Below are 55,948 nucleotides of genomic sequence, written 5' to 3'. Positions count from 1 at the left end.
TCCTGCTAAGTGCTATCTCACATGCAAAATACGAGATAATCACAATATATTTGAGTCACTCAAAATGACTCATGAAGGCAATGCTCAAGTCAAAGAGACAAAAACTCTGGTCTTAATCCAGAAGTATGAAGCTTTCAAGATGGAAGATGACGAGACAATTGAAGCCATGTTCTCGAGGTTTCAAACTCTGACTGCTGGCTTAAGAGTTCCAAACAAAGGATATACTAAAGGTGATCATGTCAAGAAAATAATCAGAAGTCTACCAAGAAGATGGGGGCCAATGGTTACAGCGTTCAAAGTCGCAAAAAATCTAGATGAAGTATCCCTTGAAGAACTCATCATTGCTCTAAGAAGTCATGAGATTGAGCTCGACGGAAATGAGCCTCAAAATAAAGGTAGGACTATAGCTCTTAAATCTGTTAAAAAATTTGAAACTAACGTTTTGCAGGCTAAGGAAGAATGCTTAAACGAATCCAGATCAGAGGAGGAAGATGAGGTGTCTCTTCTTTCTAGAAGAGTGAATCAACTTTGGAAGAAAAAGCAAAGAAGGTTCAGAAACTTCAGAAGACCAGAATATAAAGGAGAATCCTCTGAATACAAAAGAGTTTAGAAGAGGTAATGTATGCTATGAATGTAATGAGCCAGGACATTTCAAGAGTGAATGTCCCGGACTGCAAAGAGAAAGGCCTAAGAGGTTCGAAAAGAAGAAAAGTCTAATGGCTACATAGGATGATTGTGAATCATCTGAAGACGAATACAACTCAGAAGATGAACACGCCAACATAGCATTCATGGCCACCATCGAAAATAGTTCAGATTCAGAAGCAGAGACCAATGAGGTATTTTCTGAACTTACTAGAGAAGAGCTAGAAGAAAGTCTATCAGAACTTCTAGAGAACCACAATAAATTAAAATTCAAATATAAGAAGCTAAAGAACAGCTTAGTAGCTGAAACAGAAAAACTTAAAATTGAGAATGCTGAGCTTAAAGATAATAATTTGAAACTTATAGAAGATCTGAAAAATCAAAAAATCCGGTTGATGAAATGACAATCTTCAAGTACTAAAGATATTTTGAAAGAATATGACGATGGTTTTCAAAAGTTTCTTGCTAAAAGTATAAACAAAAGCAAAATAGCTTCTATGATTTATGGTGTAAGTAAAAACAATAGAGCTGGTATTGACTATAATACACCCAAAGGAAAGGAACCATATCAACCTAAACCGGTTGATGAAATGACAATCACATATAAACCATTGCATACACAATTTAATTTTGGACACACTCATGATATCAAATATACATCCTATTCTGATAGTTATCATGCCAGACCTAAAGTCAAACAGAACTTTAGGCACACTAACAAAAAAGGACCCTAAAAGATATGGGTACCTAAGAAGAAAATGATCTATGTTGCAGATGTCCTTAGCAGTGAAGTCAAGACACCAATCATGGTACCTGGACTTTGGATGCTCGCGGCACATGACGGGAAGAAAGTCTATGTTCCAATGCTTGGAAGTTAAATTTGGCAGGGACGTTAGATTTGGAGGGAACCAAAAAGAAAAGATTATTGGTTCAAGAACTATCGGTAACGATAACTCTCCCTCTATAACTAATGTTTTACTAGTAGACGGTTTAGCCCATAACTTATTGTCTATAAGTCAATTAAGTGACAACGACTATGACATAATCTTTAATCAAGAGTCTTGTAAAGCTGTTAGTCAAAAAGACAAATCAATCTTGTTTACTGGTAAAAGAAGGAACAACATTTATAAAATCGATCTCTCTGAACTTAAAACTTAGAAAGTAACTTGTCTTCTGTCTGTTAATGATGAGCAATGGGTTTGACATAGAATATTGAGACATGTTAGCTTGAGAAGATTATCTCAGCTCAACAAACTCAATTTGGTAAGAGGTCTCCCAATTCTGAAGTTCAACTCAGATGCTCTTTGTGAAGCATGCCAGAAGGGAAAGTTTTCAAAAACCTCTTTTAAATCTAAAAATGTTGTTTCCTCCTCTAGACCATTAGAACTTCTGCATATTAATTTATTTGGTCCAGTTAAAACTTCATCAATCAGAGGCAAGAAGTACGGATTGGTCATTGTTGATGACTACATCAGAAGGACATGGGTAAAATTCTTAAAATACAAAGATGAATCACATACTCTGTTCTTTGACTTCTATAACTAAGTTCAAAGTGAAAAAGAACTTAAAATCATAAAGGTTAGAAGTGATCATGGAGGAGAATTTGAGAACCATTTCTTCGAAAAGTTCTTTAAAGATAATGGAATCTCTCATAATTTCTCCTGTCCTAGGACTCCTCAGCAGAATGGGGTGGTAGAATGTAAGAACAAAACATTACAAGAAATGGCTAGAACTATGATTAATGAAGCCAATATGACTAAGCATTTCTGGGCAGAAGTTGTTAACACAGTATGTTATATTCAAAATAGAGTCTCCATAAGACCTCCCTTGCCGGAGTCCTCTATGTACTTTAAATTCATCAGTGGGACTTCCATTCACAGAATCGACAAGATACTTAAAACCACGTATTTTCTGTGATGCACATATAAACTTTTTAATATTAGTCACATGGTCGCACCTCTTTCTATTCAAAGTTATGAGAATGATTTTCTTAAATATTCAAACAATCAACAATCGACAACAAGATGACTTTCTATAGCTTTCAATTCAACTCATATTTGTGTACTCCATACAAGTGAAAGCGTCTAAAAAAATTGAAGACATATACATCACATTTTCTCATTCTAATTCTAGTGTCATCATTTGTCAAATTTTAGTTTATTTTCGTATAATCACCACTTCTTTCATGTCCCAACGCATATTTTTTCTACTATAACCTAAATCAATCTTTTTCACAAGTATGATAATACCTAAGCTAACTGAAATCACCATATCATCTACTAAGGTGAATTTATGTTTAGTCAAATCAATATCTTATTCTATTTTCATCATCAAATCAAAAGATATAAATAGAAACCAATAACTAACTAATAAGAACATAAACAACAAGCTTTTCACTATATAGTTAATTACAGAACTTTACATGTCTTCATACTATTACAGAATGTGTATTTTCGTTACAAACCTAAAATAAAATAATTAAATAAAAAAAGAATAAACAATTGACAAAATACATTTAACAATTACAAATAAATCAACAAATAAATCAATAAATGGGAGTAAGTAGTTCTACTCAATTAAAGAGTAGATGTAAAAGGCACTTTGGTTGCAGGTAACCATGAGTTTCCAGCAATGAAATTCGAAACAGTGAATTTCGATGCTTCAGAAGCACTAGTCATCACATGATAACCTTGCCATTTCACTCGGTTTCTTGTAGAAGAACCAAGACCAGTGTTCATGTACTCACCATAGTATAAACTCCTTAATGCAAAATCACCACTCCATTCCAACCAACCAGCTGGATGAATCAAACTATCAAGAGAACTCTTCATAAAAACTGTCCTAGAATATTGCTTCCATGGTCTTCCAAGATAAGTCTTAACAGAACCTTGAACAGGTTTCAAATCCGAAGCAGCGGTAACCCTAGAATTGTGAATAGAAATACCAGTGTTTTGATTTGGATCCATTCTACCTTGTGCTGTAATTGTGTTCACTTTGTTTGGAGGGTTTCTTGCAAATATGTTACTCCCTCTGTCCCAAAATAAGTGTCTTTTTAGCCCTAAAAAGTTGTCCCAAAATAATAGTCTCTTTACTTTCCCAATGTAATATTAACTAACTTTTATCAACTTTACCCCTTATCTACACTCTTTTCAAGACATGATAATATATAACACCCAATAGTAATTAAGGGTAATTTTGTAAAAATGTTATCTTTATTGACTCAATCATTACTTTTCTAAACGACATTTATTTTGGGACGGAGGGAGTACAGTTTTGGAACACTGCAGCAGCATTACCGAATATGAAGTCGACTGTACCGTAAATGTTACATTCTTTGTAGAATTGTCTATCTGAATGTACATATAGTGTGTCTTGATAACCTTCAAAACTACATCTATAAAATACAGACAAGTCTGATCCAGATCGAAGTGCAACAGCTTGATGGTTGCTTGCACCAGCAGTGTTCCTGAATGTTATATCTTGACCAATAAATCCATCCCCAACAACAGCTGCAAAAATATGTAATATTAGTTAGGTTTCTAAAGTTTAACAATAAGTTGGTGATGAGATAAGGAGCACATACACATACACAGATATCAAACACTGAAATGTTGAACCAGTAATCACATGTGTTGGTGTCGGACAATGACACACGTTGGACACCAGACACCAGACTATGTACTAAATGTGGTTATAAGTTATAAGTACTTACCAACTGTGGCTGAACGAAAAGTCGTGGTTCCTCCTCCAACACTTTTGCTTCCGGTGATTATAGTCTTTCCAATACCATCTCCTACCAACATGATATTCTTTGCTTTGATCTCAACTTGTTCATTGTAAACACCAGCCTTGACATGTATAACATACCTTCCTTTGTTATTTTTTGGTGCAGCGTTTACTGCTGCACTAACTGTTGTATACTTTCCTGATCCATCTTTAGCCACTACTGCATTAGGTTGAGAAGATGAAGATGATTGTAACAACTTTCTATCACCAGGCCTAACCCATGTTGGGAAGCCATTTTTGTAGCTAGGTTCTTGATATTGAACTTTGTTAAGAGCTAAAGTATTGCTTAGCAACTTAGTAACATTATTGGACATGAGAGGAAGTACATAGTCTTGAACACCAAGCTCATAGAATCCGGATTTACATGTGTCAAGGTTTGTGAGAGCAGTGCTTAGCCATGTTTGAGCATCAACTTGAGAACAGTTTGTTTTAGTGTCTAGGGTTTTGTTGAGCTTAAGGATGGTTTGTTGATATAGGTCAACACAATCAGCCCATGCAGATATTTCACGTGGGTTGGTGCATTTGGAGCGTAATGAAAGAGTGTTTGCATGGGCTTTGAGTGCTCTTTGTTGAACAAGTTGTAATGAAAGTTTGAAGAAATCAGATTTTTGTTTGATGAGTTTGTGTTGGTAAGAAGGGTTACTGTTCAAGAAATACTCACAAGGTTGAGGGTTAGGGGTTTGGTTACACCATAGTTTAACCTCACTTGTGGAATATGAGGAAACAAAAGAAGCAAGTAGAAATGGAACCAAAAGTGTTACAAGCAAACGAATAGCTATCATGGTTAATTTGTATTGAATTGTTTTGATATTATTCTTGGATAATGAAAAGTGAAAGATGAAGATGGTGTATAAGAGAGAAGAGTATTATTGATATATTGAAATGGAATTGGAATGTGTTTCATGGGCTAATGTATTGTCTTTATATATAGAGCAAAAGAAGAGAAAATAGAGGGATGAATATTTCTGTAATTAACAACAATGTAGCCGTCAACCACTACTATTCACATTGTCTAAAAAAAACCATCAATTTTATGAAAGAAAAAGGTATCAACATGACAACATCTAAAACTTTATTATAAAACATATAGATAGATAGGTTGGTAGCAATATTATTTGAGTTTGAAATCTACGAATGTATATTATTTGACTTTACAAGTAGTAGCAATGCAAATGAAACGCGTTAAATATAACTAGCCGTCTACCCGTGCGATGCACGGTAAATCTTATTAAATTTGTATATAGAAATATATATTTAAAAAAAATAATTAAGTATTTCTTAATGAGTATATATTTTTTTAAAAAATATCGATGTAATAGTTTGAATTAAATGAAAAAATAAAATATATATTTATAAGATAATTGAAAAATACAAATTGTATATAAACCGAAATTCATATACAAATCAATTTTTAGAAATTAACTAATTATCTTACATATGTAAATAATAAAATTTAAAATTAAGCTACAATAATTAGAAAAACCATGATAAGCAAAATAAGAAAAGAATAGTAAAATATGAAAATAAAACATAAGTAATAGCCAAAAATTAAAAACAAAATGAAGGATAGAATAAATTAAAATTAATAAACATCAATAAAATTAAAAGAACTTAAAAATTAATACCTACCAAAAAATCAAAAATTAAAAAATAAGTCAATAAAATTAGAATAACATAATATAGTATTGACTTATAAAAAATTAAAAAATAATTTGCTAACATTCATCTTCTAATTCTCAATCTTCCATAATTCAACATATTCAACAAAATGTTTACAAAAAGAACATATTTTCTAATACTTCAAAGATATATGTACCTACAAATAAAATAAAAAATTAGAAATAACATCCATACAAATAAAAGAGGGAAGTAAACATTTTTAAACAACTTGAGAATATAGGGAAGATTAGCGGTATAGCAAAATGTGCATCAATATAAAAACATTGTATGAATATTTGTGAGTGGTTTTGTGAAATGTAGTGGGATGACTAAAGACATTATCCAAAACTTGAAATCATCATTGAACTCCAAAGTGAAAAAAAAAAGTATTGAATTATAAACCTGAAATCATTGACAATTAAAATGAAAGAAGAAAGTATGCAATAAATTAGATTGTTATGTTTCCTCTAATGATCCAAATAATAAATTACATTGTTATGTTTCCTCTAATGATCCAAATAACATAAAAGAAAAAAAAACTCATTCAATGAGAAAGAAAAAGAATAGAAAGATGCAATGAAATCACTAAATATAATAATAAACACAACGCAAAATTAAAAATGGTTTATATCAATAACATGTATTCTAAAAATGTGAACAATTGCGATCCTTCTATATCTTGATCCAATGAAGCTATGAAAACAAATTTATTGTCATTACTAAAATGTAGGTGATGTGAATTTTGAGTAATAAAGATATATATAGTTGCTAAATATTGTGGGTTAATGGAATGAAGAAAAACGTGAGATAATGGTGTAATTACACTATTCACATCAACTAAGTAATATTATAACTTCCCACAACTCCCACTAAGTATTATGTGTTACTCATAGAAACGTTTTTGATTATTTTATTTTAATTAATTAATTAAATTGATTAAATGAAATCAAATATTATCATATTAATCATGTATGATGAAATATTGTTTTTATTTAAACAAATATTAGTTAATATGTTGAATAAAATAGCATTTGGTGAAAAAGATTATGGGAGAGGTGGGTGGATCATGACAAACTACGTGGGGAAAATTAATTGTATTGTGGAAAGAACAAATTAATTATATTATTATTATTTATTTAGATATTTTTTATTTATTATTAATTGATAAAATGAAGAGAAACGTGAGATAATGGTGTTAGTTACACTACCAAATAGTATTATAACTTCCCACAATTTCCACAATAATGGTATTATTTTAATTAATTAATTAAATTGAATTAATTATATTATTATCATTTAGATATTATTAATTTTTTAATTTATTAATTGATAAAAAAATTAATGAAAAGTTTTGGCGGGAAATTTTATTGGAAGAAGTTGTAGGATTATAATTTAGTATGATATTCTTATTCTGCAGACGACGTGTCTATTTTGGAGGCTGTGGCTAATTGTATTGGATTTGATTGTCAACAACGAAAAGGATAAAGCACATAGCTTCAACTTTTTCAATTGACCACTCCAAAATTTAGGAAAGGTTTTCTAAAGCTCAATGAGAATAACTAGATTATTTGTTGAGTTTTTTTTATAAATTGATTATGTCACAAATAGAAATGGAATATATCCACCACTAATTTTATTATTTTGTATTTCTTATAAAATATTTTAGACATTTTACACGAATTAAAAATATAATTTATTTTATATGAAAAAGAAAAATTAGGGATAATTTTATGATATTATTATTTATTTATTATAAATAAAAAATTAAAAAATAAAATTAAAAATAATAAAAGATATATTAGAAAAAATATTATTGAAATTGTAAGATGATTTATGATTTAAAATAATTTTTTTATAAAATAGTTTTTAATTTAAGACGAAAGGACTATTAATAGGTTAGATAGATAAGCTCAAAACTTTCATTTTAATATTATAATATCAATAATAATAATAATAATAATAATAATAATAATAATAATAATAATAATAATCTAATAATTTTATCAATTATTTGTTCATGGTATTGCCTGGTCATTTTCTATGTGTTGAACTGTATTTTATCATATTTATCTATTATATATTATTATACAAAATCTATTTTCACTCATCAATGAATAGAGGATAACAAAAGAATTTAAAATAGTTTTACTTTGATTCTCTACGATAATGTGTACTAGAGTGATTGGAGAAGGAAAAAGAAAATTAAATCATGCATTATTTTGATTTAAAATAATTAATTTTAGAATATTTTTATAAATCAAAAGCAAAATTCGTCTAACCCTAAAAAAGTTAGAGAATAGACAAGGGAACTTAATCTTTAAGGGAATGGAACCTAACCAAGGATCCTTTCAAAAGGAAGTTTGGATGCTCGACCCAACTTTCCGAAGGATACCATAAACAAACCAATATGAGAAATCATCCTCCTAAGACACAATGGGAGACATACCTTTCCACCAAGTAGAAGTATAAAGAAAACTCACTTTCCTCCCCCACGAAGAAAGGAAACAACTGAAGCATGATACATAGCTAGAAGAATATTTCTCTAAAGACCTGATGCATTTGTAAGCAACCTTCGGTCTAGGTTAACCAACTAGAGGCCCCTAACTTCTAACCCCCTATACTCTTAGAGACACAAACATCATCCTACTTTATCCTGGATATTATATAAGCTTCTTTCATCCCTCCCCAAAGAAATTTTCTTTGTAACCTAACAAAATTCTTCCAAACCGTTACAAGAATCTTCCAAAATTAAAGACAAGAATAAGACGAGAATATCATTAACCACATAAAAAGTAGATTCAAGCCTAGGAGTTGCCCCCAATAAAAATCCAAGATACTTAAAAGGGAAGGTTTCGTTTTCACATTGAAGGATTTCAGTTGTAGATGATATAAATATTGGTTATGTATTAACCCCATATAAGACTACTTTTAAAGAAATTTACTCGAAGCTCCGAAGTCAGCTCAAAGCCTCTAAGGGTCATCTTAAAACTCGATAAGTTCTCAAGTGTAGGAAATTCCACAAGGAGGGTATTATGACACCATAAACCCTGAAACATATATAAATTATTACTCGAAAAACTTTAGGTGTCACTAACGACAACCATTCAAACATAATATAAGCTTTTAAAAAACATGCAGCATAATCAAAAATCACACAATACCTGTCATCGCATGCTCACCTTCACTTAGGGTATCATCGCAACGGGATCACATTAATCACAGAAATAAAACATAGTAACTTTGATTTTGGTCTTATAAAGAATTAGCTTTCATAAATGATTCAAAAGGAGTGGTAATTTCCAACTCTCACAACTTCAAGGCAACTCAACATAATATTTATTAAACTCCAACAAAACACAATAATCAATTTCGCGCAAATCAAAAGAAAATATCATTTGCCCCTAGTGTTACTGAATTAGAGCATTACAACTAAAAAATGATAAACTAATGAAAATAGCTTCAAGAGTTATTTCTCACTCACAACAGCAACTCTACTCCTAAGTGTTACACCCCAATTTTTGACCACTGAGATCCTGTTAGCTGAAGATTTTGTTTTGCAAATATGATCCTTCGAAGGATGATGATTCTAAGGAGGATGGTTTTTGATGACCATCTTTGAAGATGAAATGGCTCCTGATGGCCATGTTTCGAGGATGAAGAATTTTTAAGTCATAACGGAGATAGTGAATGTTGAAGCTAGTAGGAGTGTATATCTTCGAGACTTAGACAAATTTTACGAAATATGTTAAGTACTGATGCTTAGTGTATTTCCGTGGTATTTTAATGTTAAGTTATATTGCCACGCGTCGAAGGAGGATTCAGGCGGGAGGATTTGAAATTCGAAGAAGTTTTCATAACTGTCCAGAGACAGATGGCTTTCCGAGGATTCTCATGAGAAACGTGGCGTTAGATTAGCGTAGGACCGTTAAGGTCGAAACTAGTATAAATAAAGGTTCTAATGTTAGGATTCAGTGTGTTCATTTTGTACAAATTACTCACATATTACTCAAGTATCAAGTGTTAAGAGAAAGAGTTCGCTGAGAAATGTACGTATGACACCACCATCATTTTAATACATGTGTATTTTCCTTTACTTTCAAGTATCTTTCGATATTATTGCATTTCGTTTACTTCTTGCCATTTACATTCCTGCATTCTTTATTTTCACGTTATTTATCTTTGAAGTATTTAACATTTCTGCACTTAAAGATTCTTGCACTTTTACAGTTTTTGTCTTATGTTTTATTTTGACTTACCTTTCGCTGGAGTTATATTTACGCGTATAACTAAGTGATTGTTAACCTTTATTATTTCGATTGAGTAATTCTTATTTTCAAGACAAATCATAAACATGGATCGAATAACAATCTTTTTGACTATGTCCTAGGATCAATCTAGTCGATCCTGCGAGTAACCAAATCATATTCATTATAGTTTGGAAGACTAGCGGTTGTTTACCGAAAATCACCGTAAACAAATTGGCACGCCCAGTGGGACGGTGTCAAGCAGATTGTTTTTAATCAATTGTTTTATTTTGTCTAGACAATATCAAGACCTTGTATGAACCTTAGGAACGGTAAATTAACAAACAGTGCACAACCGATTCCCAAACGAAGGTACAACAGGAAAATGGTCGTCACGACCAATGCAGGGGGAAATCAAGATCCCCCACAAGGCTCAGGATCAGGAGCGGCAAATTCTGCGCACGTTTCGACTTCAACTCAAGGAGCGCGGGATACACCGGGTCCAAATGGATCGAGACCCACGGATAGTTCCCAGGCTATACCTGAGAATAATACAGAACCATAGGGACTATTCCAGTTTCAGTGTCGACTACCGCACCTGCATCTACAAGCGCAAACGAGATACCACTTTTTTCGACAAATGCTGCAAATAACTTATTCAACCTAGGGTCGAACTCCGCGTTCGAATGGAGGCCAAACTACCCATACGGAATGCCATATCCATATGGAACAGGCGTACGAGGGGCAGGACCTACATATACTACAACAAACAATGCGACGTTTTCGCCAAATGTTGGTTCAGTAGGTCGAAGTGCACAAAATACTGGCTTCTCTGCCCAAATACCCAATTTCACCACAAGTAATCAAGCAGCATTCCGACAAGAAATGGATGCAAGCAACCATGATATGTTAGGGGTCCTGGCCAAGGAACTGGCTTCAATTTTGAATCCACTAGCAACAAATATCACTAGTACGAATCGAGAGAATGTGGAGATTTTCCAAAAGATATCATCTCAAATGAATCGAATGGCAGATTTCATGGGAGTTCCATACCCTAAACGAAAGGACAAGCAGCCCTTGTATCGAGAAGAAGGACCCATTATGGAACGTATTCAAGATGTGGTCCCTCCGTCTAGAACAACCACTAATAATGTAGTTGCCCCTCAAAGAACAGCGACAATCGAAGGGAACCAAGTAATAGATTTGGAGGCTTCGAATCAAAGAGCTGTTCCTGTTCAACAGGAGACGGAGGAAGTAAGACTCAGATTAAGGATAGTGGGTAGGAACGAACACCCAGACGAAATCGTTCAGAGAGTCAGAAGAGAAAATCTGGCTACGGAAAATAACTTAACTGCCATGATAGAAAGGGTTATGGCCAATAATGGCCTTAGTACTGGACTTCGACGTCCAAATTATACATCCCCTATATCAGATTATGTCATGCAGACAGAGTTGCCTAGAGGCACTAAAGTACCCAAGTTCACAAAGTTTTCTGGCGAAACTAGCAAGTCAACTGTGGAACATATTGCCAGATACCTGACAGAAGCAAGAGACTTAGTAGGGAACGAAGATTTAAGGATCAAATATTTCCCTAGTTCACTAACAAAGAATGCTTTTATTTGGTTCACTACTTTACCACCAAATTCGATAGATGCTTGGGCACACTTAGAAAGGTTGTTCCACGAACAGTTCTACATGGGCCAAACCAAGATAAGTCTGAAAGAATTGGTCAGCATTAAGAGGAAGTTTACAGAACCAATTGATGATTACCTGAATAGGTTCCGACTATTGAAATCAAGGTGTTTCACGATAGTCCCAGAACATGAATTGGTCAAAATGGCTGCCGGTGGTCTAGATTATTCAATAAGAAAGAAACTAGATACTCAGTACCTTAGGGATATGGCCCAGTTGGCAGATAGGGTTCGACAAGTCGAACGCCTGAAAGCAGAAAAGGCTAGAGCAAACAAGGGATATAAAAAGGAAAGGGTAGCATACGTCGAGGCGGAAGACGCCGATGACGAGTCTTTCAGCGACTCATATGGCATAGAAGAGGTCGAAATAGATTTAGCCGAACTGAAAGAAGCGCCACCTTATGCTTGTAAATTACTCAATCCTGCAAATGGAAAAAACCCAGTAGAAAACGATAAGAACGATAGGTTCCCTAAGAAAACTTACACATTCGACGTCACTAAGTGTGATGAGATATTTGATTTACTAGTAAAAGATGGCCAAATGATACTGCCTCCAAATTCCAAAATTCCTCCGTTAGAACAACGGAAGAAGAGAGGATTTTGTAAATACCATGGTTTTTTGGGCCATAAAACCTCACAATGTTTTCTTTTCAGGGATCTAATTCAAAACGCTATCAAGGATGGACGTTTGAAGTTTGCTGACAAATCTAGGAGTCACATGAAGGTCGATACAAATCCTTTGAATATTGCTGACGCTAGCCTGTGTGAACCACTGGATGTCAACATGATAGAGGTATCTGAGGTGAACATTGCGAAAGCTGAGACAATGTTAACTGGAAAGCAGGCTACTGAAAGCTTAAATGACGATCGGTCTTCAATACTGATGTTGAAGAATCCCCAAAGACAGAGGGAACTGAAGTTTCGAGAGGGAAAACCAGTGAGGCCAATGAAGACCTCAGGGTAAAACTTCAGCAAATCCAGATTTCTGAAGCCCCTCCAGCAGTTGTTAACATGGTCAGTGCCAGACGACCAGTGTCTGAATTTGGCGAATTGGAAACATGGTTGACAAGACAAAAGGGAAACATCGAAATTCCTCCAAGAGGGGAAAGTCTCAAAGATTACCTCTGGAATTGCCATGAAAGGAATGGCGAAAAACAATGGATGTGTCCAAGATGTTCGATCATGCTGAATCGAAGGGTCGAAGCCAACTTCGAAAGAGCTCGACGCGAGAGATGGGAACACCCCGGGAGAGAACCAAACCCGTTGCTACAAGTGTACCCAAGGATGGAAGAAAGTTTAGTGGGATTTTTGGTCAGATGTCACAAGCAAAACACTGAAGTTGCACTGTGCCCCAGATGTGGGGCAGTGTATGATGAAATGCTGGCACAATCATTCGAGAGGGTGTACTGCTACATGGGTCGAGAAACTCAGGGATTACGTCCTAACCTGTATGGTTTCGATATATGGACCCCAACAAAGAGACCTGACAGCCCACATCCTAGGGCTCGAAGGGTAACACTCAGAGTTCCTGCAGATGTACCTAGGGATAAATGGGTGCAAGCTGGTGCAAAAACCAACAAATGGCGAAGTTGGGACCAAGGAGGAAGGACTGCAATGGCATATAGGAAGCAATTTCAAAATTCAAATCGAGAGACGTATCGGTTGGAGAATTACAAAGGAAACAATCCTATGTCCAGATCCCAGTGGAGAAGGCACCAGAGAATGAAAAAGGCTCAAAGAGAATACAGACCAAGAGAAGCTGGAGAGTCTAGTAGCAACCAAGTCCCACACCAGGGGGCGAAGGCAAGCAAATCTTCGGTGGAACGCAGACTATTCGAAGCTGAAAATATTTTAGAAGAAGAAGAAAAGATGCATTCCAGTCCTTGGAAGGAAGAGGATAGAATGACAAATGATTTCGATTCTGATGGGGTGTCATCTATAAATCTTAATTGCAACGTTGTGTCTGTACTCCCTCATGAGTTTAATCAGGAAACTGAAGTTGAAGACTGCGAAGAAGCGGATATCAAAGAAATGGCAAAACACAGACCTGTGTGTTATTATGTTCTAAACAACGGTGCAGTTGAAGAGCAGAACGCTTTCTTCGAGAGGCCCGATGAAGGTATGCGAAACCATTTGAAACCACTCTACATAAGGGCTAAAATTGAAGATGTTGGCATTAATAAAGTCCTAGTAGATGGGGGGGCAGCAGTGAACCTAATGCCCCAATACATGCTGAAAAGAATTGGTATGTTCAATACCGATATAAGGCCACACAACATGGTTTTGTCTAACTATGAAGGTAAAATAGGGCAAACCTTGGGAGTTGTCCAAGTGAATCTCACGGTGGGATCAGTCACAAGGCCAACTATGTTTATGGTCATACCTGCGAAAGCAAATTACAATCTCTTGCTCGGAAGGGAATGGATCCACGGAGTTGCAGCTGTGCCATCGACAATGCATCAAAGGGTAACCATTTGGAGGGAAGATGGTATAGTAGAGAATATTGAAGGGGATCAGAGTTATTATATGGCTGAAGTTAATCAAGTTAATAAAACTAACTTCGATAGGAACTTGGCAAACATAGGAACTTGTCATACTGCAGAAGAGATGTATACCCCGAATAAAAATGCATTGTACTACTTAACTTTACACCCAAATGGTTTCCAATGGAATAGGGAAATAATGGATGGCCCAGAAGATACCCCACCAACGGAGCATCATCCAACAGTACGGCCAACAGGCTGGGATGACGAAGTTGATGATGTCTGAGTCATCATTTTTCGAAAGGATTTCGGCTTATGTAGCCGAGAATAAAAGAAGGGCGGCTCTCGAAGCCGAATTGTCAAACATGTTATTTAATAAAGGTCTGAAAAAAGAAGAAGCTCCAGAAATGGGGATAGATACGATTCCTCACTTGCCTGAAGATTCAGTCCAGGTCAAAGAGACTTCAGGAGAAGAGATAGGTCAAAGATTGGATGCAATCTATGACGAAGAGCCTTTGGGTTTCGAGAAGGACCCAATGGGATCAAATATCAAGATGTTAGCCCAATATCCACTGGAAGAAGTAGATCTCGGAGATGGAGATCAAAGGAGGGTAACATATGTCAGTGCGAAACTAGGTCCAACGCTGAAGTCAAAAGTGGTCGCGTTGCTGAAGGAGAACAAGGATTGCTTCGCATGGGATTACGATGAGATGCCTGGTTTAGGGCGCGATTTGGTCGAATTGAAGTTACCTATAAAGGAAGGGAAAAAGCCCATCAAGCAAACTCCTAGAAGGTTCGCACCAGAAATTCATTCGAAGATCAAAGCAGAAGTCGAAAGGCTCCTACGGTGTAAGTTTATCAGAACCACAAGGTATGTCGAATGGATTGCTAATATTGTACCAGTTATTAAAAAGAATGACTCATTAAGAGTATGCATAGATTTTTGTGATCTAAATGCAGCAACTCCTAAGGATGAATATCCCATGCCTGTGGCAGAAATGTTAGTGGATTCGGCCGCAGGATTCGAGTATCTAAGTATGTTGGATGGATATTCTAGATATAATCAGATTTTCATTGCAGAAGAAGATGTGTCTAAAACAGCTTTTTGTTTCCCAGGGGCAATAGGCACTTATGAGTGGGTTGTGATGCCATTCGGTTTAAAGAATGCTGGGGCAACCTACCAGAGAGCAATGAATTCTATATTTCACGATTTTATAGAAACATTCATGCAAGTATACATAGATGACATCGTTGTTAAATCTGTCTCAGATTGCGATCATCTAGATCATCTAAGCCAATCATTCGAAAGAATGAGAAAACATGGCTTAAAGATGAATCCCCTCAAATGTGCTTTCTTTGTGCAGGCTGGAGATTTCCTGGGCTTCGTGGTTCATAAAAAGGGGATAGAAATTAATCAGAATAAAACGAAGGCTATTATGGAAACCAAGCCTCCATCCATGAAGAAAGAATTACAGTCTTTACTGGGGAAGATAAACTTCTTAAGAAGGTTCATTTCTAATTTGAGTGGACGCACACAAGCTTTCTCCCCTCTACTTCGTCTAAGGGAAGGAAAGTTCGAATGGCGTGCCGAACATCAAGAAGATTTTGATAAAATCAAGCAATACTTGGTCCATCCACCAATCTTATCTCCACCAAATGGGAAGAAACACATGCATCTGTATGTTTCATCTTCAGATAAAACAATCGGCAGCATGTTAGCACAAGAGGATGAAAATGGCATCGAAAGAGCCATTTATTACTTAAGTAGAGTACTCAATGATGCAGAGACTAGATACACTGCGATAGAAAAACTCTGCCTTTGTTTGTATTTCTCTTGTATCAAAATTAAGTATTATATAAAGCCAGCTGATGTTTATGTTTCGTCTCATTGTGATGTTATTAAACATATGTTATCAAAGCCAATATTACATAGTCGAATTGGCAGATGGGCTTTAGCCCTCACTGAATATTCACTAATATTTCAGCCTCTTAAGGCAATGAAAGGACAAATTGTGTCAGATTTCATTGTTGACCATGCAGTAGTTGAGAGTCATCAACAGTATGTGGATTTGAAACCTTGGAAGCTGTACTTCGATGGTTCGACTCATAGAGAGGGAACTGGAGTTAGAATATTGATAATTTCTCCTGATGGAATTCCAACAAAGCTCAAGTATAAAATTGAAGGTCCTGTATGCTCCAACAACGAAGCTGAATATGAGGCACTAATTGCTGGACTTGAAGCTTTGTTAGAATTGGGGGCAACTAGAGTCGAAATTAAAGGAGACTCCGAACTGGTGATCAAGCAACTGACGAAGGAATACAAATGTATCAAAGAAAATTTGATCATGTACTTTGTCATAGCAAATAGGTTGCTCAAGAAATTCGAGTATGTGGAATTAAAACACGTTTCAAGGACCAACAATCAAGAAGCAAATGATTTGGCACAGTTAGCCTCAGGATATAGGGTATCAAAAGAGAAGTTAGAAGAACTGATCGAAGTAAGAGGGAGAGCAATGTCTACTAAACTTTCCCCAAGTGATCTGGAGGATTCACAATTAGGTTACACTAACAAAGAAGAGTTCGAAGTATTAAACATAGACTCATTGACAGATGCAGATTGGAGAAGTCCAATAGTAAACTATCTAAAAAATCCTTCGACAGATACAGACAGAAAGGTGAAGTATAGAGCCCTGTCATATTTCCTGATGGGAAATGAATTGTTCAAGAAAACTCCTGAAGGGGTCTTGTTAAAATGCTTAGGTGAAGCAGAAGCATATTTGGCTCTTTCAAATGTGCACAGTGGAGCATGTGGTGCACATCAAGTAGGACACAAAATGAAATGGCTTCTGTTTCGTTATGGAATGTATTGGCCTTCCATGTTAAAAGACTGCATAGAGTTTGCGAAAGGATGTCAAGAATGTCAAGAACATGCAGGTATCCAACACGCCCCAGCAAACGAATTAAGTTCAATAGTAAAACCATGGCCTTTTAGGGGATGGGCACTAGATTTGATTGGAGAAATTCATCCCAAATCATCTAAAGGTCAAAGATACATATTGGTAGGAATAGACTACTTCACCAAATCGGTCGAAGCAATACCACTTGCGAATGTGGACCAAGAGGCTTTGATTGAGTTTATTCAAAAACATATTATATACAGATTTGGAATCCCAGAAAGTATAACTACTGATCAAGGATCAGTGTTCACTGGGTGAAAGATGCAGGACTTCGCCAAAGAAATAGGGTTCAAATTGTTTACGTCTACACCTTACTATGCTCAGGCAAATGGACAAGTTGAAGCAGCAAACAAGATAATAATTGGTCTTATCAAGAAACATGTGGGGAGAAAACCCAAGAATTGGCATAAAACTTTGGACCAAGCACTCTGGGCTTGTCGAACATCTCCAAAAGAAGCTACAAATACAACGCCTTTCCAACTGACGTTTGGTCACGACGCAGTACTCCCAATCGAGATACATCTGCAGTTAGTAAGGATACAAAGATAGGCAGAAATCCCTCCCAACATATACTGGGAGTTAATGATGAATGAATTAGTAGACCTGGACGAAGATAGGATTCGAGCATTGGAGATGATAAAAAGGCAAAAGGAAAGAGTATCCAGAGCATACAACAAAAAGGTGAAAGGTAAAACGTTTATCAATAATGACTTAGTTTGGAAGGTTATTTTTTCTATAGATCGAAAGAATCAGGCACTTGGTAAATGGTCCCCACACTGGGAAGGACCCTTTCGAATCTTAAAGGTATTTTCGAATAATGCTTACGAAATCGAATAATTAGCAGAAGATCGCAGGATCTTAAGAGTAAATGGGAAGTATCTGAAGAGATACAAACCAAGCATGCATGAAGTAAAGATTGCAAAAACGTAGATATTTAAGTTACTACGTAAGCCAAAATGGTTGAACTAATGCCAAAATGGCTTTGTGATCAAAATATACGGTAAATAAAGTAAAGAGGCAAAGAAACAGCAAAATATTTGTCATTAGAAAGTAAAAGATTACAGGCATTACAAAATGAAGCCTAGCATGACCCAAAGTTTTGAAGATTACAAAAGAGAAAATATAAAAACCTAAACCAAAACACCCCCTAGTTGATCCTCTGGTCTAAACCTTCCAAAGCCAGCATGGGCAAGCTCTCCGCTTCGAACATATCCATGGACCCAGAGCTGCGCATCCTTCTCACTATACCCTTTTTGAGGAATATGTAAGATAGGAGTCTCCCATATGGAAGACACGTCACAACTCCTTGACGAGCAGCAGCCATAGAGACTGCCTCAACAAGTCCTTTGAAGATCATCAAAGGAAAGTTTATTTTCTTCCCACGAAAGCCACAGAGTATAAACTCTAAATCTTCCACCATGATGCTATTTTGATCATGGTTTCGTGGACGAAAATTACCCAGAAGGAGTTGGTGCCAAATCCTGATGACCTTGGCGCTGAAAGGGTCGTTGTCCATGAGAGTCCTCAACAGAAGATGAGTGGTCATGTTGAAGCTGTTATCATCAAAGGTTTCCCCAGAGTTATTGCACCTCATACGGTTAGAGATAGTGGTGGGAGTGATCCTAATGTGGGCACCTCGAACCTCAGAGATTATGGTGGTTCTACCTTCTGGATCTATGCGTAGGGACGCAAACATCCAGAAATCAGCCAGCATGTTGGGATAAACTGGTCCCTCCAAGATTTCATAATAGAAATCAAGCTCTTGGTTGACAAAGAAAGCGCTAATATTGTTATAAGTGAGGGGTACTGCCATTTTGTAGAAAAAAGTGGGAAGTGTTTTTCTGGTTTTTTGTTGAAGAAAATGCAAAAGGATGCAACGAAGGTTCAAGATAAGGTTCTGTGGAATAAAGGCGAAGAAAAGAAGTGTGATGTTAACCACTTATATAGACTTGGGGGCAGGAGTGGAACGGTTTAATTTTTAATATGTGATTAGACTGCGTTTGGTATTCCAAAGAGGAGTTATGGCTTCCGCCGTTTCCCGCCCTTGGAAGTTGAGATGCAATCATGAAAAACTGATGCACGCACGTCTTAAAGAGACGTTTTGGAGAAAGTGATGTCATCACTTAATAATGATTACGGCTAAGGGAGTGGAAACGTCAAGTCTAAGTTGAAAGGTGCGAAGGATGGTCAGATCACGTGTTTTACATTAATTAAAATTACTGTGGCAAATCAAGAAAGAGATTTTGGCGAAATCTGGGAGATTTGCTAAGATTACTGCTTACGAAGATTGCACAAATATGAGCAAAGTGGAAGATAAAAGCTAAGCAGATAAAAGTTGAGCATACATATATATATTCTACGAAAAGTTTGATTACAAGGCAAAAGTACAGCATGATGATGAAGTACAAGGTTTGAGATAACTAATTAAAATCTTTAGGGAGACTGTCTTTTATCTTCGAATATTGAATCTCCCAGGAAGACATGCGAAGTTCAATCAGGGCTCTTTGTTTCTTCAGTTCGTCAATTTCAGGAACCATTTTTTGTGCAGCCTCGAAATGTTGGATTCCTAAGCGTGCAACTTCAGTCAACTCCTGTTCACTGGATTGTTGAAGAGTTGCCTTACGAGATTCAGCCTCCTTGATCTTCTCTTCGAGCAGTTTTATCTCTTGCTTCCAGGAGTTGATGCTCTTCTCACATTCGTCATATGCTTTCTGGTTCTTCGAATATTTAAGTTTAAGGGCTTCACCCTGTTTGGTTGCATCAATAGCAGATTTCCATGAAGAATTATGAGAGGCCATTTTCGCAGTTAGCTGTTCGTCGACATTGTGTTTTCGAAGAATATTGGCCTGGAGTTGTTCGATCAGGGAACCCAGCAAAATAATCACCTCTGAGACTTCTTTCGAGACTAGGAGTAGATCCACCTTTTTCAGAAGTTGATTCAAGCTGTGACTTTTGATAGGATCCTTGCTAAGAGTTTCAACGAGGTTGGTTTCGAAGAACTTTTCTTTTATCTGACGAAGAAGGACAAAAGTGTCCTCTTTATGACCAGATTCTGGTTGTACAACTGGGGAAGTTTTGAACTCAGAGGGTGAAGTATTATCAATGTCCATCATAGCCTTGAGGAAGCAGAGAGGATCGGTTTGTTTAAGCCGTTCCAATTCTGAAGGGGTAGGTTTTGTCGGGGCAGGAGTCGAAGTAGTTTCAGGGGAAACTATTGTCCCAAAAGTTGTAGTTTCGCGAGGAACTTCTGTGGTTAATTTGGAGGTTTCTTCCATGACGTCTTGGTCAGATAAAGTGTCCTCACTACCAGTTGGATGACCAGCTGCATTGTTGCTACTGGAACATTGTTGGTCTGCTTTTTCGCTCTTGTGGGTAGGTGGAGAATCATCAGTTGATTGGCTCCCTTCGACTGCTGTACTAGGAATGATAGTCGCAAGAGGTTGAGCGTCTTCGATCACTGGTGAAAGCACATGAGATTTACCTGCATGGAATAATTAGAACATGTCATGGATCAATATTAAGAGTGAAGGATTTGAGGTCGGAAGTGGCTGTGCCAACATCATCCTACAATCATAAGGTAAAACGTTAACTTAATTATTTTAAGTTAAAAATTTATAAAGATGAGCAGGTTGGGAAATCCAAATACCTTAGTTAGGATGTTATCTGGGCTCGAATTGTGGCTCTCAACAACAAAAGCGTTACTACCACCTTTCAAAGGTGATTCTTCAGAAGATACCTTGTCACCCGGTGAAGTAAGTTTCGAAGACCCAGAGCCCTTTTCTTTTCTTGAAGGAGTAGCGGCCTTCTGCTTTTTCTTTTGGGCTTGTCTGGTTCGAGGTGGAGATTTGTCATCCTCATCTGAGACAACTACTGGAGAGGTTTTTCGCTTCGAATGTGGTGGAGGTTTCGAACTCTAAGATTATAGATTGGGTAAGGTAAGGATGATTCATATAACATACAAATGAAAGATAAAGTATGTGTATACCGTGGTTTTCTTGTCAGCAGTGAAAGAATCACTCTCACTGGGCTTGTTGCTCTGCGAAACTTCAGAAGCTTTCTGCGCAGGGAGTTGTTTAATCTTTCTCCTTCGAGCGACAACTGTAGTTGGAACTGGAATTAGTATTTCAGTAGAAAAGGAACGTTAGTTAAAGAATTTTGTCTGAATCCAAACCTTCAGGTATTGGAGTCAAGACACGAACATGTTCAAGATCTATATGGAGATGTCCTTTGAAAGTATCCAGGGTATGCTTAGTCGGGACCACTCGTTCAGCGCGTTTTTTAGTACTTTCTTGAAGAATTTTAAAAGCATTCCCACACACGAACCAGTCTGGGAAAGGAGGGCTTAAAGCCACACCAAAATCAGCGCTTGGCAGTGGAGGGAATTTCGGAGGATTAAGTTTGAAAGCCACTTCATAACGTAGTTCTGGTCGAACAGACGAGGGCAGTTTCAACTTATCCAGTTTAGCAGAAAACTTTTCGCGCAAAGTGACTGCAGCTTCACGAACGGTCCGACTAAGATCATCAGGCCTGTAAATAGTTTCAAAGAACTTTTGAAAGGCTTGTATTTCTTTAATATGAGTCGAAGTACCTTTATGAAATTTTTCCTGCACATCAGCAAAAGCTTCAGTTAGTTCGCGAGTAAGGCTCTCGGCGTCAAAAATTTGCGTGGTGTAATAGTCCGTCCACCATTGTTGAAAATATGGAGTAGAGTAAAATACGGGATTGAAAGGGATAGGCGAAAGATTGGTCACATCAGCATATCTAGCAATTTTTGACTCACATTCTTCTTCAGTCAGATACAAAGTGTGCAAGCACATGTGGTTCCTTTTCTCGTATAGACACTTGGGTTTTATTTGAACCAGCCCAAATTGTCTCGAAACCAGATTTGGTTGGTAGCAGAGGAGAACGTATTGGCTTTTGGAGGGGCGAAGACGATGATAGAATAATCTTGGGGTAAGGAAAGCTCCCCAAATAGTCATGGATTCAGTCTCTTGATCTTGAGATGTTGGTGGAAATTTTCGAGTGAACCATTCGGGACCCACTATCCTGTTTACGAACGGAGCCATCGAAGAGCTAAATTGATGGCACCGAGCAAACATCATGATATATGATAGAAAATGCTCGCGAAGTTTACCAGTATCTTCTTTTGAAGTTAGCGAAGCCAACCTGGTTCCTTCTACAGTTCGATTTTTAATATCTGGATTTTCTTCGTTCACAACACCTCGAAATGGGAGCTGAGTCTCGAAAGTAGCATTGAGCCATAGTTGTAGCAGCCAGAAGGGGCCAGCGAAAAGCAAAGAACCTGTTTTATAATTCTTTACAAGGTCTGTTGCTTCACCCAGGTTCTCGTAGAGAAACCCTAGAATTAACTGGCTCAGGTTTAGTTTGGTTCCGGCATGAAGTTGATTAGCCATACAAAGATATCTTTTTGCTACTTGTATGGACCTAGAACAGAAGACGCACCTCGAAAGCCATAAGGCTAAGAAAGCAATGTGCTATTCGTCTGAGACTACCTCATTATATTCGTCATGATATTGTTGGATGAATGCAGTATAAGTAACAGTTGCTTCATTGAAGTTAATAGTATCAGTGTCCATGACGTTGGGGTCGAAGGGTTCTCTAGTTGGTCGAAGCCCCGTAATGGCAGCTATGTCGAAAAGCGTGGGGGTGACCATTCCACATGGAAGATGGAAAGTGTTGTGGGAAGCATCCCAAAAATAAACTGAAGCAACTAGCATGGTTTGATTGTATTCTAAACCAGTCTTGGACAGTTGGATTAAATCATAAATGCCCAGTTCTTTCCAGAAAGCAGCCTTGTGTTTCTCTACTCTTGCCAACCAGGCATAGTATAGTTCAGGGTCTTTTGCTAAAGGAATTGACCTAAAAACTTTCACAAAATTGGTTACATAATCTAACCTAATTTTTTCTAGGGCTGAAGGGTTTTCGGTCGAAGTTTTTTTCGTATCATCAGGCTTTGCTGAAATAAGACGGCCATCTTCATCTATTTTGTTCTTACTAACTAACGGCCTAGTTTTATAATAAGCAGGGAAAAATTTATTCAGAGAAGGGTTAGTTTCTCCTGGTAACGGACCCATGAAAGCATGAGTTTTCCCAGAAAGTTCAAAAGGAATGATTACCTGAGAAGCGTAAATGGCGCGCATTTCCGCAGAATTTGGGTTTTGTACGCACTCTTGATCCCCCATCTGTATAGATTGTTGAAGTTTCAGAGCTGGTTGAAGAACATTTGAGGAAGACGCCATGAGTAAGTTTGATTTTTTGGAATGGGTTTTGAATATAATCAGGAGTATTCTTTTTGTGGAAGAAATAAGGAAATAAGAGGTGAAAGTTATGTGAAGGTTAAAGTTTCGGTATTTAAAGGTCTAACGGAAACCCTTTCAAATCTTTTGGGTAAAAGCCAAGAGACACGCGGCAGGCATTGATTTCATCCAACGGCGGTCGAATAGTTATTAGCTTTACTCCTAGTATATAGGAGTAATGATCAGAAAGTAAGACCAGAATGTGGGAATGTAAGTTATGAGTAGACATCTTTGAAAATGACAAGACGTTTTAGAAATAGGGTCATAAATGATTATGACGTCAGTCAATGATCTTGGAATTCTAAAAACGAAATCTTATTACAACAAGAAACGCCTATTTTTCTTGTTTTTCGAAACAGGCATTTATTGGGGGCAATTTGTTAGCTGAAGATTTCGTTTTGCAAATATGATCCTTCGAAGGATGAAGATTCGAAAGAGGATGGTTTTTGATACCATCTTTGAAGATGAAATGGCTCCTGATGGCCATGTTTCGAAGATGAAGAATTTTTAAGTCATAACGGAGATAGTGAATGTTGAAGCTAGTAGGAGTGTATATCTTCGAGACTTAGACAAATTTTACGAAATATGTTAAGTACTGATGCTTAGTGTATTTCCGTGGTATTTTAATGTTAAGTTATATTGCCACGCGTCGAAGGAGGATTCAGGCGGGAGGATTTGAAATTCGAAGAAGTTTTCATAACTGTCTAGAGACAGATGGCTTTCCGAGGATTCTCATGAGAAACGTGGCGTTAGATTAGCGTAGGACCGTTAAGGTCGAAACTAGTATAAATAAAGGTTCTAATGTTAGGATTCAGTGTGTTCATTTTGTACAAATTACTCACATATTACTCAAGTATCAAGTGTTAAGAGAAAGAGTTCGCTGAGAAATGTACGTATGACACCACCATCATTTTAATACATGTGTATTTTCCTTTACTTTCAAGTATCTTTCGATATTATTGCATTTCGTTTACTTCTTGCCATTTACATTCCTGCATTCTTTATTTTCACGTTATTTATCTTTGAAGTATTTAACATTTCTGCACTTAAAGATTCTTGCACTTTTACAGTTTTTGTCTTATGTTTTATTTTGACTTACCTTTCGCTGGAGTTATATTTATGCGTATAACTAAGTGATTGTTAACCTTTATTATTTCGATTGAGTAATTCTTATTTTCAAGACAAATCATAAACATGGATCGAATAACAATCTTTTTGACTATGTCCTAGGATCAATCTAGTCGATCCTGCGAGTAACCATATCATATTCATTATAGTTTGGAAGACTAGCGGTTGTTTACCGAAAATCACCGTAAACAGATCCCACCATATCTTAAACATTAGGATCATCATTGTCATTATAATCATCATGCATTTATCATTTGCTAACCAAAAAATACAAAAATTGTGTTTGTTGCTAATGTCCCCAAGACAGGAGACTGATCAAGAGAAGACTGAACAAATTAGGGTTTTAAGGCCCACACAGGAGTTCAACATTATTCTATGATTCAAAGGAGTTCTCCAATCAAAATCAAAGCCCAAAGATGGTTCAATACAAGATCAATCACCTTCAAGTTCATCAGAAGCTCTAATTAGGGTTTTTGACCTAATTTCTATGGAGGGTTGACTTTTAATCATGAGATGGTTCAAAGACTCAAAATATGATTCAAAGGCATCCAAATTAACATTATAGTCCATTCACATCATTCATTTGAAGAGGAGAGCTTGATTCATTTGGAAATCACAAGACATCCATTCATTTGGGAAAAGTCAACTATACGAATCAACCTTTGACTTTTGAGGGAAATAGTCAACTATGGACTAAGAATTCATTATATGGATATTGAAGACATTTGATCAAAGAAAATTCAAAGAATTAATCAAGAATCATAAAGTCAACAAAAGTCAAACTAGGGTTTTTTAAGTGCATTTTGACCTAGTTCATGGATCTCAAAATTTCACCTACACAACTCAAAAAACTTCCAACATGAAAGTTGTAGATCTCTTCAAATAAAAATCATTTTGTCAGCATCACATTTTGGCAAAAAGTGATTATTTATAAGTGATTTTGAGCAAACAAGGTTTATGTTCAAAAAACTTAGAAAATTTTCTAAGTGTTTTACCTAGTTTTTCCTCCACTTTAAGTCCATTTTTCTCCAAGATCCAAAAGGAGTTTGAGGAAACTTTTAACTACTCATTTGAAGTATGTAACAAGGGCTTTCCAAAGAGCTAAGTCGCATGAAAATCCATGGCTCCATCCATGAGATATGATTTTGTCAATATACCACCATGAACACTTGAAGAATGATGAAGAACAAGTTTGAATTTGTTCAAAATCTACAAGAATCTTCAAAGTACAGCCCCTCTAACTTGTTTAAGAGGCTATAATCAGAAGATTACACACTCTTTAGGGCTATGATCCAAGTGCTTAAGCCATTAACCATTGAATCATTCCATTTCAAGCATAAAGGTTACACTTCCATTCTAGTAAAGTGACTTTAATCACCAACAACTCTTGCATTGAGCTCCCAACTTGTTTCTTCTGTCCCAAAAGCAATTTGAATTCAGCAAGCAAGCCTCTAAGATCAAATCAAAACTTTGCAAGCATGCTTAAAGCTTTGTACCTCACCATTGAAACCATATTTTTCACATAAATTCACAAATAAGCAACATGGTACAAGATCACATGGGAGCTTCAAATCTCTGAGATTTTTCCCTCCACAAACCCTAAATCTTGCCTATAAATAAAGGGCATTTCTCATTGCATCCCTTACACCAAAATTCTCCAAGTCCATAGTCACTTGAAATTCTCCATTTTCTCATCTTCTCACTTTTATAGTGAAATCTTGTTCTATGAGTTCTGGGTGTCAAACAAGAGTTTGAACAACTTCTAAACATCAATCAGAAGCTGTCCATACCTCTCTTAGCCTCTCAAATATTTCCAAACCAAAAATCTCATTTTCACTCCATTAAAGCTTTCTTTAAGCTCATAACATGCCATAATCCAAACCAAACACTTTCAAACCAAACCAATTGTTCTAATAGCTTCTACTTACCATATTGAAGCTATTCAGAACCCCTAAACACTTGCAAAACACTTACAATCCAAAACCACCCTTCAAATTTTCACTTTAAAGAACCTTTGAACCAAACTTGCCAAAACAAAATCCACTCGTGCGTTTTGAGGCCTTTTGTGTTTGTTAGCTTCTAAACATCATATAGAAGCTAACCAAACTTCTGTTTTGGATCTGGAACATCATCTCCATAGCTAACTCACCATAACTTTTTTCAGTTTTAAGTGGGATTCGAGTTTGTAGTTGCAGGTGCAATCAAGGAGTTTTAAGCATCCTAAAAGCTTCCCTGAGGTTCATAGAAGCTTTCTGAACACTTGAGGCATTCCCAGGTCCATTGAATTGCTCCCCTCGAGCTCACTTTCTGAGGTACCTTTCTTAAATTCGTGCATATTGATTTGAGCATTTTTTTGATTGAAACTTGTTGCCATCCTGCTTAGAATCATGTAGGGATTGATAGCCTTAAGGTTTTAGGGCTTAATTATGTGTTTACAACATTTAATTTAAAATTTGAATTTTAGGGTTCTTGCTTTATTTCCAGAAATTCGTAAGTTTGAATGAGTGTTAATATATGTTAGGCACATGGTTGAAATCGTGGTTCATTTCTGAGCATTTTAGCATTTTACTTTTTTGAATTTGATGAGGATTTGAGAAAGTTACATTATCACCATTGTTGTTTTGGTTTCTTCACGAGGAAGAAGATGAAGTTTGTGTTGAGTTTGAATTTCATTTAGCGTGCTTTTTGAAAATATAATCAAATGGAAGTGATAGCTTAACGACTTCATCGTAATAGCACACTTGGTTAAAAGCGCACACTTAGTCCTCTTGCCCACAAGGTCTGGGGTTTGAATCCCCCTCGCCCCAGACTTTTGTATTATTTTTGTGATTTTTCCAAACTTAACATATTTTGAACTGAGTGTATCCTATTGTCACCATGCACGTGTGGTTGAGTTGGCTGAGGTTTTGTGTGTTAGAACAAGATTTGTTCTGATCAATATTCTTATTTTTGAAGATAACAATGTATATGAATTTTGTATGAGATGATGTGGTACTCTAATACTATGCAATTTCCATTTCAGGAATTATATAAAGAGTATGCACAAAATCAGCGCAAGAAGCACTGACTCAGAAGGTTCAGCATGCAACATCAGAACATGGTCTGGCAATACATCAGAAGATGGTCAAGCAGAATCAGAACATGGTCTTTGGAAGCATCAGAAGGACTTGAGATCAGAAGCAGAAGCACTGAAGTTCTCATGGTATCACGCTCAGAAGCACTTCAAGGTCAGAAGACAAGAAGATGCTCTGCACCAAGCTGTTTGACTCAGATGATATTCAAACGTTGTTTACACAAACATCAGATCAGAAGCAAGTACTAGATGGCAGGCTATGCTGACTGACAAAAGGAACGTTGAAAGCTATTAAAGGCAACGTCAGTAGAAACAGCGAAAGCAAGGCTCGAGGAAGTTGACAAAAGAGTGAAACATTAAATGCAATGCTGTACGGAATACGCAAAGCATTAAATGCTCCCAACGGTCATCTTCTCAAACGCCTATATATATGAAGTTCTGATGAGAAGCAAGGTTACGATTTACGAACTCTGAACCAACTTGCACAAACGCTGTTCAAATCAAAAGCTTTCAAACTTCATCAAACTCACTACATTGCTGTTGTAATACTTTAGTGAGATTAAGCTTAAACTTAAGAGAAAATCACAGTTGTGATAATAGCTTTATAAGAAGCATTGTAACTCTTAGAATTTGTTTACATTAAGTTGTAAGAACTAGAGTGATCAGGTTGTTGATCAGAATACTCTAGAAAGTTTTAGAGGGTATCTAAGCAGATGGTTCCTAGAGTGATCAGGTTGTGATCAGTATACTCTAGAAGACTTAGAAGTTGTCTAAGTGGAAAACCATTGTAATCTTGTGTGATTAGTGGATTAAATCCTCAGGTGAGGTAAATCACTCCAAGGGGGTGGACTGGAGTAGTTTAGTTAACAACGAACCATGATAAAAATCATTGTGCAAATTGTTTTTATCTTACAAGTTTTAAAGCTACACTTATTCAAACCCCCCTTTCTAAGTGTTTTTCTATCCTTCAATTGACATCAGAGCTCCGGTTCTAAGGTGCAAGCACTTAATCGTGTTTAGAAAAGATTCAGGAAGAGAAAAACGCTTAAGTCAAGATGGCTGGTGAAGATCCATCACATACATCTACATCTGGCTCTGCTGAGCAATACAATGGAAATGGTAACAATAGTTATACTAGACCACCAGTATTTGATGGTGAAAACTTTGAATACTGGAAAGATAAACTTGAAAGGTACTTCCTTGGTCTAGACGGTGACTTAAAGGATCTGCTGATGGATGGTTACAAACATCCAGTGAAAGCTATTGGCGTAAGGCTTTCAAGACAAGAAATGAATGATGATCAAAAGAAGCTATTCAAAAATCATCATAAATGTAGGACTATTTTGCTGAATGCTATCTCTCATGCTGAGTATGGGAAGATATCTAATAGGGAAACTGCCTATGATATATATGAGTCATTGAAAATGACCCATGAAGGAAATGCTCAAGTCAAGGAGACCAAAGCTCTTGCTGTAATCCAAAAATATGAAGCCTTCAAGATGGAGGACGATGAAAATATTGATAAGATATTTTCAAGATTTCAAACGCTAACTGCTGGATTAAGAGTTCTGGACAAAGGCTACACCAAGGCTGATCATGTAAAGAAGATCATCAGAAGCTTTCCCAGAAGATGGGGTCCAATGGTGACTGCATTCAAGATAGCAAAGAATCTGAATGAAGTCTCTTTGGAAGAGCTAATCAGTGCCTTGAGAAGCCATGAGATAGAGCTGGATGCAAATGAGCCTCAGAAGAAAGGTAAGTCTATTGCATTAAAATCTAATTATAAAAAATGCACTAACGCCTTTCAGGCTGAAGAAGTAGATTCTGAAGAATCAGAATCAGAAGAAGAAGATAAACTGTCCATGATCTACAGAAGGGTAAACCATCTCTGGAAGAGCAAGCAAAGGAAGTTCAAGAGCTTTAGAAGTTCAAAGAAGCCTGAAAGAGGAGAATCTTCTGGAGGCAGAAGATCTGACAAAAAGAAGGTCATCTGCTATGAGTGCAATGAGCCTGGACACTTCAAGAATGAATGTCCAAAACTTCAGAAGGAGAATCCCAAGAAGAAGTTTCATAAGAAGAAAGGTCTTATGGCAACATGGGATGATTCAGAATCAGAATCAGACTTTGAAGGCGAGCAGGCAAACCTTGCACTGATGGCCATAGTGGATGATGGATCAGAATCTACATCAGAATCAGATTCTGAAGAGGTATTTTCTGAACTATATAGAGAAGAGTTAGTTTCCAATTTAACTGAACTTCTGGAACTCAAGGCTCATCTTAGTATCAAACACAAAAAGCTGAAAAAGCAATTTGAATTTGAAACTAAGAAGCTGGAAGTGGAAAACTCTGAACTGAAGGAAAAAGTTTTAAAATTATCCAAAGATATTGGATCTCCTTCTGAATCAGAAAAATCCATTCCTAGTCTCAATCATATTCTGAAAGAATATGAGTCGAGCTTCAGAAAGTTCCTATCTAGAAGTATTGGCAGAAGTCATCTTGCTTCTATGATATATGGTGTTTCTGGAAACAAAAGGTTTGGTTTTGGCTATGAGGGTGATACCTCACAAAAATTTGAACCTGTTGATGATTTGAAAATCACATACAAGCCATTGTATGATCAGTTCAAATATGGCCACTCACATGATATTAGGCTCACTTCACATGCCAAAAGTTTTAACACTTCACACACCAAGAAGCATGTGACACAACCAAAAAAATATCATGCTGACAAACCTAAAGAATATCATGCTGTTCCTCCTGTTACTTATCATGCTAAACCCAAGTTCAATTAGAACTTGAGGAAAACTAACAATAAAGGACCCAAGAAACTGTGGGTACCTAAGGAGAAGATAATTTCTGTTGCAGATATCCTTAGCAGCAAAGAAGACAAAGCACAAAATGTCATGGTACCTGGAATCTGGGTGCTCGCGACACATGACGGGAATAAGGTCTATGTTCCAAGACCTGGTGCTTAAATCTGGTGGAGAAGTCAAGTTTGGAGGAGATCAGAAGGGCAAAATTATTGGCTCTGGAACCATAAGTATTGGTAACTCTCCTTCCATAACTAATGTACTTCTTGTAGAAGGATTAGCGCATAAATTATTGTCCATAAGTCAATTAAGTGACAATGGTTATGACATAATCTTCAATCAAAAGTCTTGCAAGGCTGTAAGTCAGAAGGATGGCTCAATCCTATTTACAGGCAAGAGAAAGAACAACATTTATAAGATTGATCTTTCAGATCTTGAGAAGCAGAAGGTGACTTGCCTTATGTCTGTTTCTGAAGAGCAATGAGTCTGGCACAGAAGATTAGGACATGCTAGTTTGAGAAAGATTTCTCAGATTAACAAACTAAATCTGGTCAGAGGACTCCCAAATCTGAAATACAAATCAGATGCTCTTTGTGAAGCATGTCAGAAGGACAAGTTCTCCAAACCTGCATTCAAATCTAAGAATGTTGTCTCTTCCTCAAGGCCATTAGAACTTCTGCACATTGATCTATTTGGACCAGTCAAAACAGCATCTGTCAGAGGGAAGAAATATGGATTAGTCATCGTAGATGATTATAGCCGCTGGACATGGGTAAAGTTCTTAAAACACAAGGATGAGTCTCATTCAGTGTTCTTTGAATTCTGCACTCAGATTCAATTTGAAAAGGAGTGCAAAATCATAAAGGTCAGAAGTGATCATGGTGGTGAATTTGAGAACAGATTCTTTGAGGAGTTCTTCAAAGAAAATGGTATTGCCCATGATTTCTCTTGCCCTAGAACTCCACAGCAAAATGGAGTTGTAGAGCGAAAGAATAGGACTCTACAAGAAATGGGCAGAACCATGATCAATGAGACCAATATGGCTAAGCACTTCTGGGCAGAAGCAATAAACACTGCATGTTATATTCAGAATAGAATCTCTATAAGACCTATTCTAAATAAGACTAATTGTAGAAGAACAGAAAGCCCAACATTTCATATTTTCATCCTTTTGGACGTGTCTGTTTTATTCTGAATACTAAAGATCATCTTGGTAAGTTTGATTCTAAAGGCTACAGAGTATACAATACTGAAACATTGGTTGTAGAAGAATCAATCAATATCAGATTTGATGATAAGCTTGGTCTTGAAAAGCCAAATCAGTTTGAGAATTTTGTAGATGTAGATATTGATATATCAGAAGATGTAGAACCAAGAAGCAAAATTTCAGAAGCTGAAAGTCTTAAAAGCAAAGAATCAGAAGATCAAGTTGCTGCATCTTTAGAGAATCTCAGAATTTCTGAAGAGCCAACAGTCAGAAGATCTTCTAGACTCACCTCAGCTCACTCAGAAGATGTGATCCTTGGAAAGAAAGATGATCCTATCAGAACCAGAGCATTCCTTAAGAACAATGCAGAATGTCAATTAGGTCTTGTTTCTTTGATCGAGCCAACTTCGGTTGATCAAGCTCTAGAAGATCCAGACTGGATAATTGCCATGCAAGAAGAACTAAATCAGTTTACAAGGAATGATGTATGAGATTTGGTTCCTAGACCAAAAGGATTCAACATCATTGGTACAAAGTGGGTGTTCAGAAACAAGATTAGTGAGAAGGGAGAAATGGTAAGAAAAAAAGCCAGACTGGTGGCTCAGGGATATAGTCAGCAAGAAGGAATTGACTACACAAAAACCTTTGCACCAGTGGCCAGGTTAGAATCTATTCGCTTATTAATTTCCTTTGCCACTCAGCATAATATCACTCTGTATCAGATGGATGTTAAGAGTGCCTTCTTAAATGGTTATATAGATGAGGAAGTCTATGTCCACCAACCTCCTGGTTTTGAAGATTCTATGTCTCCAGAACATGTTTTCAAGCTTAAGAAATCATTGTATGGATTGAAGCAAGCTCCTAGAGCTTGGTACGAAAGATTAAGTTCTTTCCTTCTGGACAATGGTTTCACTAGAGGACAAGTGGATACGACTCTCTTCTGTAAAACATCTAAGAAGGACATTTTAATTTGTCAAATTTATGTTGATGATATTATTTTTGGAACATCTAATGCTTCACTTGGAAAGGAGTTTGCTAAGTCTATGCAGGCTGAATTTGAAATGAGTATGATGGGTGAACTCAAGTATTTTCTTGGGATTCAAATCAATCAAAATTCTGATGGAACTTATGTTCATCAAACGAAGTATGTGAAAGAACTTCTGAAGAAGTTTAATCTTTCTGAAAGCAAAGAAGCCAAAACTCCTATGCATCCAACGTGTGTTCTAGGTAAGGATGAGGTAAGTAAGAAGGTAGATCAGAAGTTGTACAGAGGTATGATTGGATCTCTTCTATATTTAACTGCTTCTAGACCTGACATTCTATTCAGTGTTTGTTTGTGCGCGAGATTCCAATCAGATCCTAGAGAATCTCACTTAACTGCTGTTAAGAGAATTCTGAGGTATCTGAAAGGTACTACTAATGTTGGTTTAGTCTACAGAAAATCTAAAGAATACAACTTAGTAGGATTTTGTGATGCTGACTATGCTGGAGATAGAATTGAAAGGAAAAGTACTTCTGAAAGTTGCCAATTTCTAGGAAGTCATCTGATCTCCTGGTACAGTAAGAAGCAAGCTACCATTGCCCTCTCAACAACAGAAGCAGAATATGTTGCTGTTGCTGGTTGTAGCACACAAATGCTCTGCATGAAGAGTCAGCTAGAAGATTATCAAATATATGAGAGTAACATTCCTATCTTCTGTGATAATACTTCTGCCATATGTTTATCTAAGAATCCTATCTTACATTCCAAAGCTAAACATATTGAGATTAAACATCATTTCATTAGGGACTATGTTCAGAAGGGTGTTCTCTCTTTAAACTTTGTAGATACAGACCATCAATGGGCTGATATCTTTACAAAACCCCTTGCTGAAGATAGGTTTAAGTTCATTCTGAAGAATATCAGTATGGATTTATGCCCAGAATGAGAAGATGAGAAGATCTTATGTATGGTTAAATTCTGAAATGTGTTGAGATTATGTGTATATAAGAAGTTCTGATAATGATCAATTAGAAGTTCTGATTCTGTTATTACTAACATTTCATTATCTAAGTTGATTCAGAATCTCTTTTAAAGTAAAACAGCTGTTACCAGTTTTCCAGAAAACGAACATGTGTTTACTATTTCTGGACAAGCATGCGTGCAGCAGAGGAGACGCCGCCCTAGGTAACTGTGCAAATCATTTCATTTTGTCACTTTATCTCTCCTAACGTCATTTCTCATTAAATGCAAATTGATGTCATGTTTTTCTGTAATCATTTCACTTAAACCATATTGCATTCATTATTTTCTTTTATTCAATCTTTTAAATACCCCGCTTCATCTTCATTTCATCTTTTTTCGCTCTCTTTCTGCATTCATCGCATAAACCCTAGCTTGTGTCTGTAACTAAGCATTTCACCATGAATCCTACATCAAGTTATTCAAGCCCAACAGAAGTTTCTTCCACTCATCTGGTTTTTAGCAAGCATAGGTATGCTCCATTGAAGACCTGCTCCATTCCTCCATCAGAAATGGAAGTTCTTTGTGAGTCCTCGGTGGATTTTGAGAATCTGAAAGCATATGGTTTCAAACCTGATGCAAAGATTATGGCACAAGGATGGTCAAACTATCTTGATAGATTGGTTGGACCAATTTATCCGGCTCTTGTGAAAGATTTCTGGGCTCATGCAACCGTTACTCCAACTGCTATCATCTCCTTCGTGTTAGGGCAAGAAGTTCTGATAACTGAGAAACTGATCAGGAAACTGTACAACTTGGATGATGAAGAAGGATGCACTGGTCCTCTTCATGGTAGAGTTAGTTGGCTACAGGTTGAAAAACAAATATCGTTTGCTACCGGTATTGAATCTCATAAAACTGGTACATTGAGGGCGTTCTACCAAGTCTGGGCTGAGATTATTCTGGGTTCTCTCCATCATAGAAGAAGATCGTTCTCCTCCTCTTACATCAGTCCTGATCACAAATATACTCTCTTCTGCATTGGAAGAAGAATTGAACTGAATATCTCCAACATTCTGTCTCAGAATCTGAAGTTGGCTATTGAAGAGTCAAGAGATGAAGAACGTGAGAAGTACCCTCACCTTCCCAGATATACTATTCCTTTCGCCAGAATGATCTCAGATATTCAGATAGAAAGTGATTTGATGGACTCTCTAAGGACTATTGGAACATCCAGGTTCTTTGGAATGATTCATGGCCCTGTCATCAATGGTGTTGATTTGTTAAGATTGCAACTTATCAGGGAGATAACTTCTGCTCCTGTGATCCCCACAGATATTCTGTCTAGAAGAACTCCTGTGGAAGGCTTTGCTACACTGTTTCAAGCAGAACTTCATAAGGCCGTTAAGAATTACTTGGAAGCTTCTGTTAGAACTCAATCTTCTATTGATCCTGCATGGATTCGTGGAAGAGTGCTTCCTTCACAAGCTGATCTTCAGAAGAAGGCTCAAAAGAAGCAAGAAGCAAGGCTGAAGAGAAAGGCTGCAGAAGAAGCTGCTAAGGAAGCTAAGAAGCAGAAGGTTACTTATGACCCTCTTAAAGTAGATTCTTTTCAAGCAATAAGAACGGGTAATTTCTCCAGGAAAGTATATCAACCACCTCCTTCTGAATCTCAATCTTCTATCCAACCTCCTCCATCTGAACCTCAAAACACCTTCACCATTCCAAATCCTCCTCCACCATCTCTTTCTACACCTGTTTTGAACCCCACTCCACTAAATGTCTGTCCTCCCACACCTTCTGATATCCCATCATCATCAACCCTCCCCACTGATATACCATCCTCATCAACCATCTCCACAGATATTCCATCTTCTTCAACCACAGCACCTCCACCTTCTATATCCCATCCCTTTCCTACCAGAAAATCCAACCCATACTGCCTTCTCTACCCTGACTACAAATTCACCTTCAATCCTCCTGAACCTGAACCTCATATTTACTTGGAGCTGTTCAGAAATGAAGTTATCAGTAGGCTGGATCTCTTGAAGGATGCCTTATTCAATGATCTTGATGATGTTTCTACTAGAAACCTCTGGAGAAGCTTTCGCCAAGATTTTCAAGTTGGAGCCATGGCTGTTCAGAAGAGACTTGTGGCTGCTGCTCCTGGTTATGCTAGTTATCTTCTTAAAGTTGATAATGGTGTCTATTATCATCCCATCAGAAACAGGAGAGTTCTTGAGGAGAAGATGTTTGTTGATGAGCTGCTGGACAATCCTTGCAGGGAGATTGTGGTCTGGAGACCTAAGTATCCAGTTCTGACTGGAGACTTCAAGTCCTTGTTTGACTTTCTGAGGGAAAATCCTTCTGAGAAAGACCCCAACTTGGTCATTCCAGAAGTTGTTGACCCACCAGAAGTTGAAGGTCCTTCTGCACCAAGGAATCTTGCTGCCATTCTTCAAGCTCTTGAGGATGGAGATTCTGATCTTCCTACTGCAGAATATGAAGGAGATGCTTCTATGGAAGAAGCAGATGCTGAAGATCATCCTGCTGGAACTATTCCTGTTGAGGAAAATCAAGGTGATGATCTAACAATGGAAGCTGCAGTTCAGAATGCTGTCCCTCTGGACAGAAGTTGTGAAGCTTCTTCTGGTGAAACCTCTCTTCTGGTGAAGACTCTAGAGGTTATTCAGAAGAACCAAGCTGAGCTAGCTTCTCGCATGGACGCGCAAGATACTACAAATGCTGAGTTCCGCACTTTCATGGAGAGGCAGACTGAGAGCAATGTTGGGATTCATGACATGCTGGCCAAGATTATGTCTAAGCTAGGGTCGTCTTAGTCCTTTTGTGTCTTAGTTGTTTTTCTTTGTTTCATGCATCTGACTTCTATGCATCTTCCTTGTATCTTCTGATAATTTTTTGTGCTATCAATGAAAATTATCCTTTCTTTTCTCTCATTTTGTTTTGTTTTTCATCTGAATCTTTTGTGTTTTTGATGTTATGACAAAAAGGGGGAGAAAATGTGATAAATGATCTGATTTATTTTATCAGTTGCTGGGAGAAAGTCTCCACATTTCTAACAAGAAATTGCAAGTTCTGTGTCTTTGAGTGTTTTGCAGGAAGTGAAGATCTTCTTAAAAGCTCAACATGAGAAGCAAAGACATGAGGAAAAGCAATTCTGTATGGATTCAAGCTCATGTGTAGCAACCTGCCCTAAAAATTAAAGATTAAAGAGTCGCCACCTATTCTGAAGGGCGAATAGGAAACCCTACGCAGTATAGAGATCAGGGTAAGATACTATATTCAGGTCGAGGGAAGGTGTTAGGCACCCTCAACCCTTTCCTAAAGGCTAACATTCAAAGATAAAGGTTTATGGCTAAACATAAAGAAAAGTGACAGACAGTTAATAGGGTTAAAAGGCTAATTATATTGAACATGATTAGAGTTTGGAAGAGGGGGACTCGCCTTGTTGCCAAGTGCCTACGTATCTCCTTAGGGAGAATCAGAGTCAACGTAGTTCGGGCACAAGGCTGTACGCCTTAGAATTTGATATGGAGATGTTTGAAGGCTTTTTGAATGGCCTATCGTAGTTTTGAATTTGTGGTTTAAAAGGCATTTTGAATTGCCTGATTGAAGAAGGATGAAAATCCGTAGTGTCGTGGTTTAGGGTGTTTTAGATTTGGGTGTACAACCCTGATTTGATATGACACCGTTAGATGCGGTGACCAATAGATTTGGTCAGTATAGCTAACGGATTAAGGGGCATTGTTGGTTACTCAGATCGATAGATTGATCGTCGCGGGCAGCAAATTAATTGTGTTTTAATTTTGTATATTTTATCTCTCGTCTAATGAGACTAATAGATTTAGTCGGGTCGAGGAGAGAATTGATTAAGAATTAATTAAATTGTTTTATCTCTCGTCTAATGCGACTAATAGATTTAATCGGGTCGAGGAGAGAATTAATCGAAGGTTAATGTTCTGCCAAATGGGCAATGGGATTAGGCAAACCCTAACACATAACTTCTAGGGTTCTTTATGATTTTTTTAACAATTAAGATTAAATCAATTAACTCGAATAATCGAGATAAAATAATCGGGGAAAATTATAATCCTAAATCCTAATCCTAATTTGATATTCTAATCCTAATTAATTAAATTAAATACAAATAAATAACTACTAACTAATCTAAATATTTAATTAATACAATAAATAAATAACTATATAAAAAACCTGGTTTTTATTGTGTGTGGCGCTCCTTTAAGTGAGCATGGTGAGGCTGCATCCTCCTGGCCGTTAGATTTGGACGATAGGAGATCATGTGGTGGTAATTGAGGACGTATGGTGGACATGTGGGCATGAGGCGCATGGGATCCTAGGCAAGTTCCTCATAAAAATGATATGGCCCTGGGGAGGTTCGAACCCCCTCCCTCTAGGTGATGCGCGCAGCCTTTTGACCAGCAGGCCAATTACCATTTGGTGTTATTGGTATCTGCAACCACTAACAAATAACGTGCCTGCATTAATTTATTAGCTTAACAAAAATGTCAACGCGGGACCCACTTACCTCCTAACCAACCAATCCCGCGCCGTCTTCTTCATTACAACACACAGTGGATGCATGGATCAATACTACAAAACCGTGAATCCATCCCCGTTCTCCTATCTTCACACATCCATAACTTCATCAATTCTCCACGAAATCAAATGAAATTTGAACCAAAATTGTAGATCTAAATGCCATGAACACAACCATCATTAATTTGAAGCATATAAAAGGCTATATCAAGTGCGAAATCATCCTCAAAGTCACGATTGCAATATGCTTCAACAATAATAACATATAACGAAACTCAAATAAAACAATGTTACCTTAACACAGTGACCACCCAGATCTCATAATTCGCACATGGTGAATCTAATGGTGTAATTTGTTTGGCTCAAAACCGGCTACAACCATGAAAACGAAAGAAAGACCTCTATGCCCTAACAATGGCAAATAATGATTTCGGTCCGGAAACTTACATGTAACACGTCAAGCTGCTCTCAAATATGTCCCTGAACATCACTGTATGCAATAAACAAGTTAATAATGCCTGGTTTAAGGAACTTAAAGTTTTGTACCTATACACCTTTGTGAGGACGAGGGAGGATCTTCTGGGTAGTGATGAATGCGTACGACGATTGGAACGATCTCGTGAACTACTCAGGAAAGTGATCAAATACCTGGAATCACCTCAGACTGGCTGCAAACTCGTTTTCTCCATTGCCCTAATTTCTTGATCTTTTTTTTTATGGCTTGCAAACCCTATTTTTCCTCCCCCACGTTCTGGATTCCTCTTCCCATATATATGAGTCTCTTTAGGGTTACTAATGGGCTTGGACTATTGAATTTTCCCTTGGAACTTTTTGTTTTTTTGTTTTTTTTTTTGTTTTTGCATGAATATGCATGAGTTTTTTTTTCTCTTTTAATTTGGCTATAATTATATTACAATAATATATTCCTAATAATTGATAAAAGCTAAAAATAAAATGCTAATAAAATTAGGTTCTAATACGACATTGATAAAAACTAGAATTAATTTAAAAGAACCAAAAATAACAACTATTAATAATAATTTTTTTTGATTTTTGTATTTAATAGTAATAATAAAAATCTACCTATTATAAAGCATTAATAAGACTTTTTTTTTTTAACTAGAATTGAAAAATTAATTTTACCTAAATAATATTAGTAGACTAATAATTACTATTTTTTCAATTCTAAAAAAATCTAGAATCCTTATCACTATATCAAATTCTTACACTAAATAATAATGAAAAGAAGTGAGAACATAAAATAGAAGAAAAAATACAAGAGAGAAGAATGATAGGATTTGAACTCAAGCTCTCCACTACTTGCATTCCTTACTTTCTTTTACCTTATTGCCCACTAGACCAATGTACTCATTTGGAATAAGCGCCACTTGAAAATGAACAGCGGGGCAAATTTGGGGTATGACAGCTGCCCCTGTTCAATCTTCTAAAACCTGAAGAGTCAGATAGGCACGTCTGCCTATCGTGATCTAAAGGTAGAAGATGATTGGACACTGAAATGCCCTGAAATTTGCCTTTGTTGGGAAAGAATTCCGTGGGAGATGGGCTTAAAGATGCCACCCAAAGTGAATGCCATTTTTCAGAGTGTGAAGCAGCCTTTTGGAGGGTCCCAGGTGATTTTGATTGTAGCACAGCCTAAAAAAAGCAACCTGAGTTTTATGCAATGTTATGATGCATGCGATGCCTGACACAGTGAGCTTCTCAAAATAAATGAGAGCCATGTATGTATATGAGGTATGTTAGTTGAAATGATGCATGATTGTTAGTTGTGTTAATCGAAGTATGTTAGTAATTCTGAAAAGAAAGATAAAACCTTTGTTTGTTGTTGAAGTTTTGGAGAATATCACTGCCGAGGGACTCACGTGATAAACCCAATTGGAGTATTGTTTGAAAAAACCTTGTGCTCGAGTGTGAGAGAAAAGAACCGTCCTGCTAAAGCCTGAGTCTTACATAGCGAGGACTTGTAAGAGGGATCACTTGTTATGATTCTAACAAGCTCACCTGCACCAATAGGGTCATTTACGAGGGTTATCGCAAACTCACCTGCACCATTAGGATCATTTGCGAGGGTTATCGCAAACTCACCTGCACCAATAGGGTCATTTGCGAGGGTTATCGCAAACTTACCTGCACCATTAAGATTATTTGCTAGGGTTATAGCAAACTCACCTGCACCAATAGGGTCATTTGCGAGGGTTATCGCAAACTCACCTGCACCATTAGGATCATTTGCGAGGGTTATCACAAACTCACCTGCACCAATAGGATCATTTGCGAGGGTTATCGCAAACTCACCTGCACCATTAGGATCATTTGCGAGGGTTATCGCAAACTCACCTGCACCAATAGGATCATTTGCGAGGGTTATCGCAAACTCACCTGCTCCATTAGGATTATTTGCGAGGGTTGTCGCAAACTCACATGCACCAATAGGATCATTTGCGAGAGTTATCGCAAACTCACCTGCACCATTAGGATTATTTGCGAGGGTTATCGCAAAGTCACCTGCACCATTAGGATCATTTGCGAGGGTTATCGCAAACTCACCTGCACCATTAGGATCATTTGCGAGGGTTATCGCAAACTTACCTGCACCATTAAGATTATTTGCTAGGGTTATAGCAAACTCACTTGCACCATTAGGATCATTTGCGAGGGTTATCGCAAACTCACCTGCACCATTAGGATCATTTACGAGGGTTATCGCAAACTCACCTACACCATTTAGATCACTTGCCCTAGTTCGGACAAGCTCACCTGCACCAAAGGAATTGCCTGCCATGATTCTGACAAGCGTACTTGCATGAAAGAGATTCACCTGTTTTTAGACTCACGACTCGAGGGTCGGAGACTGGGCTGTTGTCACAGTCAGACGGGAACTGACTACCAGACGGGAACTGGATTTTGATGTAACAGTCATACGGGAACTGACTTTGAAAATGATTTGGATGGCCAATAAAAATTGGGTTTTTTGTGATATGTGAATGCATTAGATGATATGCATATGCTAGTGCGTATGTATGTATGCTGATGCGTGAAATGAACAACAAGGTTGCTATCATCGGTGAGGTTACCGGAAAACATCAATCAGGTGATTGGAAAATAAATCTCAGTAAGGTTACTGGCATCGGTAAGGTTACCGGGAAGCAGGTGGACAATGTAGCTTAGTACCAGAGTTTTGAATTGGATGTTTGGATGTATGGGATAATGCTTATGCTTATGCATATGTTGATTGATGTAATGTGTGGAATGAAGCAATGTCTTCTATAAGACTACCTGAAAAGATTTTCGGAATGGATATGAATATTTGTCTTAAAGAAGACTACCTGAAAAGGTTCTTAGCAACGAATGAGGAATGTCTTTAAAGACGACTACCTGAAAAGGCTGAAAGATATCTTAGAAGGACTACCTAAAAAGGTTCTTGGAGAGGACAGCGAATGTCTTAGAAAAGACCACCCAGAAAGGTTCGTAGAATGTCTTAAAGAAGACCACCTGAAGAGGCTCCTGAAAAGGATGACAAATTGTTTTAAAGAAGGCTACCTAAAAAGGTACTTAAAAAAGAATGTCCTGAAGAGGACTACCTAAAAAGGTTTTTGGAAATGACGATGATTGTCTTAGAGAAGACTACCTAGAAAGGTTTTTAGAAAAGAAATGTCTTGAAAAAGATTACCTAAAGAGGTTCTTGGAAATGGCGATGAACGTCTTAAAGAAGACTACCTAAAAAGGTTCTTAGAATGTCTTAAAGAAGACTACCTGAAGAGGTTCCTGAAGAGGATGACAATTTGTCTTAAAGAAGATTACCTAAAAAGATTCCTAGAAAGGATCGTAAGATTTGTCTTTAAAGAAGACTGCCTAAAAAGGTGCTTAGCAGAAGATTGGCTTAAAGAAGACTACCTCAAAAGGTACTTAGAAAAGGAATGTCTTGAAGAAGACTACCTAAAAAGGTACTTATAAAAAGAATGTCTTGGAAAAGACTACCCTAAAAAAGGTTCTTGGAAGTGATGATGATTGTCTTAAAGAAGACTACCTAAAAAGGTTTCTAGAAAGAGTGATGAACGCCTTAGAAAAGACTACTTGAAAAGGTTCCTAGAAAGGATCGTAGGATTTGTCTTAAAGAAGACTGCCTAGAAAGGTGTGGTGTAATGTATCAGCCAATGTATGTAATGCATGATTTAGATGTGTTTGCATGATGCCCCAATGATAGGTTGTTTGATAACCAAGAGCGTATATAGCTCGTCACAGTTGTAAGGTTGTTGGATGCTAGCGCGATTTCCCACTACCTGCTTTTGAACTTTGAAGATCGTAGTTAGGAGAAAGATTGATTCGAAGTTGTAAAGTGTGAAGACGCCTTTTCCTTTTATTGTGCGTCTTATGGATTTGATATCCATTGCCCCAGTATTTTTGTGGAAAAAGATGCTTATGAGGGAAGTGCCCCAGGAAATAGCCTTGTCATATGCTTCGACGTTTAGATTGAAGGGTGTGCCCCTGACTTGCCAGATATGGAGGGTTATCCATGGTTTTCTATCCATTTTGAACTTATCCCATGCTTGACATGCCCCTGTTTGTTATTGCTTCGAGATGTGTCCCCAAGTCGATTGAACCTTAGGATGAATGCCCCTAGTGAATAGGATGTTCGATTGCATGCCCCTGCAAAGCTTGAAATTTTGCCCCTATTAAGGGGAACCCCCTAGATGTGATTCCCCCCATTCCAGAGTCTTTATTCGAAATGGTCCCCTTTGATTAAACCAGTTTCAAGATTTCCTCGATGCTAAGTGTATATTTGTAGATGCCGTTGTACTCTTCGGGAAGTAACTCCAATGCGATGTGTATGCAAGTTCGAAATCAAAGTCCGTTATGAATTATGACTGGATGATTAGAAATGAATGCTTGAAGAAGCGCAATGGTTAGAAATAGTTTTAACAAACCTAGGAGTCAGTATAACAGAATCCTGCTTAATATGCTTTCATGGTTATCCTTGCCTCAATTAGGACTTTTGAATGTTGTAATTTGACCTGGTTCACGGTTTTAAGAAACAACGGATACAAGGCTCAAAATTTATTTAACCCCCCCTTTCTCCTTGATGTTCTCCAAATCCTAGAAATTCGCCTAATCCAATGGATGTGATTCGTTTGCAAGAGAATCGCTTCAGTTTTGATGTTGAGCAGAAGCCTTAGTAGAGATCCAGGCACTGAAAAATGTTGTAAAGATGCAAGCATTGAAGTGAAGCTTTGAGGATTTTAGCAGTCACAAGTTTATCTTTTGTTTTTTTTCTCCTTTGTTTTTATCCCTTATTTTTGCATGAACCAATCCCTTAGAATTTGGTCCATAGGGATGCCCTAAATTTTGCCTAAGTGATTTTTGCTTTCTTTTATGAAATTTTCTGTTTTGACTTAGCGGGCGTTTTTTCTCCTTTTTTCTTTTGAATACTCCTTTTGATCTTTGGATCTTGAATATTGTGTCTGCCATGTTGACTTTGATTTGTAAGCTTCGATTTTGATACTTCCTCGATCTTGAATGATGTATTGAGGAAGAAGATTATTGTGAATGTTATCTCCATTACTCCCTCATTCTTGGATGAATGCGAGGACGAAGATGTGCTTGAACCTTTGCTTTGCTTGATCCTTTGTTTGACCCTTGTGCTTGAATCCTTGCTTGGATTGATTGATTCTCTTGACAACCAAAGTACACCATTGAATTAATTGAAATCTACCCATGCCCCTGGTTAAAATCAAGGTTTTTTAAAAATTAGAAACAAACTCCAACTCCTGGCTCGAGGGGGTAACGAGGGATTAACATCCTTATGTCTCCACTGTTTAGGAATTGAAGCAATGCCTGTACATCCTTGGCTCGGTCTTACCTTGAAAGCATATGTTTAGCTGGACTTAGTTATTTGTATTCGTCATTCTCCCTCAAGTTTGTTAATACTCTTAGATTTGAAATTGAAAATAGAAGCGTGCGAGTGAAAAGTCATAGTGGTGAGCGAATGAAGCGAATGAATAGATTCCAAAACCTGCATGGTCGTCCCATTAGAATTGCTAAATCCGAAGGTACAACTTCTATCCTGAGTAACACTTAGCGGTCGTAAGGGTTGAAATTGTGAGCATGGTAAACACCTATTGATCCTAGGGATAATCTCCTTTGTAGATCCATTGACCTTGTTTCACTCCTTAGTTATTTAGACTTGTAGAAGTGAGGGCAATCTCGAATTCTCCTTGGACATGTCAAACCTGTTGGGAATAAATCGTTAGCGGTGGGTTTTCGTTGTATCGGAACTTCATGAGTTTCCTTAGACTGAACCTCTTTTGCTTTTCCTAAGGACAGTATCACCTATGACCATTTTTCCCCTTGGTGTGGGGTTGACATATGTCGCATTCCCTCCATCGTAGTCATGCATCTTTGTTTAGGATTTTTCCCCAGTTGGACTAATCCTTGCCCCCAGGTTATCGTAGAGCATCCTTGTAAGTTTGATATGTTCTAAGATGAACCCCTTTTTGACTAGATACATCTTGAGTGTATCTATGAGGGAACTCTTTGTTGAACTAATCCTTGCTCGATGACAACCTTTATTGTATTTATAATCCTGTTATGACAAGGCATGGACATGCGGCATGACGAAAGGCATCCTTTTTCCTCCTTGTGAGACCAAGTTCATTCTCGATAATTTATCCCCCTTTCTCCATAGTCTACGATCCTTTGGTTGTCTTCTTTGTGGGTCTCGGGAAATCGGCTAGCACTGTAAGTGTGGATGTGGGCGAAGATGCGAATGTAGATGTATGAATGCATGAAAATGCAAATGCATGCGTATGCGAGAGACTCCCTTTTTTTTATAACTCCGTATATGCAATGCAGACGTGTGACGTGTAATCCTAGGGATAACCTTAGGGGCGAAATTAAACCCTCGTGGAATCTTTGCAGGATAAATGTTATGACACGCTAAGGGAAATCCCTTAGATTAGGGAATATGCAGAAGGTAGCGGCTGGTGACCATTCAAGACAGTCTCCAAATCTCATGGCCATCGAGAGGCCAATCAACATGTACCCATGAAGTTATCCTTAGTGGGGAGGTTCTCTATGCGGAACACAACCTATATAAGGACGATATTGGATGAAGTGAAATCCCTACGGGCTAGGGATGAAAGACGTATAGATGGGAATCCAAACCCTACACGTTAGAGGGTGCGCGGAAACAAACATGGAGTGACCGTTCAGGGCAGTCACTAGATCTCATAGCCATCGAGAGGCCAATCAAACGTATGCTAATGAAGTTGTCCTCCGTATGAGGGATGTGATTTTAGAAATATAATCCCTACAGGCTAGGGAATACGTAGTTGTAAGCACTGGGTGACCGTTCAAGATAGTCACCGAATCGTATGGCCATCGAGAGGCCAATTGACGTATGCTAACAAAGATGTCCTTCGTATGAAGGATGCGTTTTTAAAAATACGATCCCTACAGGCTAGGGAACGCGTAGATGTAAGCACATGGTGACTGTTCAAAGTAGTCACTGGATCGCATGGCCATCGAGAGGCCAATCGACGTGCGTAAACGAAGATGTCCTTCGCTGGAAGGACACGTAGTTGTAAGAATACAAATATTTAAGAAGGAACTCTCCACAGGTTAGGGATGCGTAGACGTAGGCACGGAGTGACAGTTCGAGACAGTCACCGAATCGCATGGCCATCGAGAGGCCAATCGACATGCATAAACAAAGATGTCCTTCGTGGGAAGGACACGTAGTTGTAGAAATACAAAGATATGAAAGGAAAATCCCTACAGACTAGGGAGTGCGTAGATACAGGTGCAAAGTGACCGTTCATGACAGTCACTAGGTCTCATGGCCATCGGGAGGCCAATCAACGTGCATAAATGTAGATGCCCTTCGTGGGAAGGACATGGTCTTGGAATTAAAGTCCCTGCGGGTCAGGGAACGCGTAGGAATACCTGCAAAGATAAGAAATGCCATACATTCGCAGTATATAAATTGCATATATAATAAGCACGTAAGCACATAAGCCCTAGGTTCATAGGTTCGACGTAACGGCTTAGGGTGCCTACCCTTCCCATTGGTATGTTCTAGAAGGTCTCATGGGGTCGTTCGTAGCCGCCGAGACTTTTTGTCTCTTTGGATTTTAGAACAACTCATTTATCCATGAGGTTCGAGTTTTAGGGGTAGGTTCCCAGAGAGATCAGCCAAATACCAAGTCCAGCCCTCAACAAGGTCGAGCCTCGTATCAGCCCTTTCCGGATATTCAACCCACTCTGAGTGGAATTATAATAAGACTCGTAGGCGATGTAATTCCCCTCTGGTCATTATTATAATTCCCACGCTTAGGTTTGACAGCAATTTATATATCCCAAAAATGAGATAAAATAACACATATTCAAATAAATAAACATTTAATTGAATTGCAGTAAAAAAAATGAGTTGCAGAGAATAAATAAGATTGCAAATAAATAAATAAATTAAATTTAAATATTTAAAAGAACCTGATCTCCAAATCTGCCATTTGTAGCTCCAAAAACGCAGTACAACAATAAATATTAACGTAGACAAATATTCATTTAAATTGTTGTAAATAAATGAAATTGCGAATAAATAAATAAATATAAAATACAAATTTAAATATTTACAAAAAAACCATAAACCCTAAAATGGCGAATAAGCCAAACCCTAAAAATTTCGCCAAAACCTAAACCATTAACCACAAACCTAAATCCTCTCAAGCCTTAGGAGCATAATAATTCACCATATGTGTTTCCCCAGCAGAGTCGCCAGTTGTAGCAACCTGCCCTAAAAATTAAAGATTAAAGAGTCGCCACCTATTCTGAAGGGCGAATAGGAAACCCTACGCAGTATAGAGATCAGGGTAAGATACTATATTCAGGTCGAGGGAAGGTGTTAGGCACCCTCAACCCTTTCCTAAAGGCTAACATTCAAAGATAAAGGTTTATGGCTAAACATAAAGAAAAGTGACAGACAGTTAATAGGGTTAAAAGGCTAATTATATTGAACATGATTAGAGTTTGGAAGAGGGGGACTCGCCTTGTTGCCAAGTGCCTACGTATCTCCTTAGGGAGAATCAGAGTCAACGTAGTTCGGGCACAAGGCTGTACGCCTTAGAATTTGATATGGAGATGTTTGAAGGCTTTTTGAATGGCCTATCGTAGTTTTGAATTTGTGGTTTGAAAGGCATTTTGAATTGCCTGATTGAAGAAGGATGAAAATCCGTAGTGTCGTGGTTTAGGGTGTTTTAGATTTGGGCGTACAACCCTGATTTGATATGACACCGTTAGATGCGGTGACCAATAGATTTGGTCAGTATAGCTAACGGATTAAGGGGCATTGTTGGTTACTCAGATCGATAGATTGATCGTCGCGGGCAGCAAATTAATTGTGTTTTAATTTTGTATATTTTATCTCTCGTCTAATGAGACTAATAGATTTAGTCGGGTCGAGGAGAGAATTGATTAAGAATTAATTAAATTGTTTTATCTCTCGTCTAATGCGACTAATAGATTTAATCGGGTCGAGGAGAGAATTAATCGAAGGTTAATGTTCTGCCAAATGGGCAATGGGATTAGGCAAACCCTAACACATAACTTCTAGGGTTCTTTATGATTTTTTTAACAATTAAGATTAAATCAATTAACTCGAATAATCGAGATAAAATAATCGGGGAAAATTATAATCCTAAATCCTAATCCTAATTTGATATTCTAATCCTAATTAATTAAATTAAATACAAATAAATAACTACTAACTAATCTAAATATTTAATTAATACAATAAATAAATAACTATATAAAAAACCTGGTTTTTATTGTGTGTGGCGCTCCTTTAAGTGAGCATGGTGAGGCTGCATCCTCCTAGCCGTTAGATTTGGACGATAGGAGATCATGTGGTGGTAATTGAGGACGTATGGTGGACATGTGGGCATGAGGCGCATGGGATCCTAGGCAAGTTCCTCATAAAAATGATATGGCCCTGGGGAGGTTCGAACCCCCTCCCTCTAGGTGATGCGCGCAGCCTTTTGACCAGCAGGCCAATTACCATTTGGTGTTATTGGTATCTGCAACCACTAACAAATAACGTGCCTGCATTAATTTATTAGCTTAACAAAAATGTCAACGCGGGACCCACTTACCTCCTAACCAACCAATCCCGCGCCGTCTTCTTCATTACAACACACAGTGGATGCATGGATCAATACTACAAAACCGTGAATCCATCCCCGTTCTCCTATCTTCACACATCCATAACTTCATCAATTCTCCACGAAATCAAATGAAATTTGAACCAAAATTGTAGATCTAAATGCCATGAACACAACCATCATTAATTTGAAGCATATAAAAGGCTATATCAAGTGCGAAATCATCCTCAAAGTCACGGTTACAATATGCTTCAACAATAATAACATATAACGAAACTCAAATAAAACAATGTTACCTTAACACAGTGACCACCCAGATCTCATAATTCGCACATGGTGAATCTAATGGTGTAATTTGTTTGGCTCAAAACCGGCTACAACCATGAAAACGAAAGAAAGACCTCTATGCCCTAACAATGGCAAATAATGATTTCGGTCCGGAAACTTACATGTAACACGTCAAGCTGCTCTCAAATATGTCCCTGAACATCACTGTATGCAATAAACAAGTTAATAATGCCTGGTTTAAGGAGCTTAAAGTTTTGTACCTATACACCTTTGTGAGGACGAGGGAGGATCTTCTGGGTAGTGATGAATGCGTACGACGATTGGAACGATCTCGTGAACTACTCAGGAAAGTGATCAAATACCTGGAATCACCTCAGACTGGCTGCAAACTCGTTTTCTCCATTGCCCTAATTTGTTGATCTTTTTTTTTTATGGCTTGCAAACCCTATTTTTCCTCCCCCCACGTTCTGGATTCCTCTTCCCATATATATGAGTCTCTTTAGGGTTACTAATGGGCTTGGACTATTGAATTTTCCCTTGGAACTTTTTGTTTTTTTGTTTTTTTTTTTTGTTTTTGCATGAATATGCATGAGTTTTTTTTCTCTTTTAATTTGGCTATAATTATATTACAATAATATATTCCTAATAATTGATAAAAGCTAAAAATAAAATGCTAATAAAATTAGGTTCTAATACGACATTGATAAAAACTAGAATTAATTTAAAAGATCCAAAAATAACAACTATTAATAATAATTTTTTTTTTGATTTTTGTATTTAATAGTAATAATAAAAATCTACCTATTATAAAGCATTAATAAGACTTTTTTTTTTAACTAGAATTGAAAAATTAATTTTACCTAAATAATATTAGTAGACTAATAATTACTATTTTTTCAATTCTAAAAAAATCTAGAATCCTTATCACTATATCAAATTCTTACACTAAATAATAATGAAAAGAAGTGAGAACATAAAATAGAAGAAAAAATACAAGAGAGAAGAATGATAGGATTTGAACTCAAGCTCTCCACTACTTGCATTCCTTACTTTCTTTTACCTTATTGCCCACTAGACCAATGTACTCATTTGGAATAAGCGCCACTTGAAAATGAACAGCGGGGCAAATTTGGGGTATGACAGCTGCCCCTGTTCAATCTTCTAAAACCTGAAGAGTCAGATAGGCACGTCTGCCTATCGTGATCTAAAGGTAGAAGATGATTGGACACTGAAATGCCCTGAAATTTGCCTTTGTTGGGAAAGAATTCCGTGGGAGATGGGCTTAAAGATGCCACCCAAAGTGAATGCCATTTTTCAGAGTGTGAAGCAAACGCCTTTTGGAGGGTCCCAGGTGATTTTGATTGTAGCACAGCCTAAAAAAAGCAACCTGAGTTTTATGCAATGTTATGATGCATGCGATGCCTGACACAGTGAGCTTCTCAAAATAAATGAGAGCCATGTATGTATATGAGGTATGTTAGTTGAAATGATGCATGATTGTTAGTTGTGTTAATCGAAGTATGTTAGTAATTCTGAAAAGAAAGATAAAACCTTTGTTTGTTGTTGAAGTTTTGGAGAATATCACTGCCGAGGGACTCACGTGATAAACCCAATTGGAGTATTGTTTGAAAAAACCTTGTGCTCGAGTGTGAGAGAAAAGAACCGTCCTGCTAAAGCCTGAGTCTTACATAGCGAGGACTTGTAAGAGGGATCACTTGTTATGATTCTAACAAGCTCACCTGCACCAATAGGGTCATTTGCGAGGGTTATCGCAAACTCACCTGCACCATTAGGATCATTTGCGAGGGTTATCGCAAACTCACCTGCACCAATAGGGTCATTTGTGAGGGTTATCGCAAACTTACCTGCACCATTAAGATTATTTGCTAGGGTTATAGCAAACTCACCTGCACCAATAGGGTCATTTGCGAGGGTTATCGCAAACTCACCTGCACCATTAGGATCATTTGCGAGGGTTATCACAAACTCACCTGCACCAATAGGATCATTTGCGAGGGTTATCGCAAACTCACCTGCACCATTAGGATCATTTGCGAGGGTTATCGCAAACTCACCTGCACCAATAGGATCATTTGCGAGGGTTATCGCAAACTCACCTGCTCCATTAGGATTATTTGCGAGGGTTGTCGCAAACTCACATGCACCAATAGGATCATTTGCGAGAGTTATCGCAAACTCACCTGCACCATTAGGATTATTTGCGAGGGTTATCGCAAAGTCACCTGCACCATTAGGATCATTTGCGAGGGTTATCGCAAACTCACCTGCACCATTAGGATCATTTGCGAGGGTTATCGCAAACTTACCTGCACCATTAAGATTATTTGCTAGGGTTATAGCAAACTCACTTGCACCATTAGGATCATTTGCGAGGGTTATCGCAAACTCACCTGCACCATTAGGATCATTTACGAGGGTTATCGCAAACTCACCTACACCATTAGATCACTTGCCCTAGTTCGGACAAGCTCACCTGCACCAAAGGAATTGCCTGCCATGATTCTGACAAGCGTACCTGCATGAAAGAGATTCACCTATTTTTAGACTCACGACTCGAGGGTCGGAGACTGGGCTGTTGTCACAGTCAGACGGGAACTGACTACCAGACGGGAACTGGATTTTGATGTAACAGTCATACGGGAACTGACTTTGAAAATGATTTGGATGGCCAATAAAAATTGGGTTTTTTGTGATATGTGAATGCATTAGATGATATGCATATGCTAGTGCGTATGTATGTATGCTGATGCGTGAAATGAACAACAAGGTTGCTATCATCGGTGAGGTTACCGGAAAACATCAATCAGGTGATTGGAAAATAAATCTCAGTAAGGTTACTGGCATCGGTAAGGTTACCGGGAAGCAGGTGGACAATGTAGCTTAGTACCAGAGTTTTGAATTGGATGTTTGGATGTATGGGATAATGCTTATGCTTATGCATATGTTGATTGATGTAATGTGTGGAATGAAGCAATGTCTTCTATAAGACTACCTGAAAAGATTTTCGGAATGGATATGAATATTTGTCTTAAAGAAGACTACCTGAAAAGGTTCTTAGCAACGAATGAGGAATGTCTTTAAAGACGACTACCTGAAAAGGCTGAAAGATATCTTAGAAGGACTACCTAAAAAGGTTCTTGGAGAGGACAGCGAATGTCTTAGAAAAGACCACCCAGAAAGGTTCGTAGAATGTCTTAAAGAAGACCACCTGAAGAGGCTCCTGAAAAGGATGACAAATTGTTTTAAAGAAGGCTACCTAAAAAGGTACTTAAAAAAGAATGTCCTGAAGAGGACTACCTAAAAAGGTTTTTGGAAATGACGATGATTGTCTTAGAGAAGACTACCTAGAAAGGTTTTTAGAAAAGAAATGTCTTGAAAAAGATTACCTAAAGAGGTTCTTGGAAATGGCGATGAACGTCTTAAAGAAGACTACCTAAAAAGGTTCTTAGAATGTCTTAAAGAAGACTACCTGAAGAGGTTCCTGAAGAGGATGACAATTTGTCTTAAAGAAGATTACCTAAAAAGATTCCTAGAAAGGATCGTAAGATTTGTCTTTAAAGAAGACTGCCTAAAAAGGTGCTTAGCAGAAGATTGGCTTAAAGAAGACTACCTCAAAAGGTACTTAGAAAAGGAATGTCTTGAAGAAGACTACCTAAAAAGGTACTTATAAAAAGAATGTCTTGGAAAAGACTACCCTAAAAAAGGTTCTTGGAAGTGATGATGATTGTCTTAAAGAAGATTACCTAAAAAGGTTCCTAGAAAGAGTGATGAACGCCTTAGAAAAGACTACTTGAAAAGGTTCCTAGAAAGGATCGTAGGATTTGTCTTAAAGAAGACTGCCTAGAAAGGTGTGGTGTAATGTATCAGCCAATTTATGTAATGCATGATTTAGATGTGTTTGCATGATGCCCCAATGATAGGTTGTTTGATAACCAAGAGCGTATATAGCTCGTCACAGTTGTAAGGTTGTTGGATGCTAGCGCGATTTCCCACTACCTGCTTTTGAACTTTGAAGATCGTAGTTAGGAGAAAGATTGATTCGAAGTTGTAAAGTGTGAAGACGCCTTTTCCTTTTATTGTGCGTCTTATGGATTTGATATCCATTGCCCCAGTATTTTTGTGGAAAAAGATGCTTATGAGGGAAGTGCCCCAGGAAATAGCCTTGTCATATGCTTCGACGTTTAGATTGAAGGGTGTGCCCCTGACTTGCCAGATATGGAGGGTTATCCATGGTTTTCTATCCATTTTGAACTTATCCCATGCTTGACATGCCCCTGTTTGTTATTGCTTCGAGATGTGTCCCCAAGTCGATTGAACCTTAGGATGAATGCCCCTAGTGAATAGGATGTTCGATTGCATGCCCCTGCAAAGCTTGAAATTTTGCCCCTATTAAGGGGAACCCCCTAGATGTGATTCCCCCCATTCCAGAGTCTTTATTCGAAATGGTCCCCTTTGATTAAACCAGTTTCAAGATTTCCTCGATGCTAAGTGTATATTTGTAGATGCCGTTGTACTCTTCGGGAAGTAACTCCAATGCGATGTGTATGCAAGTTCGAAATCAAAGTCCGTTATGAATTATGACTGGATGATTAGAAATGAATGCTTGAAGAAGCGCAATGGTTAGAAATAGTTTTAACAAACCTAGGAGTCAGTATAACAGAATCCTGCTTAATATGCTTTCATGGTTATCCTTGCCTCAATTAGGACTTTTGAATGTTGTAATTTGACCTGGTTCACGGTTTTAAGAAACAACGGATACAAGGCTCAAAATTTATTTAACCCCCCCTTTCTCCTTGATGTTCTCCAAATCCTAGAAATTCGCCTAATCCAATGGATGTGATTCGTTTGCAAGAGAATCGCTTCAGTTTTGATGTTGAGCAGAAGCCTTAGTAGAGATCCAGGCACTGAAAAATGTTGTAAAGATGCAAGCATTGAAGTGAAGCTTTGAGGATTTTAGCAGTCACAAGTTTATCTTTTGTTTTTTTTCTCCTTTGTTTTTATCCCTTATTTTTGCATGAACCAATCCCTTAGAATTTGGTCCATAGGGATGCCCTAAATTTTGCCTAAGTGATTTTTGCTTTCTTTTATGAAATTTTCTGTTTTGACTTAGCGGGCGTTTTTTCTCCTTTTTCTTTTGAATACTCCTTTTGATCTTTGGATCTTGAATATTGTGTCTGCCATGTTGACTTTGATTTGTAAGCTTCGATTTTGATACTTCCTCGATCTTGAATGATGTATTGAGGAAGAAGATTATTGTGAATGTTATCTCCATTACTCCCTCATTCTTGGATGAATGCGAGGACGAAGATGTGCTTGAACCTTTGCTTTGCTTGATCCTTTGTTTGACCCTTGTGCTTGAATCCTTGCTTGGATTGATTGATTCTCTTGACAACCAAAGTACACCATTGAATTAATTGAAATCTACCCATGCCCCTGGTTAAAATCAAGGTTTTTAAAAAATTAGAAACAAACTCCAACTCCTGGCTCGAGGGGGTAACGAGGGATTAACATCCTTATGTCTCCACTGTTTAGGAATTGAAGCAATGCCTGTACATCCTTGGCTCGGTCTTACCTTGAAAGCATATGTTTAGCTGGACTTAGTTATTTGTATTCGTCATTCTCCCTCAAGTTTGTTAATACTCTTAGATTTGAAATTGAAAATAGAAGCGTGCGAGTGAAAAGTCATAGTGGTGAGCGAATGAAGCGAATGAATAGATTCCAAAACCTGCATGGTCGTCCCATTAGAATTGCTAAATCCGAAGGTACAACTTCTATCCTGAGTAACACTTAGCGGTCGTAAGGGTTGAAATTGTGAGCATGGTAAACACCTATTGATCCTAGGGATAATCTCCTTTGTAGATCCATTGACCTTGTTTCACTCCTTAGTTCTTTAGACTTGTAGAAGTGAGGGCAATCTCGAATTCTCCTTGGACATGTCAAACCTGTTGGGAATAAATCGTTAGCGGTGGGTTTTCGTTGTATCGGAACTTCATGAGTTTCCTTAGACTGAACCTCTTTTGCTTTTCCTAAGGACAGTATCACCTATGACCATTTTTCCCCTTGGTGTGGGGTTGACATATGTCGCATTCCCTCCATCGTAGTCATGCATCTTTGTTTAGGATTTTTCCCCAGTTGGACTAATCCTTGCCCCCAGGTTATCGTAGAGCATCCTTGTAAGTTTGATATGTTCTAAGATGAACCCCTTTTTGACTAGATACATCTTGAGTGTATCTATGAGGGAACTCTTTGTTGAACTAATCCTTGCTCGATGACAACCTTTATTGTATTTATAATCCTGTTATGACAAGGCATGGACATGCGGCATGACGAAAGGCATCCTTTTTCCTCCTTGTGAGACCAAGTTCATTCTCGATAATTTATCCCCCTTTCTCCATAGTCTACGATCCTTTGGTTGTCTTCTTTGTGGGTCTCGGGAAATCGGCTAGCACTGTAAGTGTGGATGTGGGCGAAGATGCGAATGTAGATGTATGAATGCATGAAAATGCAAATGCATGCGTATGCGAGAGACTCCCTTTTTTTTATAACTCCGTATATGCAATGCAGACGTGTGACGTGTAATCCTAGGGATAACCTTAGGGGCGACATTAAACCCTCGTGGAATCTTTGCAGGATAAATGTTATGACACGCTAAGGGAAATCCCTTAGATTAGGGAATATGCAGAAGGTAGCGGCTGGTGACCATTCAAGACAGTCTCCAAATCTCATGGCCATCGAGAGGCCAATCAACATGTACCCATGAAGTTATCCTTAGTGGGGAGGTTCTCTATGCGGAACACAACCTATATAAGGACGATATTGGATGAAGTGAAATCCCTACGGGCTAGGGATGAAAGACGTATAGATGGGAATCCAAACCCTACACGTTAGAGGGTGCGCGGAAACAAACATGGAGTGACCGTTCAGGGCAGTCACTAGATCTCATAGCC

The 55,948-nt window shown here is 37.7% G+C and overlaps 2 protein-coding genes across 3 annotated transcripts; both read right to left on the bottom strand.

The window, feature by feature from the left end:
• Positions 1-3,096: 3,096 nt before the first annotated feature.
• Positions 3,097-5,266, bottom strand: LOC131606407 (pectinesterase 2-like). 2 transcript variants are annotated; one of them, XM_058878637.1, is made up of 4 exons: positions 4,358-5,266; positions 3,915-4,154; positions 3,830-3,855; positions 3,097-3,650 (listed from the first exon to the last, which is right to left on the bottom strand). In XM_058878637.1, the coding sequence occupies exons 1-4, from the start codon at positions 5,211-5,213 to the stop codon at positions 3,222-3,224; spliced, it is 1,551 nt and encodes a 516-aa protein (XP_058734620.1). In that variant the 5' UTR covers positions 5,214-5,266; the 3' UTR covers positions 3,097-3,221. The 2 variants fall into 2 exon arrangements, with proteins under 2 accessions (XP_058734620.1, XP_058734621.1); XM_058878638.1 differs by lacking the exon at positions 3,830-3,855 and having other exon boundaries at positions 3,097-3,673.
• A 7,171-nt stretch (positions 5,267-12,437) lies between these two features.
• On the bottom strand, positions 12,438-23,062 carry LOC131604391 (uncharacterized). Its single transcript, XM_058876834.1, has 5 exons — positions 22,979-23,062; positions 21,112-21,378; positions 21,020-21,029; positions 19,947-20,946; positions 12,438-12,447 (listed from the first exon to the last, which is right to left on the bottom strand). Exons 1-5 carry the CDS (start codon positions 23,060-23,062, stop codon positions 12,438-12,440), a joined length of 1,371 nt encoding a protein of 456 aa, XP_058732817.1.
• Positions 23,063-55,948: the final 32,886 nt, after the last annotated feature.

The sequence above is a fragment of the Vicia villosa genome, linkage group LG5 (genome assembly GCF_029867415.1).
Source record: "Vicia villosa cultivar HV-30 ecotype Madison, WI linkage group LG5, Vvil1.0, whole genome shotgun sequence".
Lineage (NCBI taxonomy): Eukaryota > Viridiplantae > Streptophyta > Magnoliopsida > Fabales > Fabaceae > Vicia > Vicia villosa.
The sequence above is the reverse complement of the archived record's forward strand: the minus strand, read 5'-3'. Positions and strand labels throughout refer to the sequence as shown.

Bases quoted from the DNA above. Each gene is read 5' to 3' on its own strand.
- LOC131606407 (XM_058878637.1), bottom strand. From the start codon at position 5,213: ATGATAGCTATTCGTTTGCTTGTAACACTTTTGGTTCCATTTCTACTT. The intron at 4,155-4,357 runs GTAAGTACTTAT...ATATTTTTGCAG, and splicing joins TTTTCGTTCAGCCACAGTTG to CTGTTGTTGGGGATGGATTT. The intron at 3,856-3,914 runs GTACTCCCTCCG...GAGTCAATAAAG, and splicing joins TGCTGCAGTGTTCCAAAACT to ATAACATTTTTACAAAATTA.
- LOC131604391 (XM_058876834.1), bottom strand. From the start codon at position 23,062: ATGGACACTGATACTATTAACTTCAATGAAGCAACTGTTACTTATACT. The intron at 21,379-22,978 runs GTAGTCTCAGAC...CTATAATCTTAG, and splicing joins ATCATGACGAATATAATGAG to AGTTCGAAACCTCCACCACA.